Source organism: Argiope bruennichi, chromosome X2, assembly GCF_947563725.1.
Source record: "Argiope bruennichi chromosome X2, qqArgBrue1.1, whole genome shotgun sequence".
NCBI lineage: Eukaryota > Metazoa > Arthropoda > Arachnida > Araneae > Araneidae > Argiope > Argiope bruennichi.
The window spans coordinates 59804650-59868261 of NC_079163.1; the positions used below are offsets into that span (position 1 = coordinate 59804650).

At 28.9% G+C, this 63612-nt stretch overlaps 2 protein-coding genes across 2 annotated transcripts; both read left to right on the forward strand.

The window, feature by feature from the left end:
• Window positions 1-29498: 29498 nt before the first annotated feature.
• LOC129959788 (uncharacterized) lies at window positions 29499-45875 on the forward strand. Its single transcript, XM_056072681.1, has 5 exons — window positions 29499-29938; window positions 41536-41594; window positions 42972-43035; window positions 44573-45645; window positions 45855-45875. The coding sequence occupies exons 4-5, from the start codon at window positions 44785-44787 to the stop codon at window positions 45873-45875; spliced, it is 882 nt and encodes a 293-aa protein (XP_055928656.1). The 5' UTR covers window positions 29499-29938; window positions 41536-41594; window positions 42972-43035; window positions 44573-44784.
• Window positions 45876-45878: 3 nt separating this feature from the next.
• Window positions 45879-55962, forward strand: LOC129960754 (uncharacterized). Its single transcript, XM_056074365.1, has one exon. The coding sequence runs from the start codon at window positions 45886-45888 to the stop codon at window positions 55801-55803; it is 9918 nt and encodes a 3305-aa protein (XP_055930340.1). The 5' UTR covers window positions 45879-45885; the 3' UTR covers window positions 55804-55962.
• The last annotated feature ends 7650 nt before the right edge of the window (window positions 55963-63612 follow it).

A 63612-nucleotide genomic window follows, 5' to 3' on the forward strand; every position in this document is an offset into this window, starting at 1 on the left:
TAAACATATAAATTTAGTACAAATGATAATGAATTTTCTATGCAAGCACTTAATATTCACATTTAGCAAAGTTATTATTATAAAAATTAGTTAGTTATTGGTAGCTTTTTTAGTTAAGTTACCAATAACTTTATGCAATATCACCAGTGATTTTAACAATGTTTTCATCTTTTTCATCTTCTAAACTTAGTTCACATACCAATACATTTTCTCCCCTCTTCTGCTTTGCCAAATATTTTTGCCCTTATTCATAACGATTGGTAAACCTACTCTACTCACACTCTAACGTCGATGAGCTATAGATAATTGATCGGACCCTGATTACTCGCAAGCATATGTCGTCTTTATATCATCGTGCAACGCCCATTTTTTACTCAATAGCATGTTATCACTAAGTCATGATAAAGTAAACAACCTAATAATGCACGATTATCCGATCAATACATAGAGTTACGATGGTGCGATCAATATTATGACGAATCTTTATTGTATCGTGATCTCAGAGATGCGAATCGAATTCCCATGTCTCGAAGACCACTAATGTAATGTGAGCGGAATCCTATAAATACAGACATGTGATTCTGCAAAATTATAATTAACACTTTATGTACATAATGTTTGCAGAATGTAATCTTAAGCACAAATATGGACAACTATCGAATACTCACAGATCAAATATCTCCAGTAAATAAGAATTTATGATCTTTCAGCAGAATCTGATTCAGCCCAACACAGGTAAATCAAGTAATGAAGCGAAATTACCAAGAAATATACCGGGTGCGGCATAAATTCGTGCAAACTTCAAAAAATCATAATAAAAAAAGTAATGCTCGAAAAAAATTGCGGTTTGCGGGAATATGTTCAGAGAGCCTTTGGATTTTGTTATTTCTAATAAAAAAAAGCATTTAGAAAATGGCGGATAGATGGCGCTCACACGTCATACCGAGATGGTTTATGCAAATCAGGAAAACAGAATACAGTAACATTATAGTACATTTTATTTTAAAGCAAAGGGTGCTCAACATGACCGCCACCACAAGGTATTAAGCAAGTGAGGCTTGTAAGATGTCGGCATCGATGCCACCAACGACCAATTGAATGGCATCTTTCAGTTCCATCAAAGTGGCAGGAGAGCTCCGGTAAACACGAGACTTTAGGTATCCTCACAACCAAAAGTCCGCTTGAGCAAGATCTGGCAATCGTGACGGTAACTAATTCTAACATCCTCGGCTTATCACTCTGTCCTCAGTGAATGTGTCTAGGAGGAACGTCTTAACGGAACTAGCAACGTGGGCGAGACACCATCCTGCATGAAGATGACGGAAGATAACGCATGTCTTTGTTGCAAAGCAGGCATAACGTGGTCTCGCAAAAGCCTAAGATAGCGTTCTGCAATGACGGAACAGGTTTTCCAACCGGATACAGGACACCGCTAGTCAAAAGAGAAAGGGCCTTGAATGAAGGAAGCAGTGAAACCGCACCAAATAGTCACATGTGGAGAATGTTGTTGTTTGGTCGTGTACGCACGAGGGTTTGATGCTGCCCTGATACGACTGCTTTGCGTATTGACGTCACCATGCAATGAAGAGTAGGCTTCAGCTGTCCACATAATGTTCAGTAACCATTGTGGGTCACGTTCCATTTCTGCTGGCACCCATGTTGCAAAGGCTTGTCTTTTCTCGCAATCTGCTGGCAACAACTGGTGAAATGCCTCTATCTTGTACGGATACAGCTTCAAGATTTCGTGTAGAATGCGTCGGTCGACCTTTCCAGAATTCCTGTTATTTTACCTGCTTAACGAGTACTGGAACTCCCCGTTGAAGTCTCGGCTGCCACATTTCTCATGGCCCTTTGGACAACAGGGACGCGGTCAGCGCTGACGGATCGTCTGCCACTTCGTGGACGATCCTCTAATCTTCCCGTTTCCTCAAAACGGCGTACTGAATTCAATATCCCATTCAATGAAATTGGGTTTTTCTTCGCCTTACTTCCTTTCACCGTCCGTAACTGTCGCAATGCGTTAGTCGCGGATTCACCGTTCTTATAGAACAGTTTAACCGCTAATGCTCGATCCGGTAGCGATAGCATGCTACTGACGTCGAATGACAGATCCATTTCCAGCCTTGTGTTTTATAGCTATGCTGATTTGCATAAACCGTCTCGGTACGACGTGTGAGCGCCATCTATCGGTCATTTTTAAATACATTTTTTAATGGAAATAACAAAATCCAAAGGTTCTCTGAACATATTCCTGCAAACAGCAATTTTTTTCGAGCATTACTTTTTTTATTATGATTTTTTGAAGTTATCACGAATTTATGCCGCACCCGGTATATATATATATATATATATGTACAAAGAGGTTTCATACTGCTTATGAGGATGTCAATAAAGGCTTGGGGCAACAAAGCCCACTCTTCCAAAAGCGCGCCTTTTAAATCTTGGAGGGTATTAGGAGGGAGGCTACGCTGTGCAATGGCTCTTCCGAGACCATCCCAAACAAATTCAATGGGATTAAGAACCGGAGACCTCGAGGGCCAATCCATACGTCGAATATCCTCTTCCTCAAGAAAATCGTCAATGATCTGGCTCTGTGTGAACGCGCGTTATCGTCCATAAACAAGAATTCTGGGCCAAAAGCACCCCGGAACAAATTCATATAGCCTTCAAGGATCTCATCCCTATAGTAATGTGCATTGACAATACCCGCATCGAAGACGTGCAGTAGTGTATGACTGCCCAACATTATGCCACCCCAGACAAGGATTCCTCTGCCACCAAATCTGTCGATTTCCTTTACCTAAGAGGGATGATAGTGAGCTACTCGCTCTCTTCAGATGAAGATTCGACGAGTTTCCCTCTGTGTGGTAAATCTCGACTCATCACTGAAAAGAACATGCCCCATTCTTGCTGTGCCCAAGACTGATGTGTTCGGCACCACAGCAACCGGGCTTTTCTGTTGTATGCAGTCAAAGGGACGCACTCAACTGGTCGTCGGGCATAAAGGGCCCTCTCTTCTAGACGTCCGTATACTGTTTGTCTGGAAATTTTTATTCCAGACGCAGCAACAAGGTCACGAGCAAGTTGAGGAGCCATTGTCAGCCTATGCCGCCGTGCGCTTAATGCCAAATAGAGATCCTGTGCAGGCGTCGTTGTTCAATGACGGCCTTGACAGGCCTTCCTGGTTACAGCACCACTTGTTTGGAATGATTCTACATCCTGGATACCACTTTCGGGGCCACTTGTAACCATTGAGCCACCTCCACTTGAGACTGCCCAGCTTCAAGCCTGCCAACGGCTCTCCATCTCAAGGAATCGTCTAAACGTTCATGAGAACTCATTCTCACTGGAAACAGTTTAAATTTTTTTGTTTTAATGCAATATTCACAAAATTGCAGGCAAAAATCCCAGATGCCTAAACGGTCTAATTTCAGAAGTTCCTCAAACACTAATGCTAAACAACATTATTTCCCACAACAAAGGTTAATATCGTGTTGCTGTCCTTCACAATATATAAAATATAATTTGTTTAAATTTTACTGTTAGCCATTTAGAATTACTTTGAAAAACATTTTTGTGACCTTAATTTTGGACATGAGTTTATATATATATATATATATGTGTGTGTGTGTAATGATTGGTCTGGCTTAAAATCCAGATTCCATTTGATAAAATAACGACGGACCAGTGTTGCCTTTTTCTAAGTTATTTATTGACATCACACAAGACAACACAAAACATTAATATAAATGACAGTAAATTTTGTTATTGTGGGTTTCGATTCATACTTTAGCACAGTGATTACCCACGTCCGTTATTGCCGAAATCCTGTCGGCGTCTCCTCGGGTTTCCCCTTGTTTACACTCATGATCACATGACCGGTTGGGAGCACGCATGCGCCAACATCCCGCCCGGCCTTGCTATGTTCACATGCAAGAACTTACAATTTTTCACACATTTAACACAAATAAATAAAACACTACATAAATATATAATACATATATACAATTATTTTGCACGGAAATTATACATTTCTAAAATATTTTTCAGTTAATATTCGAAGCTAGTTAAATATGAGAGCAAATAACATAATAACAAAGCACATCAATCACAATGATGAAATGGTAAATAAATGCAATTTGAATGTAATAAGTAATACAAGCTAAATATACTGAACAATGTAATAATTTTATAAAATATTTAATTTTCAATAGGCAATACACTCAATTTGTTTATGGATCTTTTGTAAATACCCTTACTAGTTTTAATATCAATCACTCTCACTTTATTATCCTTTCCAGGAAAAAGCGATATTACACGTCCCATTAACCATTTACAGGGAGGGAGATTTTCTTCCCTGATTAAGACCATGTCTCCTATTTTTAGATTTTCTTTATTAACTGTCCATTTTTTTCTTTGCTGTAAACTATTTAAGTATGAAAGACTCCATCTCTTCCAAATTGTTTGGACTGACTTAGTTATTCTTTGCCAAACATTAAGGCGATTTGACTCAAGATCTGTTCGAGATGGTTCAACTATTGCTGTTATTGGTCTCCCTATTAAGAAATGTGCTGGAGTTAGCACTTCTAAATCATCAACATCAGTTGAAAGTGGTGTAATAGGGCGGGAATTTAGAATCGCCTCTATTTGGGTAGTCATCGTTAGCAGTTCTTCGAAAGTAAATTTTGAGTTTTCTGCTACGAGCTTGAAATGGTACTTAAAGGCTTTAATATTTGCCTCCCACAGTCCTCCCCAATTTGGACTTCTAGGAGGAATAAAGGACCACTCAATATCTTCTTCTGGAAAAAAGGCATATAAAGACTCATTTTTGTCTTTAACTAATTTATATAAAGATCTTAATGCTCTGTTAGCCCCTACCATGTTAGACCCATTATCTGAAAAAATCTTACGACATTTACCCCTTCTGGAAATAAATCTTTTTAACGTAGCTATTAGAGCTTCAGATGTTAAATCACTGATTATCTCAAGGTGTATAGCCTTTGTCACTAAACAAATAAATATACAAACATACACTTTAATTTCAGGACCCTTCCTTTGATATTTATTTTTGATAAAAAACGGACCACACAAATCTATTCCCGTTGAATTAAAGACTTTATCTGGAGTTATTCTTACCTTTGGCAAATTGCCCATTTTTTGGGAATACTTTTTAGGATTATTTTTAAAGCAAATAACACAATTATGCACAATTTTTCTACATACATTTCTCCCATGAATAGGCCAATATTTTTGTCTTACCTGAAAAAGTAAATGCTGGGGTCCTAGATGAAAATACTTTTCATGATAATATCTTACAATAATTTCAGTTAATTTACCCTTTGAGGGTAATATTATGGGATGTTTCCCTGAATATGGCAATTGGGAATTTTCCAATCTTCCTCCTACCCTCAATATACCTTTATCATCTAGAAAGGGAGATAAATTTAAAATCTTACTCTTATTGGAAATTTCATTATGAGACATTAATGATATCACTTCTGCAGAGAATTCTTCCAATTGACACTGTTTCAATAAGTAATTTTCTGCTTCTGACAGTTCCTCTGAAGTCAGTGGACCCTTTTTCTTCTCTTGGTTTCTGCAATTTGACATAAATCTGAAAAGATAACTTAATATGCGAACTATAGTTAGAAATCTATTGCTACGGTTTATAAGATAATCAAAAAAGGTTTTGTTAGAATTTAAAGTCAAAACAATATTAGAGTTCTCAGATTTAAGTTCAGGTAAGTAATCTTTTTCATCTGGTTCTGGACATTCACAAATAGTTTCAGGAAGTTCATCAGATAGTAGAAATGATGGACCACTCCACCACTTATTTTCACATACGGGCGATTTAGCACTGAGTCCTCTAGACAAGAAGTCTGAAGGGTTGTCTTTTCCTGGACAGTGAAACCAAGTATTAGGATTTGTCAACCCCGTAATTTCCTGAACCCTATTCTTTACAAATTGTTTTAATGTGTCTTCTTTAGAATTTTCATTGAGAAGAAAACATGATCCTAAGACATCGTTAGTTTTCGCCTCTTCTAGTCGTCCACTCGCAATCCAACCAAATTCTGTTTCTCGAAATAATAACTCCTCATTCACCCTGTAAACATTATCTTTCATTATTCTGAAGAAAACATCCGCATTCAATAAAGCGTGAATCTCCTTAGCCTCAAAAAACTGAGGATCAGATAATTCCATAAAATTAGGAATTTTCATTTTTGAAATATCTAAAGTAACGTTAGGAGTAAGTCCTGTTATTTTTTCTGTTACAAGAAATTCGACATTTTCCATAAAATTTCCATTTTTATTTGAAATGAGAGTGTTCAACCTTCCTTTTAAATTTTGTTTCGTTGAATTAAGCCCCGAAACTGGTTTGGATTTTTTCTAGTTTAATTCCAAGAATTTCGCTCATTTTCTTACTCAAAATATTAATGTTTGACGCGGAATCAAAAATGCAGGTACATTTTATTAATGTACCCTCTCTATTCTGCAAGAAAATATTTCCAGTAGCTAATAGAACACTTTTCTTTTTCTGACGAGGCAAGCTATTTAACACCGTACTACAGAGCGCCGAAGGAATTTTGTTCTCCCCCAGGAGTTCTGTTTCTTTATTTTTTATTTCCGACTCACCCCAAGAAGGGGTGGGGTTGTTTACACTTTCCGAAACATATGGCTTTCGTCTCTCCCTTGTCTGTCGGAAACAGATCGTTTTAGAATGCTTCAGACCGCAGGTGCATAGATATTTCGAATTGCATTCATTTTTCTTATGGTTTTTACGGAGACATAGTTCACACAGTTTATGCATTCTTACTAAATTAAATCTTTTATCTGGGGTTAATTCTAGGAATTTAGGGCATCGATATATTGGATGTGGATTTTTTTCACAACAAATTATGCAGCTTTTATTTTCAATATTTTGTTTAACAAGTAGAGTTTTAGTTTTAGTCGAAAAATTGAGAGATTTTTTGATGAATGGTTTTGTTTCAACAGCACAATTTCTAATTACAAATAAAAGTACGGCTTCTCTTTTTTCTAAAAATGCAATGAATTGTTCAAATGTAGGAACATTCTTATGATCTTGGCTTAGTTCAAAATTCTTTCGAGTTTCTCTATCTAATTTTTTCAGCATTATGTTAATTAAAAAAATATCAAATAAATCATTTTGTTCATATTTTAGCAATTTTAACGCTCGCAGATTTTTTTGAATACAATCGATCATTTCGCGTATTTCTTTTGGATTCTCATGCTCTATCTTCTTAAAATCTAATATTGACTGTACATGAATGTCAATTATTAATCTTTTATTGTCATATCGAGATTCTAGGGCTTTATACAAAGAGGTAAAAGTGTCAAATGAAGATGCAAATTCTTTAACTTCATTAGAGAGACAAGAATTCAAATAGTACAGTTTCTGCGACTGCGTTAGTTGTTCATTTGACGTAATTAAATCATCGAATTGATTTCTAAAATTACTGAACTGTTCATAATTTCCCGAAAATGTGGGAAGTATTATCGGTGGGATCTTTGTCGGTATATTAAAAGTTTCAGTTTCGTTTTTGGAATTTGAAGTCACAGAAGGAGGTTTACAAGAATTAATTAAGGTTTTAATTCTTACCTCCAAATCCTCGAGGCGGACATCACATTGCTCCAATTCTTCTTCAAGATCTGTTAATTCAGTTGCATCCGCATCATCCAGTTCAAATGAATTTCTTCTTATACTGATGACATTTTGCTGCAGCTGGTCGATTTTTTTCAGTTTCACTTCTAAGTCCATTAAGCTTGTGTCTTCTGACACTTTATCCGCAAAGTTTTCAATTCTTGAAATACTTCCTTTTAGGGAAGTTTTTGCTTTGTTTAATTTAATTATAGTATCCATGGTTCGTCTCCGGCTCGACGGACCAGAAATTGGTCTGGCTTAAAATCCAGATTCCATTTGATAAAATAACGACGGACCAGTGTTGCCTTTTTCTAAGTTATTTATTGACATCACACAAGACAACACAAAACATTAATATAAATGACAGTAAATTTTGTTATTGTGGGTTTCGATTCATACTTTAGCACAGTGATTACCCACGTCCGTTATTGCCGAAATCCTGTCGGCGTCTCCTCGGGTTTCCCCTTGTTTACACTCATGATCACATGACCGGTTGGGAGCACGCATGCGCCAACAATGATATTTTAAACTCTTAATTTAATCCAAATTAATTTCCAAAGCTTTATCTTAATTTAGCCCACAGAAATTTCATTCTCTTATTTCCTGATTCAATTCCACTTTCTCTACTTAATTAATTCAAGAGAAGCTTTATAAAATTGCTGAATCGGCTAAACACCGACACTTTCACACGCTCTGAGTGAAGGGACAAAATACCGCTGACTTTACAAATTCTTCTAAAAGATCCCTGTGTTTCCCTTGCTTTTTGATTGACATGCCATGGAAATCCCTATTAAAACATTACAATATATACGACAGGGATAATTTGTTTCTCCTTTTTTATGCCATTCTTGATTGATCTGTTGCGGTGAGCGGACGTGCTTGTCCGCACCTTATAAATAATCATGCCTGCCTGCCACCCAGGAGAGAAAATAAAGCGAATTTTAAAACTTCAATGAGTCTTTCTGTCTTCGAAACTGCATTCTGCTTGAAACAAAATAATGCATATATATATATATATATATATATATATATATATATATATATATATCAAAATGAAATTGAAAGGGCAGAGGGCACAATCTCGTTATTTAGCGTCGCTGTAGTAAAAATTCTTCATAGTAAAATACATTGTCTAAAATTTTGTCACTGCTAATCGCAAATAAACACATTTATGAGTAAATAATGTTTTTTGTTCTAGTAGGGGGGCTAAAATAACACATTATTTATCCTGCAAAACCACGTTTTAGAAACCTAGTGTATGAAAAACTGCGACTTCACAATAAATTTCCAATTTACTAAATGCGCATTCCCACGGTACATTAATAAATTCAAAATTTTAGCTTCTCCTGTGTGTACCCGCGGGTTAATGGAACACTGAGCGCTATGCTTTTAATGCACTTATACCAAAGATTAAGATTTAATTAATACTGCTAAAGTGCATAAAAAAGCATGATTTAGCAGCTTCATAAAAAAAAGATTGGCTGTCATAAAGGTGGGGGAATCTTTTAAATTAAGCTCTAGCATCTGCAAATCATTTATTAGGGTTGGGGACTCCTAATGTGTCATTAAATTATTTGGGGGGTCATTTTAACTGACTCATTTGGATTTTTACTATAATTTATCTATTTATCAATTACTTTATTGCTGTTGTCTATAGTATAAGTGATTCCATTATTTTATCCTATTTATCTCTATTTTTATCAGAACTTTATGTCCCTTAGTGGAACTTAGTTTTAAAGGAGATACCATTGGTAATTGCGTTATACAACTCTTACCGGGATTACTCTTTCCTCTACCCCAATTTCCTTCCAGTTCTTTCCCAGTTAGGGTTTGACGGTTTTCTGAAGACAGGTTTAAAAAACCGGTTTTCTGAAGTAAATTTGTCACATTCGAAAACCGGTTTTAAAATTAAGAAAAACGGTTTAAAGAATTCATATTATTATGTAAAAATTAATTTTAAACTTATTTGATTTGAAATTCATTCTATGCAACTGGCAGCAAACGCATTTTTTTCAACGTTGCGAGTTGCGTTGGCCAGTGCTTATGCAGCTGCGCCTGCATCTCGAATTCGTCAATTTATGTTTTTTCAAGAACATCCCTTTTCACATTTTTTTAAGAGAAAGAAAAGTTTGATGAAGTTCATCTCTTGCTTCCCGTCGGATCTACTAAGTCTATCGGTACAAAATCGGTGCTAATAGAAACGCCGGCAATTTGACTGGCTCGTTTCGAAGAACGTGTGCAAGGAATAAATAATTCCCCTTTGTCGGCTTCTTGGTCACAATATTTAATGATATTATATAAAATTTTCTTGAAATATTTTTTACCACTTGAACTAGCCATATCAATACGAAATGTTCAGTTAAACTAAAATGCGGTGTGAAATGACATAACACTCACATACACGTGAAAAAAAAATTGAATTAAAAAAAGTATCTAACGGGGAAAATCCAAGGTCGAAGGTGAATACCGGAAATGTGCTCATCGTTCCGCGTCTCACCCCTTAATGAGATGGAATCGTCGAAATATTGTCGTCTCAGAATCTGATCCGTCACGAGTCACGACAGGTTCGCTTAGTATTGTAAAGTAAAAACTGGAAACAAAAATATAAAGTTGTTATATTTGGTAAAAAAATAACGTAAGTATTAAGTATATTTCTAATTTTTATGTTTGTATTTTCTATTTTAAATTTTAAAACTTTAATTTTATTATATAAATTTCTTCTCTCAAAAATTAATGTAAAATAAGAAATTCTGGCTTCTGCTCTAATGGGATTTTAAATAAAACTCAGAGTGTTAAAATAATACATATTTTCTTTCGCAACGTCTTGACATAAATTATGTCTTTATCAAGCTTCGGAATTAGATTAAGAAAATGTGTATTTTTTTCAAAATTCCTGAAAAATGTGTAGATTAGATTATTTTAAATTACATTAATATTAATAGTTAAAATAATAAAATTATAAAATAGACTTCAAAAATATTTATTCAATAGCTTTAATTTCATTTTTAGATAAAAATGAATAAGTCGGAAGTTTGGAATAGTTTCAAAAAGTTCGGGATAGACAAGGCAATCTGCAATCATTGTAATAAAATCTTGAGCTGCAAAAGATCATCTACGAGCAATCTACATAATCATTTGAAAGCAGTTCATAAAATAGTTATTGGAAAGAATATCGTCGGAGAAGAAATGCCTGGATATTCCTCTTCTTCAAACAAACAAATATTTTGAATTTTATGAAAGTGAAAAGGAGTAGTTTAGAAGAAATCATTTCAAAACTTGCAGGAATGGATGGATTTTCTATTAATAGCATTACTAATAGTTCATTCATACGAGAGTCTCTTCAACAATAAGGATATTTATTACCAAGAAACAACTCTAGAGCAATGGATCTCTTTCATGCGTTTTATAGCAATGCTAAACGTGAAACAATTATTGAATTAGATTCAATAAAAAATAATAGGAAAAAATTCTCTATAACTTTAGACGAGTGGACTAGCAAAAGAAATCATAGATATTTAAACATTAATGCACACCACTTGGTAGAAGATTTCAGTTTGGGATTAGTGCCAATAGCTGGTTCCTCTGATGCTCAGAGAACATTAGAATTAGTATCTGAAAGGCTACAAAATTTCAACTTGAATCTAGAAACTGACATAGTTGCAGCAACAAATGATTGTGCCGTTGTTATGAAACAATTTGGCAAATTATCACCTATAATTAATCAACTATGCTATTCACACGCCATCCATTTAGCAGCTACTGATGTGTTATATAAACATAGAGAAATGGTTGAAATAAATGTTTCAAGTGAGGAGTCGGAAGATGAAGACGAATACGAATATAACAATTATGAAGGTTCGCTTTATTATGTGTGTAACTAAGAACATTCTATTCCTATTTTGTCTGACAATTACAAACAATCAGTTTCACAAATTAGAAAAAATTGTAAGTTCTTTAGAAACTCTCCAGTAAGAAATACCATTCTTCAAAATTATATCAAAAAAGAAAGAGGAAAGGAATTAAATTTAATACTTGACAGCAAAACAATGTGGAATAGTATGGCGGACATGATTGGAAGATTTCTGTCAGTAAAACAATGTGTTGTTTTAGCATTGAATGATATTCGTTCTTCTTATATGTGGAATGAAGCTGAATATCCTTCACTTTTAGAATTTCATGAAGTCTTGGGACCTATTCGTCTAGCAGCCGAAGGCTTAGGGCGACGAGATGCCAATTTATTAACAAGTGAAGATATATTTGAATTTCTGTTAAATGAACTAAAAAATTTAAACCCTGAAATCAGTTTTAAATGATTATGTGCTTTAGAAGAACGAATTCAAGAAAGAAGACAAATAGAATTAGCAACTCTTTTGCTGTATTTGCAAAATACACAAAACAATTCTAGTTCAGCGAAGAAATCTAGTATACTTTCTTTAGCTTCAAAAATCAAAATTATTATCTGGAAAGATATTGTCTTGAATATTTCCAAATTCTTATGTAGAAGCCGATTCTGATGAAGAGCAAATTAAAAAAAAAAAAAAATCAGTGTAATACTGTTTTAAAAGAAGCCATGGAAAAATCAATTCATAAGTTTCTTGAAGACCCTGAAGAAAAACTTACAAATCCAAAGACACTGAAAGCTGAATTTTCATTATTTGAAGCAACGAATAAAAGAACAAAAGACTTAGATTTGTTATTTGATGCCATGAAAACTACAAAACCAAGCTCAGTAACTAGTGAACGAATATTTTCAACTTCAGGCAATATTGTGTCCAAAATAAGAACGAGACCTAGCTACCGTTCAGTGGATATTTTATGTTTTTTAAAATTCTATTTTCTAAGGAGAAATTAAAATTACTGAAAATAATATAAATATTATTTGAAATTTTTGTTTGAGTTTTCGTTATTTTGTGCAAGTAATATGTATATGTAATCTTTAATTTTGTTTTTTATATTTTGACTTTGATATTGATTTCTTTTTTTGCTGTTTTATATAAATTAAGTAAAATATTTTCCCCTATTCTATTTTCTAATTTTTTGATAAAAATTCGAAAACCGACTAAAACCGGTTTTTTTGGAAGTATCGAATTCGAAAACCGGTTTTTCAAAAAGTCGGTTTTTGTACAAACCCTAGTTATAAATGCTCACTTTTATCTCCACATCTCCTTTTACGTTTCTATTTGAAATTCCATTAATTTAAAAATCATGTTTTGTTAATTGCGTTCTTTTAATTTTGGTGATCTTTTTAAAAACTGATTTGTTTTGAAAAGAAAAATCCCGATTTATGCTAATTACAAAATATTAAATTTTTATCCTTAAATGTTTTTCAGTAATATTAAGCTACATTGTTTTTATGCATTTTTTAGAAATGATTTTTTCCCATATTAATGGAATTTCAAATCTATATCATAATCTTGTTTTTATTTTTAAAAGTAAAAATGATTTGACATTTGATTTGTATTGTATTTCCACCGCAATATTAAAAATTTGTAACTTCCATTTTTCAATAAAACAAACATTTACCTATTTCTTTTATAAAAAAGATAATTTTTAAAAATTTCAATCAGTTATATTTAACATTCAAAAATATATATTTCTTTAAATTTAACTGGTAAAAATTTACAATTATGGTCATTTTTTTAGCAGAAATGATTGAGGAACTGAACTTCAATTTAACTGAATCTTTTTCCTGGTTAAATTATGTATGTAATGACTCAAATATCACTGTCTTTTTGTGACACTTAGTCACTGGTTGAATAATTATTATTTGGATTTTATAAAATAGGAAGCATATATTTTAAAATTTACAAGTTTGTATTCAAATACTGAAATCAAAAATAATAATATTGCTTTCATTGACAACAAATAGTACTTAACTAAAGGGAAAAATATATAAAGAATTCAGCAGAATTGTTAATTTCTATTAAAAAAATAGCAGAATTTTAAAATTAATAAAGTTTTTAAATCAGTTGATGAATATATCAACTTATATGTTATAGAAGCATTGTGTTTGTTTTAAATCATTGGTACAAGCAAAGTATTGCTTTCATCTTTAATTATTTAACACGCATCATCTAAATCAGGGCTCAAAATTTGATTTAATATGGAGTTGCTAAAATCAAGAAAAGGATGGGGAAATTTTTTTTTCTTTATGAGAAGTATTTGCTGTTAAAAGTAATGAATGGAATGAAGCACAAATTTTGCACATACATATTGAGGAAAATATTGTGAAACAAGTATTAGAAATTATCCAAAGGAAAGATTTTGGTGCTGTCAGAACCGAAATTTGGTCAATAATTGCAATGAATTTACAAAAAAAGGAAAAAAAAAAATCATTATTTTTTAAATATAATAAAAAATGCACATACACAAATGAATGGAAACCATAGTAAATAAATTTTTATTAATCGGATTAGGGATCTCTGGACCATGTACATATTCAATTCGCTGATTGTCCCTGTATAGAAAATATTTACTTCCAATACAGAGACAAGATCTCTCTTTTGCTTTTAAACTGTTACTTTGGATGTTTGTATCTACTTTATTTTATCAGTATTTTCATCTACCAACTCTAACTTTTAATGATCCAGTTTTTTCAGATTTTTTAAACATAGCTCTCACTGCTGCAGGGGACAGTAGAGCTATATGTAAGTTATGAAGACTTATAAATTTATTATGAGCTCCCACCATATTATATATTTCAGCTATGGGGACTCATAAAGGCTTTTGAAGATAAAAAAAATATTATGATACCAATGATGAACTGCAAAATCTGCATGACAAGCTTTCATTCATGTTATCTTAGCAGTGCTCTGTAAAATGTTACACAAGTCTTGTGGCAGATCATTCTTTGCCAACATAATGATTGGTCAATTTTGGATCGTTAATAGGCTATATCATTGAATGTACTGATAAATACAACCTTCTATGTGAAAGACTGTTAATTTTCTTTATATCTGTTAAGGACAGTGTGACTTTGTAGTGATCCTATAAAGTTTCTCTTCTATAACTTCTACACAGAAAACAAGACTAACTGATATCTGTGATCTTGTGTTTAATATTTCATCATCTAGGTAGCCTATAATATTTATAGATAGCAAAAGATAAGATTATAATATTCGTATGAAAAAGGCTCATTGTGTTGAAGAATGTTAATTTTCCATCTGGGAGTAGTAGCAGGTTTCTTTGCTAGACCTGAGTTGAGCTAATTGGTTATCTAAAAAAAATTCTAAAAATGACAATGATATCTGGTGGTGATCTGTGAAAGGAGAGGGGGACAGTATACTGATTCTTATAAAATGTATGAATATGCTGAGATTGTTGTGTTAACATTCTAGAAGCCTTAAAATTCTGATCTGTTGGATATTTGGAGCTGTTGCAAAGAGTTGAGACAAATGACCAAAAAGAACGATTTTTTTTTAAATTTATTTTTTTATGAACATCATGTTGGAAAGTTAAATTCCATTCACATAGTCTCCATAGTACATAGTTCTGTATATAGTTTCTATTTTACCCTTTTAGTTCATTTGGCAATTGAGATACATTATGCATTTGTTTTGAATGAGTTCTGGATGACAAGTTTAATTTGCCATTCAAACTAAGACAAAATTAAACATGTAAATTCTTGTTCATGATAAGAGTGATTGATATCAACTGTAAGAGAATGTTCAATATTTAATTAATATGTGTATCATATCACTCAAATTCTCATTCAAAATTTACTGCCTTTATATTCTATTCCACCCATTAGCAGATTATATCTGTTTCCAAATGCAAAAATTCTTTTCATATCTGTACTCAAGAGGTTAATAAAGTTTTCACACAGACTCTTTAATGAAAATTTAATGTTGTTTATTACCCATTTCATATCTGTACTCATGTTTTTAACGAAGGATTTTTATATAACAAACTTTTCCTGGCCTTTTTCTTATTTCACAATGTTTTGCAACATTTTATTTGTGAAAATTCAAAATCAATTGTTAGATAAAAGGGCATCATCTGAAAGACACTAAAAAAATAAAATAGAAATAGAAAATTATATAAAAAAAATTTTCTAATAAAAGAGAACGTGCGTGTGCGTCTGCAGAGAAGAATAAATATGTTTTGGAGGGTGGGAAAGTGTAATGTTTGGTAGAGCAATTTTTTAAATTTATATTATTTAAAAACAGCGAAAAAGTTTGATGTTTTTCTGCAATAACTTACGAAAATGTTTCCAGATTAAAAAAGATTTTAATTCATCTTAAAATAAAAGTATATTTATACATATATCTTTTTAATTATAAAAACTTATGATATTCCTTCTTTATTTTAGCAAATTTTTAAATATTGATTTTCAACAATATAGTAAATGAAAGATTTCATTTCAATGAATCATTTTCATTGTTCAATCAAAGCTGGACGATTTTTCTTTGTTAAAAAATATGAGATAAAATTATTCATACTTTTAATATAATAAAATTTATAGGCTGGCATAAATTGCGTCTTTCGGGGCGGATTCTTGGACTTAGTGCTTACAAATTTAGCTATTTCTTGGATAGCAATATTAAGAAATAGTGTTTCAAAAATTAAATTAATAAAAAATTAACAAAATTCTAGCATTTTCTTTAATAACTTCGAAATATATCACTGACCAAAAAAATTTTCAATTTAAGAAAATTAGTTTTTCTGTTGTCTCTTTTTTAATTCCATTCAATATTTTTCTTCTTTGATCTTAGTATTTTTCAAAATACTTTTAAACATATCTTTCAAAAATATTTTTCAATGGTTTAGTAAACTATACTTCTATATGAGCACATTGCAGTGATATTAAATACAATTTTATGTGCAAATTATTGTCATTTTAATTTTTTAAAGATAATATAAAACCAAACAATTAAAATCTACAACCTTGAATTCCTATGTTTTGGATGAAGATTCAAATCTACTTCATTATTTTCATTTCTATTATTTATTTATTATTTATTTCATTTTATTTATTTTAGGTTAACATAAAATTAAAAATTAGGTATTACTGGAGCATCGTCTTTTTTTCCCCAATAAAATACAGTGGATTTTTTTTTTTATTTTACCAGTTTTTTATGGCTTTTTTTAGCATTTAATAAAAAGCAATTTTAAAAATTAACTTTCTATTAGTTTTAATATATTCACTTCTTAGCTCAATCATTAAATAAGTCTTCCATCAACTGCAAGATAATTCTTTTCGAAGGTTATGTTAATTATTTATATATTATAGTTTGCTTAAACAGTAATTCTCATAAAAAGCTAAAAAACAGATTTCTTATAATAATTTACAACTATATATAACTTGTTCTTTTATTGCAATTCATGCATTAATTTAACAAAAATTAAATTTATTGCAAATATTTTATAATTAATTGACTAATTAAAGTAATACTAAATGTATGACTGACAGACCAGCTGGCCACCGAAAGCAGCTGTTTATTTCAATTCCGTTTCCAAAGTATACGTCTAACAATAAGCATCCTTATAATGTAAATGTGCTTTCAATGTGAAACAAAACAGTGTATATCATTGGGGAACGCGGTGTTTATATATTAAATAGTTAGCTAACATTAGAGCTCATGTTTCTTCTTGGGCTCTAGCCATGTCATACATGGAATACCTGCTTAATTATGCACCGACTCCTCTTAAAATCCAAAATTAATATTTATTGACTGATTTTCATTTAACATTTATATTCAGCTGCCGGGTATGCGCCTATATTATTATATTAATGTTCAATGTGTAGCATGGACCTTTAATTGTTCTATAAATTTCTACATACCTTTTCTAATCAACTACTATTCTTTGAATAATCTACATTTATTCTCTGAAAATGTTATGAACTTGCTTGTAGATTATTTGATAAAAATAAACTGGAATGTATAAACCCCTTCAAACCCATAATGGAATTTATGATAGATGATTTTATCAAGTAAATTCTTCCAATCAGATTTTAAATTTTAAGAAATAAAAAATTCAATTAAATTTGCATCAAATACTATTGTTATGACTGTTTCAAACGCTATCAATAGAAGGATATTGGAAAACCTATCAGGAAAAATGATAGAAAAAAACCATGAAGGAGCCCGAAGTGGAGCAGTTCTCTTAGTTTTCGGAAAGGGGATATCCTAAAACTTTTCAGGCATTGTGTTTTAATTCTGTTCAATTAAATCCTATTACTCCTTCCAATGGTTAATCCATTAATCTTATCCGGTATCAATGACATCATGTAATTGATCTTGACCACTTGTTATCTGCTAGGAGAAAACAGATTAAGGAAAAAAAAAAATGTCTTTAACGGCAGATCAAAAATATCCTTATATTTTCTATAGACTACTTATATTCTCTTTTCAAATTTATCACAGAAATTATGCAAAAAATAAATATTAAGGTGATTCGAACCTTTAATTCGAAATATCGTAGTATAATAATATTTTAGGTTTCATTTTAATCTATCTTTATATTATTCTTTTCCCTTAATTACAACAGCAATAAAGTAAATAAAAATGGTGTTTAGTATCGACAATATCAAACACATTCTTGAGTATAAGACCAAGAATTAAGCAGGATAGGTCTTTAGTCGATTGCTTCCAATTGGGCGACGTTCATAAGGTCTCTTTCATATTTCCTGCATACAGGGCTAATTTTTCTTCCGCCTTGCCATGGACCTTAACAAACATAAAATAATCCTAGTAGTCTTTTTACGAAAGGTATTGTATGTTAGTAACATAAAATTTATAGCTACTTTGTCTATTTAGTAGGATAAAAAAGGGGCCCGAGAAGGGTATTGGGACCGGATATTTTCGTAAGAGTCAAACGTCCAATAAATCATTCTTAGCTCATTGAAAAAAGGGGCTAGGGAGTGATTAGTCTTTGCTAAAAACATATAAGCCTGCTGACAAGAATGTTTAGTGAGAAAATTTATTGGTATTTTAACTAAATTTTGATAATTAAACATAAGGAAAAAGCTTCTGTCTGTGTGTACATGTGCTGACTTTACAAACCAGCCTTTTTGACATGTATTAATCAAAATTGGCAAATATTTAGTTTGGTAGGTAGAAATGTGCTTTTCAGAGCTATTTTTAAAAACAATTAATTAAAAATTAAGCGAAATATTGGTCTTTATTCGGAATAACTTTTTAAAAGTTTACAGTAGAAAAATAGTTTTTATAGCATTATAAAATTAAAAATATATATATCCTTTTAACGATACCAAATTCTTTTATCATACAATTTTTCTTAGAATATTTAATAAATTTTTTGAAATATTTTAAACGTATTTTGCAACAATATATATTTTACTGTTGGAAAAAAAAAGCTCAAAGCCGTTTTCAATGTTACTACTAATTTTGTATCAGCTTTTTTGTTTCCCCATCATTGATACCAGTTTTTTGTCTATCATTATTTCTATCTTTTTTTAGAATTTACAATTTAGAAGAATTCGGAAAGTTAAAACTCTTCAGCAACGAAAATTAACTTCTTGTCCACTTAACATGCTATTTACTAATGGATCTGTGGCGAAACTTTTCATGAGCAGAAAATAAAAATTTCAAGGCATTTCTTCTTTAAAAAATAATTAGCATTTTATGCATTGGATTCTAGATCATTATAAAAGTGGTGTTTTATATAAAATTTGAATAAAGGAATTTTTAAATAAAAGCCTTTTAACTCGGAAATGTGAATTTATGAAATTATTATTCTGCACTGAATTTATTCAAAAACAAGATATTTGTTCTTAATTCGAATTCTCCTGTAATCCTGAAGGGTTATTTTTAAGAATTTTATTTTAACTTTTGCGAGCTCAAATGCTCACAAAAATAAGTATTTTTTTTTAATTTTTAAAACTCTTTTCCATTATGGTAGATATGGATATTCTATCAACATTTTTCTTTATTAATCACCATTTTAACAAGACGCTTTTATCCATATGTCATTAATGGGAACATTTGCAATAATATAGTCTTTTTCGTGAAATAATTTGCAGCAGGAGAAAAAAATCCCATTCCGATTTCTTTTTTGAATGAAAATATGATGGTTAAATGCTTTGTGAGGAAATCAAAAAATGCCTTCAGAGATTGAAAAAAAAAAAAAAAAAAAGACTTTTGAATTTCTTGCTTGTGATAACAGATAAGACGCATTTCAAATTTATATATTCATCTACGGATTCTCTTGACACTTTCAATTTCTGTAGCATTTGTAGAAAGAAAGTTTTCCAACTTGAAATTAATTACGATCATTAAATCATTAATTATAAAACATACTTACGATCATTAATTCAGCAAGAACGCTTAAATTGTTGCGCAGTTATATCGATTGGATCTGAAATCAGCCGGATTTCGGATTTATATAAAAAGTTCCCAAAAGGAAATAAAACCAAGAAAAATTGCTCCCTAATCAATTATTTCCCTTTTCAATTATTTTTTATGTAAGTCCTAAAAATTATTTATTTTTGACAATGTTCTTTCATTTGAATTTTCTTTTTGTACCAAATAAAGAATTTTCATAAAACTTTGTTAAGTCACTGAAATATATAGTATAGTGACCTATTTACTTATTACAGATAGTATACAAATTTTTGTTCATTTGTTGGCTAGCTTATGTGCATTCATGAATTAAAAATTAAAGCTTATGTATCAAAGTATATATAAATTTACGAGTATGTTTCTTTTATTTATCAGTGTGAAAAACACGTTTTAATCATTTTCTGTTTAGCGTTAATTTCTATTTGTGATTTCCATTCTATTGCCGAATTATATCTATAGCAACATTTTATTTAATACCAGTCACCGACCAACTGGCTAGCCAAAGTTAATGGCCGCTAAAATTTTCAATTAAATACTTTACGAAACTGGGTCTTAATAGCTTCTTCATCAAATTATTTATAAGCTTCAAATTTTGATAGATAGTCTATAATAAATATTATATTAGAAGACTTCTATGATTCTGTTTATTTTACTACGCATTTCCCTTATTTTCTGTCAACGCCACTAACCCTCATGGATGCACTTTGATATTTTTACTCTCTTAACAATGCAATCTAATTTCTAATCTAGAGCAAAACAAAAATTGGCATTTTTCTTCATATTAAAAATATTTTGGATGTAAATTTTTCATTTTTTTTTTTTTTACAGAATTAGATAATTTTATAGCTTACTTTCCTGAAATCAGCTTTGTCAGTAATAATTTTTATAAAGGACAGCATAATAATTCGCACTGTAAAACGAAAACTGAATATTTTTTTACAAATTTAATAATAACTTTGGTGTTCTTCCAGAATTCTTATGCTTTTGTATTATTATTCTTGATACGTTTAATATTTGCTCAGAATTCTTAAGATTTTTGTTGGAAAGTGTACTTAAAATATTTTTTAAAAAATTGATTATATGAAAAAAATATTTATACTGCAAAAAATTGCAATTATTGAAAAAAAATTTCTGAATATATAAGAATAACATTTATACTGTAATATTTTCGAAAGTTATAGAGGGGCAAAAATATCAAGAACTTGCTTAATTTTTAATTAATTAAAATTCTAAATGAAATTTTTAAAACATTGCTGCGAAGTGCACATTTTATCCGTCCACCATGTTGCTTACTAAGTTTGGGAGCTATATGTCTTACAATTTGATTAATAGAGCGTCAACACCCAGATATACAGACGCACAAATACATATTCATCTTTATTATTAGTAGAGATCTCTCCTGGTGATCAGCTGGTTAGACAGAAGTATTGATTATATTTAATTCCAAATAAATTATTTAGATATAACTATATATCCATGACACCGCGAAATTTCCAGACATCAAAAATGTGTTACTTTGATTGTCTTACGCAAATACTCACATACCCACGAAGACACATACATTGATCTTTATTATTAGCATAAATAATGCATTTCATGCTTGTAACGATGAAGTTTTGTAATGGAATTTTTATTCACTCTCTCAGGTGACAGAGTTTCAAAATTGCACGGCAGGTTTGTATTCGCTATGACTATACATAATTTTGTTAGAAATTAACTTGCCAGTTTACTTAATTTTTAATTTCACATGAGTAGTGCCATCCAGTACTGAATATGAGAAAAAAAAACAATTTATTTTTAAATTACATAATGAATATAATCTACACTAATTATAAAGATAAATTTGTCTGTGTTTGTATTGGTACTGTACAGGGCAAATCGTTTGATCTATAACAAGCAAATTTTGCACATATATGCAATGCGGAAATTTGAAATTTCGGTGCGATTTTTTGAATTTTTAGTTAATTAAAATTTGTAAAATTTTGGCGTTTTTGCAATAATTTCTCAAAATATTATAGCAGAAAAACAATCTGTAAAGCATCTAAAAATTCAAAACATTATCTTTTTAATGATGCCAATTTTTTTGCCATATATTTATTTTTAAAAAGTTTTTAAGTTTATTTTACAACACTGTATTTTATTACTAAGGAGAAAGTGAAACCATTTACCTTGTTGCTCTTAATACCTCATCTTGGCCTTTTCCTACTGATATGACCAAGATATGATGGTTCGGTTTATTTTCCAATGTTGAGTTGGCTTAAATATGAGGCATGCTTTTAATAATTTTTCTATATATATATTGTTGTATTAAATAAAATAAAAAGTTCCCCCTTTTATGACCAAAACTGAGTGAGTTATGACAATTTGAATGTCACTGTTTTATAAAAACGCAAAACTTCATTGACCATCTCGAAGATATCTAATCAGTGCCCTGAGTTTCCCCCCAGATTGATCGACATAAAATAATTAATTTTTGATTAGGCTTTATAACTCGGTCAGATTTGGCCGCAAAAGATGGAAACGTTATATGGTCAAAATTATTTTACTGAATAAGATTCCTAGGCCTGAAGGACCGTATGAAATTTAGACTTCATAATCGTTTACAGAAGTACTTTTTTAATTGAAATAAAATAAAATATTCCGTCATTTAAATCCTTTAGAAAGCAAAATTGAAAATAAAATTTTATGATGAGGCCAAAGAAAATATTATTGAATAATGTTTTTATATAATTCATAAATTATTAAAATATTCTGTAATACAAATTAGATATCAATTCTGAATTAGATATCAATTATCTTTTGGTTTTTAAAAAATGGATTTATTGAAGTTTTATCAATTTCGGCTTCAATTTCAAGTTCTCATTTTACGGGAGCTGATAGAAAATTAGAGAAAAGTATTGAACGAACAGAATAAGGTAAGGCTTCTATAATAGTATCGGTGATACGTTTATAAAAATTTGAAGCTTAAAAACATTTTGCTTGAGAATCTATTAAGAGAGCAAGTCACATAAAATATTTAATTTAAAAGCAAATATTAATTTTTGCAAACCATCTAGTTGCCAAAGGAGGATAGTAACAATGATTTAAAAAATTTTTTTTTAATCTACTTTTAATTCACTAATTAGAATATCTTTTAAAAAGTGTTTTTTCACAAAAGTTATTTTATATAACTGGTAAAAATTGTCTAGAAATAAGTATTATAGAAAATAGTTTCAGATTGGGCCTCGCGTCTTCTAAGACCGACCCTGTAACGAAGGTACTAGACAGTATTATTATAAAATATTCTTTAAAATACTTTTAAATATTTAATTAAAATATGAAAAGAAATTGCACAGAAATAAAATTGATATCACTGAATAATTAATATTTTGAATTTTAAAATGGCGTAAGAATGGCTTCTATGCAACAATATGCTCCGAAGTTATTGAGACGAAGGGTTAAAATGTCAATACATTTTTAAAGAAAAAACCTATTTACAATTTTGAAAACCTTTCTTAGTGAACATGAACTATTCAAATTACGAACCAACTTTCGGTCGAACGATCTAGCCTTCAGAAATCTCGAATATGTTTTTGCATTATAAATGTTCTCCTAACTTAATTCAGAGACAACATCCAGTCTATCGATTTAATCATGTTAACATTTTTGTAAATGATGCAACATCCTTTTCAGAAAAATTAGACATATCAACCGAATAAAAAATTGAGCCCAATATAAAAAAATATAATTAAAAAAATAAAAGAATAAATAAAAATTGATATTTAAACTTGAATTTATTTTTGCAAACAGCTGCTTTAATTTGAGAAGTTACTTTTAAGCGATTTCTTTCTTTGATGAATACAATACCAAACTAGAAAGGGGAAAATATAAAACTTATGTTATTAACATTTTTTGTTTAAAAATATTCATCACTAAGCAGATGAATAAAAATAATAAAAATTTTGCTATATGCTGCATTCCAAATAGCTCTTCTCGGTCCTTTGTAATGAATAATAAACCAAAAGAATAATCTTAGAGTAAGATGCTGATAACCGTTCGTAATTTCAGTCTTACTGAAGAATAATATAATTGTTAATGTGTTTATCTATACGTTAACATGAGTTACAAGACAGACTGCCGCCTCCAAAGCTTGGCATTTAGCAAACGTGATTTAGAGGTTAAAAATGTGTACTTTTAGGCAACTTATCAAAATTTACAACTGTAATTTTAATAAATCTCACACACACTCTCTCTCTCTATATATATACTATATATTGAAATAAAACTCATTCGACATGGTTGTATAAAAAATGGTTTTGTCTATTCTTGCTATCAAAACATTAACTATATTAAAATGCAACTCAAAAACTGACTAAAATACATCGATAAAAAAGTATTAAATAAGAGATAAATCGTAATAATAATTCCAATATTCTTGATCAAGTATTTGTAATATTTATATGCTACAAGGGAAAATAGATTCAGTTTAATCAACTTTACTTAAAAAACATCCGTTCAAAATGGATATTCACAGACCAATGCGATTGTCAAATACTTTGTTATATCATTTGTGTAAACAAATAACTGTCTGTTTAATTATTCCTTAATTTGTCTTTTTTTCAATTCTATAAAAATTTATTCATTTGCCTTTATAAAATGAAGGCATTTGTTTGAAGGAAATTAGATCATGAGTTCACTGAATTTTCCCATCTCCAGGCATGGGTTAAAGTGTAATTATCAAGTTTTGCATGGGAAAAATGTTGATTATGCCATAAAAAAGAATCATTATCCATCAATCAATCTCATAAGAATGAGAAATATGCATTCCCTACAGCTTTCTAACTGTTTACCAAGTTTTCTCTAAAAGATAATTAAATTCCGTTAATCCTACAGCTTTTGCACATATGATACTAGTTAAGAGCGCATCTGCTTACGATCACCCGGTGGTTTTGTTGCCGTAGGCAAATTGGGGTAGCTTTTCAAAAGCAGCAGAGATAGATAGGTAAGTAGATGGAAGTGGAGGAATCAATTACAGAACTGTCATACGTTTCTATTTTTCTTTCTTTATGCTCATAAAAGCATCGGTTACTGCCCTATCTAAGAAATACTTCTCCGCAAATAAGCTTTCTTTGAGAAACTACATTTAATCAATTTTATTTTGATGATTAAAATGCTAAAGAAGAAAGAGGAAAATATCAAAATAATGTTTATTAAAATTATTTGATAAAAAAAAACCCTTCACTTTTAAATAGAATAGTAAATGCATATTAGATCAACATACAAATATAATTTCAATTTTACTGTAGAAATATATAGTTGTTCATATATTTATCTATACTTTAACATGAGTCATTAGAGAGACTGCTGCCTCCAGAAACTGAAAATTTATCAAACATACTTTAAAGGTTGAAAGCGTGTGCTTTGATGCAAATGCATCAAAATTTCCTGTTATAATTTTAACTAAACAAAATGTTGATGTTTTCCTCTTATAATTCCCGAAATATATTATTGTACAAAAATGATACTAACACCATTTTCCAAACTTAATATCAAAATCCTTTTATTGATATCAATTTCATTATCCCACAATTGTCTTTTTAATATTAATAAACTAAAAAAATATTTTAGAATGTATTTCTACAATAATTTTTATTATTGTAATACAATTAATTTCATTCCCCAATACTCTATCAAAATTTAACTACTCAAGTAAAGATGAATTTATTCTTTTGTCATTAATTTAAACTTGTTTTTTCTGTCACTCAACATTACACGTTTGTTTGTATGCAATATAATAATTACAAAAAAAAAAAAAAAAGTATGACAGCAATAATATTTTTTGATAACAATAATCTTTGAAAAAAAAAAATGGAATATTATGTTTGCAGTAGTAGCTGAAAAATCTACAAACGAGGATAACAATTCCTTATGACATCTTGACACAACGCAATTTCTCGTACCCTTTAAGATATTTTATTTGTTTAATAAAAATGCTCAGGTAAATTAACACAGCCATATTAGAAGTTTTTTTAAAATACCATTTTATCATTCAGATTTAGTATTTAAAAATTCAAAAAATACATTTGGAAATTATGAAATTTTTTTCTGAAACATTAACAAAGGTTTCTTTTATTCGCAAAAGGATTATTTTTCTTCAAAAGTAAAATTTTCTTTTAAAAAAAATGCTGTGAAGAAATTTAAGTGTGAGTTGATTAGTGATGGCATTCAGGTTTCTAATTTTAAGGATAAATATCATGGATATTTATTTTTCAATTAATTGTATTCATATAAAAAAAAACTGTATGATCTTATATGCTAATGTTATAAAGAGGCAGAAAAAGTATAAAGATAAAAGAGAGAAAGGATGGGAAACATACGAATTTTTTAAAAAAAAAAATTAAGAAAAAAAAAACAATAACACATCAAACATTTTACATACTTGATTTCAATTGTTTTTAGTTACAATGAACAATAATGAGGCAGACGATTTTTTAAAAAGTAATTTTAACTAAATAAAAAAAGAAAGATTTTTTTTTTTTTTTTTACTTAAAATGATATTGGAAACAAAAGTGAAAGATACTGTTTACAGTTTTTTCCCTTCCAATTTTCAGGCTGTGGTTTAAGCATTAATAAGAATCATGTTTTAGATGCGGAATTTGAATTTTGAGAGGAGTTGCATAGATTATCAGCTTTTATACAATATCTTGTGGAATATATTATATCATATATTCCACTTGTAAATTATTGTGCTTTCTCTTTGTTCATTAAGTTTATTTATTTTTTTCTGTCAAGTTCTCTTTATCTCTTTGGAAGTTCCCAATTATATGATACATATCCAAGTTCAACTGCTCTTTCATATGCTAAATTTCTTTTTTCTTCTTTTGTGAATAAAATGGACCAGGAAGTTCTTTCAGTTGCATTTAAAATGTACAAAACTACTTTGATTTTTAAAATACTGGTTTCACACAAACTCCTTCATCAGAACATATTTTGTGATCCTTCTGATATTTTTCATTCTCTGTCCATCCTTTTTTCTGTAATGAATAAAATCTGTCTTCAGTTGATTGCCATCTATTTTCTTTTATTAATCCAATTGATATATGTAAGTTAAATCACTCAGATAGTTTTTATCTACTTGTGTCATTAGCTTTAAAATTTTTGCTGAAGGTGAATTGATTCAATACTAAATTATTTTTGGAAATTAGCCTTTCTTCATGTTTTTGTAATGGGGACAATGGAAATTATTTTAAAGTCTCCAAGTGACTAAAGTCATATTCTCCAAGTTATTAAATTCCTATTGAACAAATGAATTTGCAGATAATTTGATTCAGAGATTATGATTATTTTTATTATTGATTCTAAATTGTAAATACTTTTTTTCAATTTAACATAAACAGTGTTAAAATTCATTATTCCATTGTAATTATCATTACTTTAAAACAATAAAAATTATTTCTCATTTTATTTTTTCCATATCCTTATTGAAATTGTCTTTTTTAATAATTTAGTCAAAACCGTAATTTTAAAAGATAAAGTAGGTATATAAACTATATAAGTTTTAAGGATTTTCATCATCCTTTATAATTTTTTTTACACAATATCTCAGAAATATTCACCACTTGGTATTTATCCACTCATTTGAATCAGTTAAAACAATATTAGTATAGCATTTTTTAAGGTGGAGCAAATGTTCCTTATTTTGTTAATGGTTTGGTTAACTAATATACATTAACATATTACAATAATGAATGCTTGTGAAGCAAATCACTTTAATTTCATGAATTATTACTGAAAATCAAAATGAGAAGAAATTAAGCTTAAAAAAAAACAAGAAAAAGAAAAATTTCTTGAGAAAATGTAAGTGTTGAATAAAATAAGACAAATATTATGCAAAAATAAGCAAATGATATTTTTCAATTTAATTGAAAATTCTATTGACTAATTTAGAATAAACTAATATTATTATATTAAATTAAAAAATAATTTTTATTTTTTGAAATTAAAAATTACATTCTAAATTTTCTTTAAAAATTTTAACTTCTATGCATTATTATAAAAGTAGAAAATTCAACATTTTGAACAAATTTATACAAGATATTAGAATTTTTAGTACAATTTTTCTTTTAAAATATTATTACACCAACCGTATAATTAGAAATAATTGATTCTATTAACTTTTCAGATTTAGTTTAGCTACTTTCAATCAAAATTCTGATTTTTAGCTTTAAAAGAAGAATTAAATTGCTGTATACATAAATAAATGTATTAAGCATTTATGAAAAAAAATTAATAAATTAGAATAAGAAATATATGTACTGAAAAAGTACTTTTTAAAATCATGTAATAATAATCAGCTTATGCATATAATTTTTAATTTAATGTAAATCTCCTTTTAACAAAACAAAAATTAATTTACATTAAATAGAGTAGATAGAAATCACATAATAGAAATAAATCACATAATTTCTCTATTTAATTAAATCATTAAATAGAGAAAATTCAGCTTTCCCAAGTTCCCAGCCACAGTCAACATTCATTTCTAGTCAAAAATTAGATTAATAAAACGTAATTATTAGCAAAAATAAACATATTATAACACGGTATTATTCTTTTATTAAGAAAGATCGTGCATAAATAAGGTCTGCCTTCATCATAGATCCGACCGACAGTCGTCCACACTCCACCCTAGACATTCCAAAAATGCGCTTCATTCTTGGCGTGTAAATAAATTTTCACCTTTTGGTGAAAAAAGCTTTTCCGTTAGCAACCATATATCGATTCCCCATTTCCATCACTACCGGAATGAAACCCGTCCTCCAGTGCTGCTTCCCCCCCTTTGAACTTCTAGTGGGGGTTCAAGCGTCCTCCGGTTAACGAGTCTCGATAGGAGCGGGCGTGTGTATGTGTTGTCGCTCTACAGAATATACCGTTAAAGTGAGAATGCAGACGATTTTTTAAAGCGCATACTGAGAATTAAAAATTGCAAAAGAATAAATATTTTCTGTTCGTATTCACATTAAAAAAAGAAAGAAGAAAATAACTTTTAATTATAAGCTTAACTTTCTTTATTTAATAAACTTTCAGTTAGAATAAAGAACAAAATTAAAATCTTTAATCGATATATTTTTAACTTAACATTTTTCATAATATAGTTTATGTACAACTCAACCATTGCAAAAAGTAGTAAACAAAACAACATTAGGGTTGCTACAAGAGCGATGCGATGGGTTGCAATATTGGCAACAAACTCGGGAGCACACTATTCACTTTATCTTAATTTTTTTTATCAAGACAATCACTCTTTATGTTTCGCATTAGAGCATCCAACAGCACACCGGTATTTCATCTTTTAACATATAATAAAAGGAAAGAAAATGACTCAAAATTATAACTTCAAATTAAACAAAAAATCCGCTTGATACTTGGCGGAGAACGTTAATGGCAGGCTCATCGACGAAACCGTTGCGGATTTAAAAATTAAATGCCATGCGCATAAGTTGACTTTTACGTCACATGAATTTACCGCATTGCGCCAGAAAAACAGTTGATTAGAATGTGATCATCCATTGTCGAATGATCTAACACGGGGTTAAACGGTGGAAAATTGACGACAGGTTTGGTCAGAACACCGATTTGACCATTGAGTATTGATTAATAAGCAGCTGTTGTTGGTGAATGCGGCCGTCAATCTGTTTGTGTAAATTTTGCTGAAAAATGCCCCCGTAAAGTGTTTTAAAGGTGTTAAGAATAAAATCTTTAACTATTTGATATGTTGGATATTTCCACAGATTAATTTTGAACTAAGAATTTAAGTTTCCGACTATGCAGTGAAAGTTGTGAAAGGAACAAACAAGTGTGCCTGCTTTGTGTGAAGATCAAACGAACATTTTAAAGTTAACGAAGATTGAAGACTTGTGAAGATTTTATCGTTTCGACGTCATTCAAGGATTTAAAAACTTTTCTATTTAGAATAGTTTAATCTTATGATTTCAAGGTAATTGATTTTTGATGTGATATGCATGTTCTTGTTTTGATTACTTTGAATAAAATGGTATGTTTCTTGAGTTTCAACAATAATGAATATTTACTTTTTAGGTACTTTCAGCAAAAATGAAGGCACAAACAAAAATGTCATTTCATAGCAATTATTCATCCAAATTTATTTTATCATTCTAAATTTCATAATATGTGGGATAAAAAAAAGTACCCGCCTAATTAGTTTCATTTGCTTAGCCGTTGCTAACCCGCATGTTGTGATTTAAAAGATATTAAGTAAATTTTAGAAGTTATAAAACTGACTTCGAAACTGATATACTAAATTGAATAGTTTGACTATGTTATTACAATTATATTTATTTTTGAAACGGGAATAGAAAGCCGACTTTCGTTTCAGTAGGTAGGATTTCCACTTTCATTCAATAGTAGATCTGAATATACAAAAAGATTAAATGAAATTTGTTTTTAAAAAAATTTATCAATAAAAAAAAGAGTACTTAAAAAGTAATGGAATAATATGAAGATAAAAGGTTAATCATGAAGATATCATACTAGTCTATTTGCTGCAATTTATGTTAGTTTATCAACATATGATTGAACCTAAAAGGTCACCAGTGGCTTGTAGTTGACTCAAAAATTGGCCAGTAGCTTGCAATTAATGCACTAGTCTCTTATTGCCTGCTTATGAAAAATTATGGAAAAGATATCAAGAAAGGATTTCGAAATTTTGTTTTATATTAGTCTGTTAATAATTAGAAAGAATTTTTTTGCCTTGCATGTTTAATCGAGAGCATTCTGAATTTCTCATCATCATTCAGCTTATAAATGAATACTTTTATTTATTTATTGAAAAAAAAAAAACCTAACTGCACAATAGAAACCAAACAAAATCATGCCAAATTTAATAAAATGATTGGGGCAGACCTAAATGTTGTTTGCTTCTATTTCTCTGATGGAAAAGGAATGTTCTTCGTTTTACATGTCTTCACATATTGATTATGAGTGAGGTATTGATTTTAATTTTTTTCATGAGGCATGTAGCATCAATGTAAAAATCGACTGTAATTCATAATTGAATAAAGTAGCTAGGAAAGCCTGGCATATAATTGGTTGCATATAATAATTTCTTTGAAAATTCACTATTAATCTTTGTATACAGGCACCATCCTATTTTGCTAAATCAATGATATCGTCATAAACATGATTAAAATAATTGTAAGTTAAGTAAATGAAAAGGTTATGGAAGATTTTTAATGTCGTATTAAATTGAATCGGAAGAAATTGTAAAATACTCGAATGCGATATATTTAAATAATCATCAGTGATGTTACATGACTGAAATGATTAATATTTAACCAAAAATATATTCTGAAAATTTCAAAACATCACCACTAAATAAAACAAGATGCACCTTTTTTGAATAGAGAGGAACAAAGGAAACTTGTTAAATTTGGGAAAACCATAAAAAATATTATATGATTGCAAGAATGAAATTTTTGGCATTTGCTCTAGGAAAAAGCTTGGAAAAGATATAGTCCATTAATTTTTTTTTCTTAATTTTTGCTTTTAATGATCAATTTGTATAAGGTTTTTACTGCTTCATTTTTGGGCTAGTTGTCTGTAGCTTCAAGAAATGCCAAGAGTGAATTTCTATCTATTATTTAATCTGAAGTAAAGTTAGTCTTTCTTCTACCACTTTGAATTCCATACCATGGTATTTTTATTTTCAAATTATATGTTTTAAATCACTTGATTCTCATTTTTATGAAATCCATTTTTTTTGTAATAATATTTACTGATGAAATCTTTAAATTTCTTTTTTAGTTTTTTTATGGTTATAATTCTTACAACTTAATTAATTACATATTTTGCATAATTTTAATATTAAACTATTTGTTACATATATATAGTTGGCAAAAAAGAATTTGCAGTGATCTTCATTTCCTGGATTTATCCATAATTTTGTATTTTTTAGTTTTTGAAATTTGTAATTCACAGATATTTTACTGAGGCTCATTGACTTTCTTGAATTTTGTCAGATTAAACTTAAAATTACATTACAATAAAAATTTAGCATTTGTAGTGATTGGATTTTGAAGCGATAGGAAATAAACGTTCTTAGATGGCGCTAGACAAGTAGTGCAAGTGTAATTAAAAGAGTGATGTCATTCGAATGTTGGCTGTTGGAGAAGAAGGAGTTACTGAGCAGAGTAACTTGAACGAATCTGCAATAAACTTGTTGTTAAGTTTTCTATTTGCCTATTTATTCAAAGCACTCACAAACCAGCCACGGCAGCATTCTTTTCAAGTGATAACTAACTTGTCAAATCTGACAATTAAGACAGTTTGAATTACTACCCTAAAAAAGGAAAATTGAATGCTTCTGTTACAAAAGTCCTTTCTTTCTTTTTTTTTTTTTTTTTGTTTCTATCCTAATGGTGGCTGTGTTTGGCAAATGTTTCGCAGACTTAGCAACAAGGCCTAAATGCAATTCTCTCTGAAATCATTCATTGTAACAATTAACTTAATTTAGAGATTTATGTAAAAAAAATTGTTTTCCTAATTATTTTTGTTGTTGAGGTTATTAAAATAAATATATTTATGGTAAATATATCTATTAAATTTTTTAGGAATTTCTGTAAGGGTAATTTATTAAGAAAAGAAATTAAGTGAATTCCAAAAATGATATGCTAATTGAAATGACCCTGTGTTGTAAAAAGTTCCTTAAAAGCAAAATGAAGTTTAATAGTTGGTATTTTATTATAATGGTAAAGCAATAATTTCTCTGATTTAATGAAATTAATTAATAATTTATGAAATATAATTTCAGTTGAAAAGTTGTTAGATGAAGCAGTCAGAAACTCAAATAATTGTTCAGTAGTCTGAAACAGAGTTGAAAATGTTGATATTAACATTTAAGTTGAAAATTAAATATTCAAATTAAAAAGAGATCTGAAAATAATTCTCCTGGTGTTGACAAAACTAGTTTAATCTGTTCTACTTTCTTTAATGGAGCCATTTTTTTAAGTCTAATTATTTGGGTAGTATTATGATAAATTATCAACATTATTGAGGAAAAATAGTCTTTATGGCAGACTGTAAATTGTTACATATTATCTTTTAAGAAAACTGTGGATTAGCCAGAAAGTTCTTCAAAACTTCTTTTTTCAAGAATTTCTTGAAAATTTATTAGACCTTCCATCTATGACATCTTACCAAAATTCTTTTTTTCCCATGAATCCTTCACTTCCTGATTTCAGTTCCTCATCATTGCCCTATTAATATGAATATTTTAACAGGTATGCATTATTTATTTTCTATTAGAAGAATGAAGTTCAAAGTATCAATCTGATTATCATATCAATCTACCTTGATCAATCTGAACTTTCATATATTAGTCAAGAAAAATAACACAACATTTCTCAGAACTGCCTGCTTTCTCAAAAAGTAATCTAAATTCAGCAATTATTTAAAAAAATATAAAAATAGGAAAGCAAAATGTTGATTAATACTCTGAAATGTCGTAGTGAATTTTCAAAATTAGGCATTTTCTTAGCTAAATGAAATGGTTTGGAATTCTGAAAATCACAGAATTTTTATAAATTAAGCTTATTAAGGAAATATTTTATTAGTTTCCCACAATTTCTTTTGCAAAATTATGAAAATCTAATATTTGCTCTTTGTCCCGCCGATGAAATTGTTTTACAATATACATGTATGTATGGATATACATCTCATTAACATTCTGAATTAGTTTAAAATTATGCCTGATTTTTACTTCATGCTTATTTCCTAGACCTTTGATATGGAGTTGCAGTTACCTCTGAATTTGTTCAGTGGTGTGAAATTCAAACTGTCAGATATATCTGATACCATGTTAGAGTTATTTGTATGAATCATATTTGAATTTCAAAAAAGTGGATCAAAAACCTTTTCCCCATTATGTTATTTTTAGACCGCTTTAGAATATACCCAGTTTCTCTCTAATTTTATGTAACAAATGTAGTAATCTGGCTGGTTAACGATTTTACCCTTTAGGTTTATATTGCATACAATGTCAAGAAAAATAATTTAATTACTAGGCCAATTTACCTAATAGTTGAATTTTGAAATAACTAGTGGTAAAGCTTTTATAGCTTTAATCATTTCAAATAGAATCTCTTAATGAGTTTCCTAAGTTTCTGCCTACTGTTGAGTTTCACCTGTTAGTTGGTATTAAGTCAAGTAAAGTGTCTTGACTTTTCCAATTTGCCACAGATAACTTGAAAATTGTTGATTATGCTGTAGAGCAGCTAATCCATAACTGTATGACTATGTTTTTTAATCAATGAACCAGAAATCTTTTTGAAGAAACTACATTAAGAAAGTAAAAGTACTATCAATTGACAGGGATCTGTTAATTAAAGAATCACTTGAAGAGACACCAAATTTTTTTTCTCTCTCTTTCAAACTTTATTGTTCCATTGTATGTATAATCGATAGCAGTATTCAGTGAATGCCAAGTTTGTGCTGCAATATTTGATAGTGTGCTTAACCACCTATCTGTATGAATGTGCTTTTTCAACTTTGCATATTTTTTAAAAATATAAGTTCAGAAATAAACTGAATATAGAAGTCACTTGAGCTGAAACTGCCAAGTTTTAATCGAGATATTCGTCTTCTCATGGGGGGCAAACAATATCAAAAATCCTATTGAGTTTAAAAAAAAAAAAAAAATTTGGAACATGTTTTTGACTTTTCTTGCATAAATAATAACTATAATGTTTTTTTTTTTTTTATGATACTTGTGTATTAATTTTTTTACCAGAATTAATCATCAGCAGTGTTAAGTTAGTCTATTGACGATGTTTGTCAATGACATGCAGTGAAGTCTTAAAGATCATCAGTGGTACATGGCTAATACAAAGTATCTAATTGTTTTATTGTAAATTTTACTAATTAACAGATTATACAAGCATAATATATGTTTATTATGTTATAATATCTGTATTATGTTTGCATTTTCTTCTTTGTTTAGTTAGTGACCCTCAAAATATTTTTAGCACAATAGATAGTCTACATTGTTAAAAAAATGAAAACTGCTCTGCAGAGCATAAAATGAACATCCCTAATTAGAAATATTGATGCAGTAGAATTGATGCTTGCTCTTATCAAAATTGCAATAATCTTCTAAAAAATACTAATTTTTTTTTAAAGAGCTACATATACTAATATGTTTTCTAGATTAAAGTTATATGGAAAAAATTACTTTGATATGTATGTAAAAAAAATTTTGCATTTTCTTTTTATGCTAAAAATTTTATTTAATCTTTTTTAAAAATTTATGTTAGAATGTGAATGTGGTTTTGTGAAGGACATTCTAGTTTCCATTTCTTTATCAATCGACCATGGTTCGAAATTTTGAGATCCATATCAAAATAACTTCAAAGTAGGTCATTGATATTGCAAAATAACATCACCAAACTTGTTATTTTTTTAAAAGGAATCGAAGTCATTGTTATTGAAAAAATAAAAAATAAGCAGAATTAGCACATTAAACTTTCTTTTACTGTAATTTTACTATAATTATATACTATAATTGCATTACTTTGATTTATTTTAGGCATTTACAAAGTTAGTCATTTGATATAAGAAAATGGGCAAAAAACAAGAAAACAACTGCCTGTAAATATCAATTCAATTGCATTCATGTTAAATAGTACGGCTGTTTAACTTCATTAATTTATAGATTTGTGCTTTCATCATCCTTTTTCATTTGAAGCATTTTGCTGACTAATTATCTTCTATTGTAGATTCTATTTTAGCTATGAAAGGAATGTTAATTCATAAGCCCACAACATTTTCTCTTGACCCCTTGATTTTCTAAACAACCAGCAATGCAGAACATAGCCATCAAAAGTGACTGTAGTGAAATTATTGATAGTGAGAGTTGGAACCAGACCATACCTTTTAGATTTCAAGCCTCAGTTTTGTTTATTTGTCTCATTGTTAGGGATATGATTCTTCCATGAATCTGCCGTTTCAGCAATTTTTTTTTTTTTTTTTTTTATTTCTTACATTTTTTCTGCTTTGTAGTAAATTTGTAGTTTATCTGTTCAAAAAGGACTATCATAAAGACAAAATGGACAGAAATCTTTGTAAAATATAAATTCAGCTGCAAGAAATTGTAGAGCTGAAGTTCATACCAAGAAAAAAAAAGTCTGTGGCAAACAAGCAAGTTTCAAAGAAAATATCTGGCAGAGCTGCTAAATTGCTGCTAAATGTTCATAAAAAATAATAAGGTCCAGGTTTCAAAGATTTCTACCAAATCTGAACCTTGTTCATAAAGTGAAGCTACTTGTTGTACCAAAGTGACTGTTGCTCAAAAGCAAACTGTGAAATATCTAATGAGTCTCATCTCAATAAAAGATCTGTAAAAAAAAAAAAGAACTCCTGAAAAGCCAGTAATGTGTCTACATGCCACGAAAGTCCATTGACCTTTAAAAAAAATGTTTGCTAAATCATACTAGTGAAATATGTTTACAACAAAGTACTAGCTTTTACCTCATTTTTGTTGTCTAAATACATTTCTCCTGGGCGTTATACCCCTTAAAGTTTCTTTAGGAAAATTGTATGATATTGATTTCTTACTTATAATTTGAAATAAATAGACTAATTGGGCTGTAGCTTTCATCATTTTTTCTGTTCATTGACTATTTAATTCATGCTTTTTTCATGTTGTTTTGTGCCACTTTTGGATATTCTCTTTCTTGCCTTTTGGTGAATCACGTCCCTGCATTATCTGAATTTGTGTTCTACTTGAACTACAAATATGTTCTGAAATTGTATGGAATTTTTAGTATTGGAGATAGTTAAACTAAATTAAAATTGGTTATTGCAAGTAATTTTGTAATTATCTAGAAATATTAAATCATTCAATTTTATCATCACCATTACATTACATTTTGCTTTAAGGAATTTTTATCTGACACTTCTCTCATTACTAGTTGAGGGCATGCTTTGCTCATGAAAGTTTCAGTGATTTTTTAAAAAAAATATTTTTATAAAAAGCATCCTATCTAAGAAACTTTCCTTTCCTTTATTGAGAAGAACTGAATTTTTGAAAAAATGAGTATGTTGTTAATGCATTTATAATGTTAAAAACTGCCAATTGAAAAAGAATTATTTAGTGAGTTTCCTTTTGGTTTCAAGAAGGGAAAGAGATGTTTGTGTGTGATGAAATTCATGCCTTTTAAAAGTACTCTACATTTATGTTCATAAACTAATAATAATCAGTTGGTCTGTATTCTCCATTGCTTGAATAACTGAAAAGTTTTGCTTTCATAATATTATAAATCTTCTGTTGTTGAGTTCATTCTTGAGGAATCTTTTTTGAGGCATAATTGCTGTTATTACCCTATTAAATATTATTTCTGGTTTAGTTGAGGTTTTAGCTTGTCTGACATTTTTTAATTATAATGAGAAAATCATATTTGTCATGACCAGTTTTGTAGTTAATACTTTTATTTTGCAAAATTTTAAAATTATTTAAAAATATTAATTTTCAAACATTCACTAAAAAGATTTTTTGCAATAAAAGTGTCACCAGCAAATTAATGATTTTTTAAAACCTATCATTATAATTATTATAGGATATGAAGGTTCTTGTATCTTAACCTTATCTTTGTCTTATTCCATTTTCTTCTAATAGATAAAAATATATATATATATATAAATTTGCTAAAATCTGTTATCTTTGTTTACTTGCATCAGTTTTCAGATTTGAAAAGCTGTTACTTTTTAACCATATCAGTTGATGTTATATTTTGCTTATGTACCGTCTCCGAACTTCCACACTATATAATGTACCAATGCAAAATTTATTTAGAAAATATTTTTGTGTACAATTTTTATTCAGAAACGTTTTTATCTGCATATATGATTCTTTGGAAGAGTGAGGGAAGAAGGAAAAAAAAAAAAAAAAAAAAGAATAATTAGAATTTTGATCAAAGCAAATAATAATTTTACTTGTATTAAAATTCATAATTATAGATATTTATTTAATCTAGAGTCTCATTCTTTATAACTTTGCTTTTATTGAGTGTATTATTTTCAAGGTATTTAGAGATAATTGAAAAAGACTTCTTGTTTTTTTTTTTTTTCCTTATTAAAATATCAATATTTAACCTAGCTTGTAAAAATTTCATCTAGTGTAAATAATTTTAAATAATTTTTAAAATTATTTACACTAAAATTTAAATTGTAATAATTTTTTATAATTTAATTATATAATTAAAATATATTAATATATAGATAAAATTGTGAGAGAATAGGGTAGTCAATATATGCTTGTCTACTTTGATATTTCTCAGCATCTAGATATTTTTGAAATGTAATAATATTCATTCAAATCATCATATAAAAAATTGAGTTTTGCATTTATAAAATAATTTTCCTAATTTTTTTTTTTTTTTTTTTTTTGACTTCCAGTGTTGTTTCAGATAGATGTTTGACTGTAACATCTATCAAGTATTTTGGGAAAGGATAAAGATGAATTCTCATACTTTCTTGATAAAATAGTAGCTAATTGGATGTTGTTTCCTCTCCAGTTTTGCACATCACAATATCTTTTTAAAGAAATTGATTATGTAATTTGAGAAGCAACTTTTAAATAGTACATTAAAATAAGTGTCTGTATAATGCATTTACTTTAGTTGCAACATCATAAAAGACCATCTCCTATTTGCATTTGAATCAGATGATTTTAATAAAATTATCAAAGAATTTCATGTTTAATTAGATTAATATTCATTTGAATTTTGTGGTGTTCAATCATAATACTTTTGTCTATCTTCTTAATAAGAAATGCTCCTGCTCAGGGTGTTATATCTACAGAAACAAAAAATTCTTGGGAAAAAAATACAGAAAATTCTGAATTGTTGCTTCATTTTAAATCTTAAAATATGGAAGGAAAATAGAGCATGAGTTCATAGAGAACAAGGAGAATGTTGGAATTCACTTTTGAATGCAGGAAGACAGAATATAGATTTTCTTAGAAGTTCAATAAAGTATTATTAGACAAAAGTGAGATCTTATCTTGGAAAAGATAAAAAAAATTTTCATAAATAAGGACAACTAAATAGTGGTATTATACTCTACTGAAATGTCCATAAAAAAAAGACAACCATGAAGGTGAATTATGAGAAGAAAAGGTAATTTCATTCATTTCGGTTCATTTCTGTTTTAGATATTTAACAGCAAAAGCATTGTAAAGGATGGAAGTGTGTGAAATGTAACAGCAAGTGTAAAATCTCAATTTTTGTTATTCAAATGAAGATAAATTTCTATGTTCGATATTCTATTTGAAAATTTACGAGGGGAGACATCTTGTGTAATCGAAGATTTTTGTTTACTTCATGAAAATAAATAAAGAATTTAGACCTCAGCTAACTACATAATTTTATTTAAAAGGCTTCTATCATATATAAAAACTATAAAAGTTGAAATATTTTTATGTGGAGCTAGCTAAGAGATACATAAGATGAGAAAGAATTAGATTTTCTTTGTAATTTGGAATACTTATTGAGCCGTTTAGTAAAAATAATAATAATATTTCTTGTTAAGGTTGTTTTTTCCCTTTGACTTACCAGACATTGGCTATATCATTGGCATAGCCACTAAATTTTTCTATGATTATTAACTCAACATCTTTTATTATCATGAGTAGGTTTTAGATAAGCTAACATAAAATGCAGTTTTTTTTTGTTTTAGAGAAACCACATGTTTATTGCTATTAGAAGCCCATTCATTTTGTGATTTTATATGAAAGCTGACCACAAAGTAGTATGTTTTAGGAACTAAAAACAAAGTCGTTTTTTTAAAAAACTAAATAAGAAAAACTTCATTAACATAGTATACATTTCTGACTCTGCAGTTCGAGAAATTCTCATATGAACATTAAAGATGTTTAATGTAATATGAAAATAGTATGATTTGCATGAGCTGTCAAATTCACATAGAAATTTAAATTTAAAAAAAATAAAGATAGTTAATAAAGAAAGGAAGAGGGATGGGTGGGATAGGAACTAAAAGTATAAAATAGAGAATATATATGTTAAAAAAAAGGTCAAAAATTAAAAAGCATCTGTTCACTCTTAGGATACAAATGTATCTTATGTTTACATTTTAGATAAATTTTCTGAAAAATATCAAGTTATGAATATTGATAAAATCAAATATAGTTATAAAATTGAAAAAAAAAATTATTTCATTTATTATTCAGCTACAAATTTTGTATTGTAACAATTAATGTGTACTTCTATTCACAAATATAGTAAAAAGTAATTAAAGATTTTATTTTTTTATTATGTCACTACTGCATACTGTAAAAGCTAATCTTCATGAAAAAAAAGTATTTCTGCAACAAAAAGAATAAATATCTATGAGTGACTTTTGAAAGTGCATAAAAGAAAAGAAAAATGTATGTAAATAAAAAAGAAAAAGATAATTTCTACATTAAAAAAGAGTAAATATCTAGGAGTAGCTCTTGAGGAATCATGAGTACTATTATGTAGCTTTACAATAGGTTATTTAACTGATCATTTTCATTTGATTTGGAAGTTCCTACTTTCTGTAAATAAGATTTGTATTTTAAATTAAGTATTGAAGGTTTAGTTTTAAGTACATGCTTTAATATGTTACTTATTTCATAGAAGATGTTGAAACTTGAGCATCAATTCTGGCTCTTTTCTCTGTCTGATGAAATGCTCTTGTCATCTAAAAAATTTTAAATATGTGTATATTTGTTAATTTTTCTCCCTTAATTTCATTGATGACTGGCTTTAAATTTTGTGTAGCTTTTGAAACTTATCATTATTAATGATAATGAATCCTCCCATTTGTAATTTCACATATTCATAATAAACGTATTGGAAATGTCTTTTTGTTAAAAGGAATATTTCTGACATTTTATTTTGCCTTCCTCTATGCTGAAAGTCCTTTGTCAGATTCGAATTTGTTATCATCTAACTTCTATTTCATGCTATCATATTTTCATCAGCATTAATATATTCTGGAAAAGTAATTTATTTTATATTGTCTTCTATAATGCTGTAGTTATCAAGCTCTATTTTTGGTGAGTTATGATTTTGAAACTGATTTCTTTTGAAAATACTGCATATTTGAAATTTAGTCCAAAATGTGCGCATGGATTGTATTCTTTGCAACGAAAAGAAATGTCACTTTCAAGAATATTCAATTTCAGTATATTATTAATGTTATAGTGATAGCGTACTTGATTTTTATTCACTATAAACATGTACTCTCATTGAATATTTAATATTGGCTCATAGATAATGCATTGTAAACCACCATCAATTGCGGATAGCAGGATTTTTGTTGAGATTTATACTCATTAAATTAGATATTCATTATATGTATGTGTGTGTATATATATATATTTGTGTAATACTCTTTAATAAATAATAATATGAAAGAAGGGGGGATGAAGTCTTGGATAAATTTTAAATTGTAACATTTTATTACAAAATTTTTATTTAAAGAATTTAAGAAGTTTTATTTCTGTTAATTACTATAACATTTTTTTTAATTTTTCAGACAGAATCAAAGAAGATTTATTAAGGATGATTGTATTAGGCATACTGGATTCTTGAAATGTAAGAATTATATATTTTGTATCAGTTATATTAATTTATACCTATTTTTGAGGTGTTGAAAACAGGTAGCCTTTTATAATCATATAATGCATTTATATTGTATCTTGTTACAAATGCATGAAAATATTTTTAAATGAGTTTTGGATTGTATTGATTTTTAAATTACATGAAAGCTGAATATTTGAGATTGAATACAAATAAATCATTCATGGCATCAGATTCCTTATTGACTAATATTTGTTTTTGCCTGCTTTAAATTTTTATTTCTCTTTTTCTGGTCAGAATATCCATACAAATTATATGCATTTTATTTCATTTTTACTTTGTAGATTATGACTATAACCTTGTTTAACAACATATTGCAGGAAAGAATTAAAAAAAGGAATAGTTTATTCCAGTTATTGGAATTTCCTTAACTCCCATTGGCAACATCTGTAATCATGCCTGCCTTCTTGATATTATACATTTATAAGGTTTATTCCCAAATGATTTTGAATTTGTAAGTATCATAAGGTATTTTGTAAGGGTAAGGGTAATAAGGTATTTTGTAAGTATAAATTTTGTAAAGGGAATGATTTTGTATGTATCAATAATGGATTTCCGACACATGTGACTCCCATTAGAGAGTTACATTATATTTGAAATTGATGTATCCCAAGAAAAGTTAGCCTTTTCTAGCATCAAAGTAATGTTTCACTTTTAAAAACTTAAAATCAAAATGATGAGACTGTCTGCTTTTCGTATCTTAGAGATAACAATAGATAAAATAGAATGGAAATGAAAACTAGAGTTAAAAAGACCCATTATTCATTCAGAACAATGTACGTATTATGGAAAACCTTAAATATCTGCAGTAAAGTCAAATTACGCATGTTAAATGCAACAATATTAACACTTCTTTATGCTAATAAAACTTATTTATTCACAAAAACAGAAATTAAATGCTTTCCAAACTGTTTGTTTCAGAAAGGTTCTTAAAATCTATTAACCAAATAAAATTTCAAATATTGAATTGTATTATAAAATTTCTGTCAAAATAAAAAGAAATGATGCTGGACATAAGATTGAACATATACTTAAAATGATACCTAAAAGTGATATGAAAATTGTTCTGGCACGACTATCAGATGGAAAGAGAAAGACCAAAGGAGCCATATGGTTATAGAGGAAAGGAATTCTTTTAGACAGCCAAATTAGGGATGCACTTGGCAGACTGTGTTGGATCGGTTTAAATGGCATGCTGCTGTTGTGACCTCATACAGGAACTTGGTATAAAGATAATTGAATATGGCTGCTAAATAAATATATGTATATTTTTTACTCATTACATTTATTACTGTAATCTTTCTTAAAGTTTATGTTCATATTTATTTGTAGGGAAGTGAAAAAAGGAGCTTTCTTTTGTTATTCAACTAAAAACAGGATATGAATTTTTAAAAAAGTAAGCCTATAACCACTTATATATGTATTTTAATTTGTTAACCTGTTCTACCTATAAACATTTAACCTATCATCACTCCAAATTTATTTTGCCTGGTGATTAACAACTTTACTAACCATTCCAAGAATAAATTAAAAAAATTTAAATTATTTATTTTTTAAAAAGATTTTTGTATGTTAATCTATATAATATTAAACAATGCAAAAAAGGGCATAAAAATGCTGTGAAATGATAATTCTCTCAGCTCTATAATTAACTTATTCCGAAGCCTTCCTAGTGCAAATAAAAATTAAAAAAAGCATTTACCATTTTTGGACAAATGTTTGAAATTTTACATAGCTATAGTTGCAAAACGAATTAACATATCTATAGGAAATATGTTATTGTTCAGAGTCTATATAAATAGTATATCTGTGCCAAATTTTTATGAAAATCTGAGTTGGTGAGGTTTATATAGTGTATTGACTTGGAATGACCCTATACTTTTTTTTTCCTTTATTTTTTTTAAGGCTGCCTTTATAAAAAAAAAATAATATCATTAACAAAATATTTTAACTTTATCTTTGTAATCACACACACACACACACACACTTCATTTTTGATATTCAGCAAAACTTTCATCACAACACATACATAAAGTTTCATCTTTAGTATTAGCATTCCAATTAAATAAATTATAATATATATTTAAAATAATTTTATTAGCCTCCTAATTGCAGCTTATAATGTTTCATTTATGTCTTTTCACTATTATATTTTTATATAGATTATAATATTTTTTACATTTAAAATGTTATAAACTATATAAATTATTAAATATATTTTTGCCTTCTCACATATAATGTTTACACTATGTAGCTGTCAATAATTGAATTGAAATATAGTAAATGCAATTTTTGTTCTAAATAATTGCTGTTAGTATTTCAAATTTTGCTAACAAATGCTGAGGTATGACTAGTTATCCTTGTCTTGCTTACACCAGATTTTACACCTTGCTAAGGAGTTCATGAATATTCAAGGTTGTGGCAAATGGTGGGAACTGAGGGTGGAATCTTACAGGCCAACATTACCTCCCCTCTGCAAGAAGTATGCTCTATCATTAGAATGGAGATAATTTGACCTCAAATCATTAATGTACTCTAATGAAGATAAAAAAAAAAACTTCTTGCTTATCTAGTGACTTCCTAGCTCCTCTTGGAGGAAAAATACTGAAGTATAAGGAAAGTTTAATGAAAGTTTTGTAATAATTAATGAAATAATTTTTTATTAAAAGTATGGAACATTTTCATTTTGAATATGTATTCTGTATATATCAGTTTGTATTTAAATAAATGCCTATCAATAAATTTTTAAAAGGAAGTATTGATGATATAAAAACAGCTCTTGTTTTTAATATTTTTGATATTTACTGTTTATGTAATAATGAATCATTGGATATTTTATTCATATTATTTATTCCATTCTTATTTCTAAACATTTTTTTTTCATTTGAAATATAAATGTTCTAAAATAAATATTTGTCATTTTGTATTTATAGGCTAACTTTCTGTCATGGAAACTGAATCCAAATTTTATTCTGGAGCTGAACTATCAATACTATAAGCCGAATGTAATCGGACAGCATAAGTGGCAAAATCTTTCTGAATCTTATTGTATATTAAAAGATTTGGAAATATAAATTTCTTTGATTTTAAATGTTTGCACATAAATAAAGAAGACGAAGATTTTACTGAAGCAGATTTACAGAAAATGTCAGATTTTAATAATGTGCCACTTCTAGGAATGGATATTAATAAAACAGTAGAATTGATTGAAAATGAAGGTTCGACTGTTTCTTCGGCTAGTGTAGTAAAAAGGAAGGCTCCTAAAATGCGAAGAAGACGACGATATGTTTATTCAAAACCCAAAAAGAAGAAGAAAAAGAAAGATATATGTGAAAATTTAAAAGATACAGTGAGTTTCCCCACTGTTGGACTAATTTGTGAAAGTAAGGATAAAGGTAATCATTCTGATTGCTCTTCAGATACTATCATTGATGATCTTAATGAAGATTTATATAAAGCTGAGGTAAATATTAAAAAGGAATTTCCTGATAGTTTGCTGGAAGATGAACATTTTCCACCACCTGAATTAGGGAGATTATTAATCAGTGATGGTATGCTTTTAAGTGAAACAAAACAAAGTGGAACAAGACGACAAAAAGGTGCAAGAAGTAAAAGTCGGGCTAGAAATAACAAATCTAAAGGCAGTCGATCCAAGAAGATACAGCCAGAAATTATAAATAAAATTGATAATCCTTTATTATCTATTAAATATGAACTGAAAGAGGCATCTGAGCCGCCTACTCTTCCAGTTAAAGAATCAGCAAATATTATTTCTGAGAAAATGGTAGCATTTCCTAGAGATTTCCAAAATACAACAAATTTATTTTCAGCATCATTTGATGTAGCTGTGCCTGAAAGTAAGAAAAGGAAACCCCAAACCGCAAGAAGGGGAAAGAAAAAGCAAAATTCTTATGATAGAAATATTATACAACAACCTAAAAACAATATTTTAGCTTCTGATGACTATCCTGTTGAATATGGAAGTAATTTATTAATTGATGAGTCCGTAATGAATAATAAAGGAATTCCTTTTTTCTCAAATGTTTTTGAAAGTTCTGTGACTGAAATGTCAAAGGCAAAAATGGTGACTGCCAAAAAAAGAAGTCCAGCAAAAAGAACTAGAAATAATCGAACTTCTGTAGTTTCAGATATTTCAAATAATGATGTGTGCAGTTTTCTTACGCCTCCTTTATCTAATGCATTGGAACAAAATAGTCTTTCTTGCCATCCAACTAATCTTTCATTGATGGAAAATAAACAGAATTTTAGAAGGAAAAGGGCAAGTCCAAATAAAAATCCTCCTTTATTATCTATTAAATATGAACTGGAAGAGCCATCTGCTCTTCCAGTTAAAGAATCAGCAAATATTTCTGGAAAAATGGCAGCACTTCCTGGAGATTTCCAAAATACAACAAATTTATTTTCAGCATCATTTGATGTAGCTGTGCCTGAAAGTAAGAAAAGGAAACCCCAAACCGCAAGAAGGGGAAAGAAAAAGCAAAATTCTTATGATAGAAATATTATACAACAACCTAAAAACAATATTTTAGCTTCTGATGACTATCCTGTTGAATATGGAAGTAATTTATTAATTGATGAGTCCGTAATGAATAATAAAGGAATTCCTTTTTTCTCAAATGTTTTTGAAAGTTCTGTGACTGAAATGTCAAAGGCGAAAATGGTGACTGCCAAAAAAAGAAGTCCAGCAAAAAGAACTAGAAATAATCGAACTTCTGTAGTTTCAGATATTTCAAATAATGATGTGTGCAGTTTTCTTACGCCTCCTTTTTCTAATGCTTTGGAACAAAATTGTCTGTCTTGCCATCCAGCTAATATTTCATTGATGGAAAATAAACAGAATTTTAAAGGGAAAAGGGCAAGTCCAAATAAAAAATATACTTCAAAAAGGAATTTGAAATCTTTAGATTCTTTGAATGCAAATGATAACATGAATGCTTGCAGTTTTCCACCTGACAAAAAAAAGAAAGGAAGCTATCCTAGAAAAAGGACTGCAAAGAAATCAATCGGTAATATACAAAAGGAGTTAGATATTGTTGAAAGGCAGTGTTCAATCAAAAGTGGCTTAGTAACTTCTGTTAAAAAAGAATTAAGTGATACATTTGATTATAATGATGTCTTAAAGCATAAAAAATCTAATATTAAAGAAATTGTATATTTTGATGATGGCACTGGTAAATTTATCCCGCTTATTAATGATGTTGATGCGTTGGAATCCTCAAGTATGAATATCACGAGAACATATGTTTCTATGATCTTTGAGGAAGAAACCTCAGTGGTGGATGAAGATACTGAATGTTTCAAAATTCCTTCCAAAATATCTATGAATAATTCGGATGCAAATTTAAAAAACACTTCCAATAATTCTTCTAGTAATGCCATATTTCAGCCTAGGTTGCAACCAGATAATCTTGTTCAAAATATTCTGGATAAGGGTATTTGTGAATCTGAGTGCTTACTTCAGTTAAATACTTCACATACCATTGACTCAAACATTCCAAATATTAAAAAAGAACCTCAGGATTTTTCTAATAGTTCTGTTGAAATGTGTTCAGTGGACAAAATGAGTTCTGAATCATTAGCATCTGATTCACTCGGTTCAAATACTGCAACTCAAAGAGCAATTCAGTCTGAGTCATCAAGTATTCATACTTCTCTAAATTCTGACAGCTCTGGTGCAAATGTAGAAAAACTTGCTATTCCTGTTATTATAAAAAAAGAACCTATAGATTTTCAAGAAAATGAAAATCTAAATAAAAGTGTATCAAAATCTGAAAGTTTCTGTCAGTTAAATGCTTCACATACCATTGACTTAAACATTCCAAATATTAAAAAAGAACCTGAACATTTTTCTAATAATTATGTTGAAATGTGTTCAGTGGGCAAAATGAGTTCTGAATCTGTGAATAGAAGTAAAACAGTGGAATGCTCCGAGTCATTAGCATCTGACTTACTCAGTTCAAATACTGCGACACAAAAAACGTTCCAATCCGACTCATCAAATATTCATACTTCTCAAAATTCTGATAAATCTGATGTAAAGGCAAATAAAAATACTGCTTCTAATTTTAAAAAACTGGAGCCTGGAGGTTTAAAAACAAATAGTAGTGCCATATTGCGTGACATTTATCGTAACATTAATAAACTACAAAAAAAGGATAAAGCTTTGGAATCTATAAATGAGTTAGCTAAAACTTACGTAAATGATTGTCATTCTGAATCGTCAGTTTTAAATTCAGATATTATTGAATTATCTTCAGATGATGATAATTCAAAGACACATGATGTAGCTATTCCTCAATTTAGAACTTCTGTCTTAGGATGTGGGCCAGAGTTAAGTGAAAGTAATTCTAGAAGCAATAGGCAGGTTTCTGCAATCAAATCTGAATCTATTCAAGGTAAAAATTATGATTTGCCTTCTCGTACTTCTGAATCTATTCAAGATAAAACTTGTGAATTACCATCTGTTATTTTATCATATAATCAAATAAAGAAAGAACCAGGAGTACCACCAGATATGGTTAATAAAAGAAAGAAAAGAAAGACTTCTACCCTTAAGGTACAGACATTTCCAAAGACATATGATATTATTGAATTATCTTCAGATGATGATAATTCAAAGACATATGATGTAGCTATTCCTCAATTTAGAACTTCTGTCTTAGGATGTGGGCCAGAGTTAAGTGAAAGTAATTCTAGAAGCAATAGGCAGGTTTCTGCAATCAAATCTGAATTTATTCAAGGTAAAAATTATGATTTGCCTTCTCGTACTTCTGAATCTATTCAAGATAAAACTTGTGAATTACCATCTGTTATTTTATCATATAATCAAATAAAAAAAGAACCAGGAGTTCTACCAGATATGGTTAATAAAAGAAAGAAAAGAAAGACTTCTACCCTTAAGGTACAGACATTTCCAAAGACATATGATATTATTGAATTATCTTCAGATGATGATAATTCAAAGACATATGATGTAGCTATTCCTCAATTTAGAACTTCTGTCTTAGGATGTGGGCCAGAGTTAAGTGAAAGTAATTCTAGAAACAATAGGCAGGTTTCTGCAATCAAATCTGAATCTATTCAAGGTAAAAATTATGATTTGCCTTCTCGTACTTCTGAATCTATTCAAGATAAAACTTGTGAATTACCATCTGTTATTTTATCATATAATCAAATAAAAAAAGAACCAGGAGTTCTACCAGATATGGTTAATAAAAGAAAGAATTCTTCTACCCATAAGGTACAGACATTTCCAAAGACACATGATATTATTGAATTATCTTCAGATGATGATAATTCAAAGACATATGATGTAGCTATTCCTCAATTTAGAACTTCTGTCTTAGGATGTGGGCCAGAGTTAAGTGAAAGTAATTCTAGAAGCAATAGGCAGGTTTCTGCAATCAAGTCTGAATCTATTCAAGGTAAAAATTATGATTTGCCTTCTCGTACTTCTGAATCTATTCAAGATAAAACTTGTGAATTACCATCTGTTATTTTATCATACAATCAAATAAAAAAAGAACCAGGAGTTCTTCCAGATATGGTTAATAAAAGAAAGAAAAGAAAGACTTCTACCCTTAAGGTACAGACATTTCCAAAGACATATGATATTATTGAATTATCTTCAGATGATGATAATTCAAAGACATATGATGTAGCCATTCCTCAATTTAGAACTTCTGTCTTAGGATGTGGGCCAGAGTTAAGTGAAAGTAATTCTAGAAGCAATAGGCAGGTTTCTGCAATCAAATCTGAATCTATTCAAGATAAAACTTGTGAATTACCATCTGTTATTTTATCATATAATCAAATAAAAAAAGAACCAGGAGTTCTACCAGATAGGGTTAAGAAAAGAAAGAATTCTTCTACCCTTAAGGTACAGACATTTCCAAAGACACATGATATTATTGAATTATCTTCAGATGATGATAATTCAAAGACATATGATGTAGCTATTCCTCAATTTAGAACTTCTGTCTTAGGATGTGGGCCAGAGTTAAGTGAAAGTAATTCTAGAAGCAATAGGCAGGTTTCTGCAATCAAATCTGAATCTATTCAAGGTAAAAATTATGATTTGTCTTCTCGTACTTCTGAATCTATTCAAGATAAAACTTGTGAATTACCATCGGTTATTTTATCATATAATCAAATAAAAAAAGAACCAGGAGTTCTACCAGATAGGGTTAAGAAAAGAAAGAATTCTTCTACCCTTAAGGTACAGACATTTCCAAAGACACATGATATTATTGAATTATCTTCAGATGATGATAATTCAAAGACATATGATGTAGCTATTCCTCAATTTAGAACTTCTGTCTTAGGATGTGGGCCAGAGTTAAGTGAAAGTAATTCTAGAAGCAATAGGCAGGTTTCTGCAATCAAATCTGAATCTATTCAAGGTAAAAATTATGATTTGCCTTCTCGTACTTCTGAATCTATTCAAGATAAAACTTGTGAATTACCATCTGTTATTTTATCATATAATCAAATAAAAAAAGAACCAGGAGTTCTACCAGATATGGTTAATAAAAGAAAGAATTCTTCTACCCTTGAGGTACAGACATTTCATTATCAAGGGAATGAAAGAAATTCTTCAGGTGGCAATTTGAAAGAAGTTTGTTTATCAAATGAAAGAGAGACTTCATTTTCAGTTTTGAATGTTGATAAAAGACCAAAGATAGAAAACTCTCAACGTACCAGTTCTTCTCGGAATGAATCAACTTTTGTAGAAACAAGACCATTACCAACTGCTTGTAGAGCAAATGCAACTTTCAAAAGTCAAGGTATGGCTGGTGCTGTAAAAAGTTTTGTTTCTTCAATTACTTCTGTCAGTACGAAAAAAACAGTTAAGAATAGTTCTGAAAGTAAGAGTAATTCCTCAAATTCTAATTCACTTCATTTGAGGAGCAAAATTAATAATGATCTAGAAGATGATTTAACAATAACAACTGATGATTCCTTTAAGAACTTATTAGATCTTAATACATCAGAATTTACTGATAAAAAATCATTAAAAGAATATAAAAAGTGTGCTAATACTCATATAGATAGTTCTAAAACGCTGGAAAACCAGAAAAATTTGAATCTCATAGAAGTAAAACCTGAAGTAACTGCAGAACACAATATTTCATCAGATGAAATTTCTTTTATTGTATCTGAACAGGATGATATTTCTAATCAAACTTCAGTTTATGACACTTCAAGTAATTCTAGATCTGTTGCACCTAATAATATTGCTGCTTCTTTTCAGTGCAGTTCTCCAATAAATTTATCATCTCCTGTTCATGAAATAATGGAAAATTCTGTGGATATCTCTGATTCCATCAGTTTAAAAGAATCTGATCTTTTGGCTAATTTTAAGAAGAATAACTTAAAGTTTTGTAAGCATCCATATCCAGGTAATATTCCATTCTATAAAAGGAAACCATATACTGGATGTTATTTTAGGTATGATAAAGAAATCTCGAATATAACAGTTGAAGATATAGGAAAAAAGTTAAAAGAAGCCGAGAATCAGGCACCTGAAGATCCAGCTGATGGAAGAAAGCTGGATTTTAATTCTCTTATTCCGGAAGAAGTAGAGTGTTACTATCGAGTTTTGACAGCAGAACCTTCTAAGACATTAATTTCCAAATATCTCCAAAAATCTACAGTTTCTGCAAGGAATTGTAATTATCTAGATGAAGTCATATGCCTTAGCTCTCCTAGAACTGAAGATAATGCATCTTCTGTATCTGAAACACCTAAAAAAGTTTTTGCTGATACAGCTTCAGCAAGAAATTGTAATTCTGTAGACGATGTCCTGTGCATTTTTAGTTCTCCTAGTATAGAAAATAGTGCATCTTCTGTATTTGAAGTATCTGCAAAAGTTTCTGCTGATAAAAGTGTTGACCAAGATGCAAATGAATCTTTGGAAACTAATAAAACCTTTATTACTTCTTTATCAGAACAGGATAAAGAACTTGGTTCTACTTTTACAAATGATGTAATCTTCCAAAAGGGGACCATTAATTCTTTATCAAAAAATGTAAAAAATTCTCAGCAGTTAAAGCCATTATGCAATAATGCAAATGTTCCTGGAGTTTCAGAAATAAATAATAAACTCCAAATAGACTCTCATGAAAATATAACTAAAGGTCCAGAATCCATTTCTGAAATAAGTTCTGCAGCTGAACAAATAAACTTACTTCCATCTGTATCAGCTGTAAAAGTTTCTACTTGCACAAATATTTTCCCAAGTAATAATAGTAAGCAGTCAAATAAAATTGATTCATCTAATGAAATGCCAGAAGGTACATTGTCTAAAATTGATGATAGTATGTTAGACAATGAGAAGTCAGATTTATCTACCAGTATGCAGAAAATCTTGAATGCCAACCTTCCTTGTGAAGTTTTATCTTCAGATATGACACCAAACAACAAGCTGGTATCACTGATAGATAAGGCTGACAGTTTTATATCACCAACTTCTGAAGTTGAGTCTTTTGTAAGTAAAAGTAATTATCATTCTGAAAATATAAATGATGAATCGTTAAAAGAAATTCCATGTGATTCAAATAATCCAGTCTTGCCAATGAAACATTGTTCTGTTATTAATTCAATCCATGAACAATCATTTACTGAATTTAATGTGGTACATTCAGTGCAGCAAACTTCATCAAACCTAAATAACTTAACAAGTCAATTATCAAAATCATTTTCTGATAATCCCGAACACCTTTTAATACCTGGAATTTCAGAAAATGCAACATCAGAATCTTCTATAAACACTCAAATTGAAGAACAGTCCTCAAGGCAGTTATCTTTGCAAGTTAATGAATTATGCCATTCTGAGAAGGATGACAATTCTCAAACAACACCATCAGTATCAAATACAGTTAATGATTCTCTTTTAAGAAAGCTAAATTTACATACTTCTGAACTTCGTAAAATACTAGAAACTGTTAATATTCATCCTTCTCCAGAATGTAGTAAACCTAATTTGTTAAACTTCAAAGAAACATATCAATATGACCATACCCGACATTCTTATGTTTCACCTCAACATGTTGTGGATTATGGGCATGGCATTTCAATGAGTCGTGGTGAAGAATATTTTTATTATGATAGAGAACCTCTTATTAAGATCCCTATTGTACACGATTATGGTCATAAATCTGTTAAGGATTTAGATATTGATAATTTGGATACTACAAATAAAGAAACTGTGTCTACAACAATAAAAGCAAGACATGAAGTTTCAGGTAATACACCTATTTGTTCTAAATCTGATTTAACACCTGAAAATAATAAAGATAATTTTAATAAAAATTCTGAATTGCCAGTTCAATCATCCTATGAGCAGCAACCTAGAGAATCTGAACAAAAAGATGAAATGAAAGAATCAGCTACTCAAGATCAAGATGTACCAAATGTAAAACCTAAGTATATAACGCGGTTTCAAAGAGTCATGGCAAGGGTGTCCTCAAAAAAGTCATCCAAAGCCGAACCCAACAATCTGTTAACAGATTGCTTTCCTTTGAAATCGTCTAAAAAGAGACCATGTATCAGAAAACCTATGGCACTTGTACCGCCGTCCAATCAAAAGTCTACTAAGAATCCACCAAAACGGAAAAAAATTGTTCATTTGGATAACAATCCTTTATCCTTGACAGATTCTAAAAATAATAAAAAAACGAAAAAATGTAAGAAAAATAAAAGTACTAGTAGAAGCAAAAAATCCACAAAATCTCCACCTAGAAATAAATCTATAAGCGATTTATCAACTTTATTTCGACCTGATAAAATAGTTAAAGCAGAAGCAAAAGAAGAGTCTTCTAGTAAAAGTAATTCTGTCAAAACTAATGAAAGCCATGGCCGTCGTGTTTATGGTAGAGTTACTAATCGTGGTAGTTTTTTGACACAGTCCTCTATAAATCAGCCTCCAAAACCTATTGGTAAAAGAGGTATAAATATGAGGAAAATTACTAAAGTTCTTCCAGATGAATTACATTCAATGATTCATTCTCCAAAGATTGATATTTTTCCAACGAGTAAGAATATTCCTACTTGCTCTGATAAATTGTTTAAATCTGTTAATAGAATAGGAGGATCAACTTCATTCATTGCATCAGCTAGTAAAACAACCGTAAGTACTAAAACTAATTTTAATTCTTCTAGCTCGGTTTTTAAATCGCTGCTTCCAAACCCAATTATGAGACCACCACATAAGGATCCTAGAACTTTGAAAAGTGTGTCACCTGATATTACTTGCCAGTCTCTAAATGATTCTTCCAACTTTCTTATTAGTCCTAATGTGCCGACTATTTTTCCAAATGTTCCATCAAAAAAAAGTTATCTTCCATGTAATTCACCACTGCTTCCAAATCCAGAAATTAGGCCAGAAAGTCCTCTAATAAGTAGAAGAACCTTACTTCCCACTCCTCAAATTGGATTTAACAAAACTGTCACAGATAATGAAGGATGGTTTACTTCTATTCATGCTCATGCTCAGAACTATTCAAATCCTTATAGAAGTATTCCAGTCAGAGATTTTGAATCAGGTGTTTCTCTAACAACCGATTCACCATCTGCTTTTGGTTCATCTAATAATTTTAATGTTCAGCCTTCTAGTTTGACTGAGCAATCATCTCCTAGTATTGCGGGTGATGTTCATATATCTAATCGTAGTGCTCATCATAGACATTCTAGAACTCGTCAAACTAAATGTGTTTGTTTACCACCAAAATCATTAAAAGCATCTATTGGGAATGCCGTATTTGACACAGCAGATGTGCTTTTGTTGATTTTAGAGTGGAATGTGGATTGGTTAGTTCAACAACAAAAGAATCATGATCCTCCTCCAATATCTACATATATTAAAAAAGTTGTAAATACATATGAAGATTTTGATGAATATTATAATACATATTTACCTCTAATGCTTCTTGAAACTTGGCAAAGGATTTATATGTCTTGGACTAGTCTAAATCAAGCAGCATCTCCATACTTTTGTGAAGTAACATCTTATTCCATCGAGTGTAATTGTATAAAAGTACAATGTCAGGCAATATTTAAGAGTTCTGATGCTGAAAGAGGACTAGTTCCTGAAGAAGGCAATATTATAATGGTAAAATTTGGAACTAAAGAAAAGGGAGGTATTAAAATATTTGGGTATATTAGAGATGTTAAAATTGTACCATTTGATTCATCTATGAGTGCCTCTTTTAAATATTTAAAATATTCATCTGGAGAAAGTTTACAGATGCTTTTATTGACATTTTCTGGTGCATATTCATCAGATGATTTTGATACAAATCAATTGATTCGTATTCAAATTCTCTATAATATTAAGTCTACCCTAAAGCAAAATGAGGCTTTACTGAATCTTAAAAACTCTCCACTGTATAAAAACATTTTAAATCCACTAACTGATGGCTTGCGAATCGTAACTTTGAAGATTCGTAATACAGACCCAGTAAAGGATAATGCGTCTCAGTGTGTGAGGGATATTGTTAAAGGTATTTTATCTCCTCATCCTCTTCCACTTCTTACTGTAGCAAAAACATTGCTTTCATTTGATCATTATTTAATTCTTCCTTCTCTTATTGAAATGATGAAGAACTCCTACAGAACAAAAGTTTTACTGTGTACACGTACTTCTAAAGCACTTACGGACATTGGTATCACTCTTTGTGGAACATCAATTAAATTTGTCGTCTTGGGAAAAAAGTCCGATATCCATCAGAAATTGAGAAAATATCTTTTAGAAGAAGTTGCAAATAAAAAACTGAGCAAAGAATCAAGTGAAGATGCTCTAATTAATGAAGATACAAGAAACAGTTTGTTGGTGAATATTAAATTGGATATATTAAAAAATTGTGATGTAATTTTATCACTGATACGCAACTGTCATAATGAGTTAGTTGCAGAGGCTTATGCGGATGGAGACAGCATTGCACGGATGTGTTGTATAATTGATGAGGCCGGTGCATGTACTGAACCAGAAATTTTAATACCACTTTTGTATGGCATTAGTAAATTAATCTTGATAGGTGATACTGATGTTCCTGCAAAAGTCTGCTCAAAGGCTGCTGCTAATTTTGGTTATAATAGATCATTGTTTCACAGGGCATATGAATTGGATCTTGCATATGAATAATTAGTGCGATGTGTAAATGTAAAATGTTGGTTTTAAAGTTTTATGTGTCATAACTGTTAATGATACTTTTACTCTGTTTTGTTTTAGTCCAGAATTACTTAAAACAAATTCATTGGCATGGGTTTGCTTTTTTTATATAGATTAATATTAATATTATTGACAAAAGAAGCAATTAAATTTTATTCTGGTTTTTTTTTTTTTTTTTTTTTTTTTTTCTCCCTTAAACTATCTCCAAAATTTTATTTTTTATCATTTCTTGTAAAGTAGGATCTATGTTTCTAAGTTACTAATAAATTGTTATTAAGAATAAGAGAATTAAACCTTCCCTTCTTAAAATGTAATATCTGTATTATTTTTTACCCTCTAGAAGTGGTATCATGGATAAACTTTTTTAATGCTTTTTACACTGTTTAACATAATTTCAGTAGTTTCTGTTTAATAATACTCAATGTTCTTATAAATAATATTCATTCAACGTGTTGATCATGATTTTCAGGTGCAAATATTACTATTTATACATTCTATTTTCTTATGTGTATATATTTTGTTTTTGGTGCATAATTTGTCATCTGAATTTATTTGATTACTTTTTTATTTAAAAATTGAAAGAAAGGAAACTGAAAGTAGCTTATTTTATATCAGAAAGCATATATTAATATACTACCTTACTGATAAATTACTGGGTTTTCTTTGTCAGTCCTACTTTAGGTTAAACAAGCTGTGAACTTCTTTTTCAAGTTTGATATTTTGAATATACTGTGTTCCAAATTAAGTTATATTATGAATTAAGTTATATAAGGGCTGTTGAATCCTTTTGTGTATGATGGTAATAGACATCACTTAATGTTACAGAATAATGGAAATTTATTCCATGAATATACATATATTTTTACCATAATAAACATCTACTATAAGAAGTCTTATTACAAACAACTAAAAAAATTCTTTTTGGGTATTTATATATTTATGTATTTTAATATACTGTGTTGTGTTACTCAGCATTTATCTTATTTTAATTAGGCTTTCATGTTGATTACAAAGCATTTTTCTGGTTATCTCAGTTAAATCTTAGTAAAGTGAATAAATGGTTTCTCGCATTCTAAACTTTCCCCTATTTCAACTACTATTTCTTTAAATCAAGACTATTTCTTTTGTCTTTGAAAAGTGTAAAAGAGGGATAGTGTACTTTTTCTAATTTTAAGTGATATAAACTGTGTTAGATCACAGGAAAAATTTCTATGGAATTTTTTAAAAAATTGAAACGAAAAGTGATATTTTCTTTTTTTTTCTTCTGTCAATATAATTCTACATGTCTAAAGAAAGTTTTAATAACACATCTGTTTGTTTTTTAATAAAAGATTTAACAATTAAATTATTCATTATTTAAATGTATGCCAGGATGTAGCTTCAAATGATAATACAATTGGTAAACTTGCTTTATTTTGTTATATGTACTCCATAAAGTTTTACATTAATTTACTTTTTGAATAGTCAGTATTGCCTTTATTTTGAGGTGAAATTCTGTTATATTGTAGACTTTTTGTGAAAATGGAGTTCTAAAGCATTTCTTTGTTCCTATTTTTGTATTTATTGTTCTATTAGGATTTTTAATTTCTCTGTGCTATATATTTAAAACTTTTCTGTGTAATTATAAGCATATTTTTTATTACATAGAACGATTAAGCTGTACTTGTGTGCTGTCATATTTCCCACATTTATTAGTTTGAGTGTTACCTGACGATGCGTGTTTGTAAAAGATGTAATCTGGCACATTCTGCTTCTTAGACTTTTTAAAGGCGCAAAATGTGGTATAATATTCTTATGTGGGAAATAAATAATTATATGATTCAGATTATATGAATGATACATGCTTTTATATTATTTTTAATGCTTCATTTTTTATGCTATAGAACCATTTTAATATGGTTAAATGGTACCATATGGTTAAATATGTTCCATTTTAAGTGAGTGCTTCTATATCTTGCCAGGGTTTATTTGCATCCTAAGTTCTACATTATTCTTCAAAGTTTTAGCTTTTACTGAGAAAGTTACTGTTAAAGGTGAAATATAATATGTTTGAGCCATTAAATGCATAGTATTGTTCTCAAAATAATTGCTTATACAGATTAATAAAATTTTTCTGAAAATGGAATTACTTAACATCTTTAGAATTAAATATACTTTCTGTATTCTATTGTGGTTCTTAAACCCTTTGTGTACAGATTTTTTTAAAAGGAGTTTTACTTTTAAAACAGATTTAATTTGTGGATGTGCAGAATAATAAAAAGAAGGTTTATTGATGAATAAAGTTTTATTAAATTTATTATTATAAAGACAAAATAAAGTTAAATAAAAGCTTTATTGGTGAATTAAACATATGAGCCGTTTATTTTGAAAGTGGGGCAAGTCCATTTTTGAAAAAAATGGAGATAATGGTAATTATAGATAAAACCTATTATAATCTTTTTATGCGTAAAAAATTTATAGTAAAAAAAATTAATTAGATTCTAATATTTGGGAGATGGAAGTTTTAGCTCTTAACAGTATTGAAAATATGTTTATTTTGAAAGTGGAGCAAGTCTATCTTAGATTGAACATACTTTTAACCGATTATATTACAACAAAATTTAGCTCCTGTTGCTGTATAGGGAAGCAAATGTGGCCGTTTGACATCATGTCTGAAATCTAGGATGTTTCTATACCGTCGTCTGTGTTTCCTCTTAATCTTATTTTTAATTTCTTGGAGTAAACAGTGGAATTATGGGACAATAGAAGAAATGCCAGAAGACATTGTTATTATCCAATCCAATGCAACGAATCAGGCGAAAGAGTTTCAAGCGCTGCACGACACAGAAAATCTGAAACTCGCAAAAAGAACACTCGTGTCATTTAATTTTTGTTCATTCCAACGATTTAAAAGTTTATTACGAAAAAAAAAAGATTAACAAAAATATCCATTTCATTTCTATACGTATTTCTATAATTCATTTTTGTACGGCGTACAAAAACCCTTAACAGTGTCTTTCTTATTTGAAAAATAAATAACGGATTGTGTTTTGTTTTTTTAAATAAAAAGAAAAAAAAAATGGCTCAAAACGATTACAATGGAAATTATAACTCTGATGCATCTGAAAGGGAATTTGATAAGTATCAAAAGAAAATAAAAAATTTCTGGGTAATAACGCCACTTCAATAAAATCCTCATTTGCAAATAATTTTATTATTTTTATTTTGTTTGTAGAAATAAGACCCGTAGTAATCGGTAATAAAGGAAGACTTGGAATCAGGATCTGAATGCGAAGGCAATTTGAACCAAAAGTATTCAAAAAAATTCCAAAAAAGAAGAATAGTTGAACTATTGACTTCGTCATCAGACAAGGATGATGCTATAGAGGACAGTCACGAAGAGAATAAGTTTACTTATATCCAAAAAATAAAAAAAGTAAATCGAAATAGTGGAAAAAAATACTACACAGAAATAGGTAAAATTATTCCCGAGAAAAAATTAGTGAATAAAGACTGCCAATGCTCAACGGCATGTACAAAACTAATTATTGAGGAAGAACGGAAATTTTTTTTAAATGAATTTTGGAAACTTGCAGATTTTAATACGCAAAATTTATTTCTACATGGATTTACTAGCAACTGGGTACGAAAAGAAAGCGCCCAAGGAATTTCAATGGAGCGGCAAAGAATTTCGGTTTTAAATATTATTTAAACACAAATCGTGGGGATGTTTTAGTATTTAAAACATATTTTCTACACACTTTTAATATCTCTAAAGGACGACTGGACCGTGCTCTGAAAGCAGAAGTTGTGGGAAAAGATTTACGTGGTCAGGCAGAAGGATCTTCCTGGAAAACTAGTGAAAATTTGGTATATGATGTAAAGCAATACAGTCAACGTTTTCCTCAGTTTGAAAGCCATTATACAAGGAATCACAATCCAGGTAGAAAATATTTAAACCCAGAACTAAATGTAAGAAAAATGTGTAATTTTTATGTGAATCAATGCACATTGAATCAGAGACCTTACGTAAATGAGTGGATTTATAGAAATATTTTTAAAACACAATTCAATTTGTTTTTCCACCATCCACGCAAAGACACCTGCAAAAAATGCGATATGCTTAATATGTACTGTAAACACTATTGAATTATGAACCTACATTATCTGGTACCACAAAATACAAAAAAATATATCTATTAATACTTACCAATATTTTTAAATTTATTGAAATGCAAACCTTTAAATATCTCGTAATAACAAAAAATGGACTTGCCCCATTTTCAAAATAAACGGCTCATATCGTCCATACCTTTAGGTAAAATGATTTTATGACGAGTCTTAGCCAACAAATATACTCGAGGGATTGCTATAGGTTGATCTGTCAAAGAGGGAAATATTAAGAACGGACAAAATTTAATGATAAATTGATTAATGATAACGGACAAAATTTAATGATTTAAGTATATAGATAACTTTAAATCCATTGTATTGCATTAAAACCAAAATAAATACATTTGTTATATATCATATTAATCTTCTTGCCTGTTTCCTTTGAATTAATATGAAAATCTATTTATCTAATGACGAAAACTTTTTAGTATACTTGGCAATTTATGGATGTATTTACTTTATTTATATTTCATCCCCGATATTAAATAAAATATATCTCTTAGATGTTAGATATGTGTCTTCTATGATACTTTCTGTATAAATTCAGCTGTGCCGAAATGATCAAATGATACTGATGTTGATATTTCTTAAATATATTCTGTGTACTAGTAAATATGTGTATATAATATGTGATGCATGTTTTGTGTTTATTAATACGTATTTTTTGTGTTTATTAATATATATGTATTGTTTTTAAGTGATTATGCTATTTTGGCAACGTATTTATGTTAGATACATCTTAAAAAACTCTCTTATAATGCTAATTATAAATCCAGATTTCTTTGAGATGTGTCTTTTTTTCTTTTTGTAGGAAATAGGTTACTTTAATAGGAAAATCCATTTATCTAATGACGAAAGCTTTTTAGTATACTTGGTAATTTATGGATTTATTTACTTGATTTATATTTCATCCCCGAAATTTAATAAAATATATCTCTTAGCTGTTACGTAAGAAATATGTCTTCTATGATACTTTCTGTATAAATTCAGCTGTGTCGAAATATGAAGAAATCGAATGATACTGATGTTGATATTTCTTAAATATATTCTGTACACTAGTAAATATGTGCATATAATATGTGATGCATGTTTTGTGTTTATTCATATGTATGTATTAATTTTAAGTAATTATGCAATTTTGGCAAAATATTTATGTTAGATACATCTTAAAAAACCCTCTTATAATGCTAATTATATACCCAGATTTCTTTGAGATGTATCTTTTCTTCTTTTTGTAGGAAAAAGGTTTCTTTAATAGGAAAATCCATTTATCTAATGACGAAAGCTTTTTAGTATACTTGGTAATTTATGGATTTATTTACTTTATTTATATTTCATCTTCGAAATTAAATAAAATATATCTCTTAGATGTTAGATATGTGTCTTCTATGATACTTTCTGTATAAATTCAGCTGTGTCGAAATGTGAAGAAATCGAAGGATACTGATGTTGATATTTCTTAAATATATTCTGTGTACTAGTAAATATGTGTGTATAATATGTGATGCATGTTTTATGTTTATTAATACATATTTTTTGTGTTTATTAATACGTATGTATTATTTTTAACTAATTATGCAATTTCGGCAAAGTATTTATGTTAGATACATCTTTAAAAACCCTCTTATAATGCTAATTATATATCCAGATTTCTTTGAGATGTGTCTTTTCTTCTTTTTGTGTTAAAGACTTTTATATTAAATAATTATTTTTGTGCCATATTTCTGTAACTATATAAGTACTGTATAGATTCAAAATCAATCAATCAAAATATAAATCCAAGAAGATTTTGAGTTTACTTTTACTTTGCCAGTGGAATTGATGTTATATCTATACAACATACTTGTAAAATTACTTAATAGTTGTTCAGTTGCTCAATTCTACATTAATTAGCATTCATTTAGATAAAGACGAATTTTTACATATAATCTGTTTGTAAATCTCTAGCTAATTATTATTACCTTAAAAATGTGCCTCATATTTATTTTATTCAGATCTAAAATGAATATTTAACACTGCAAAAAATATCTCTGTTATTTATGTTTTGCATTTATTAAAGAGTATCTTGCAGAGATAGGATGCAATTAGTAACTTGTTCAAAATTGTGTGTGCTATTTGCTACTGCAAAATTATTAATTTTCTAATTTGTAATCATGAAAGCCATTTTGATTTAAAAGCTATTTTATTCTAAATACTTAGTTACAAATGAATGCTATAACCACTTTTGCTATTTAATTATAATTGAAAATTTTGTAAATTCACACTGCCATAGATTTTGACTACGATTTCAAAAAGATCTTTTATTTGTTATTTTGGCCATATTCTTTCATTAATAAGAAATGATTATTCTAATAATTTAATAAGCAAACACCAATATTATTCTTATTGTTTGTTTGTATGTGTGCAGATACTAGAATTAAAACATTTATATTTAAGTGTAGATTGTATATAGACTAAATTTCAATTCATCACCCTTTTTTTTTATTGCAGATCCGGATATCGTTATTAGTTGTAATTTCCAAGTGAATCTTAGCATCAAAACTTTTAATTGATAGTTACGTTTTTCTGCAAATATCATGCCCTTAAATTTACATTAACATTTAAAATGGTGCTAAAACACTGGTCATAATCTCTTCTGAAAATGTAACCTTTGTCTATACAAAGAGTAATTCTGATATTTGTGTTTGATTATAATTAACTGTATTATGTACACAAAGTTCCAAACTGCACAGATAATTGCGAGTATGAAATGCAAATTGTGACAGTTTATTAAATTAATAGTCATATTTTTCGGTAATTAACGAATAACACCTGTTTACTTTTTTATCATAAATATTTGAAACTCGCAATAGTCAAAAATTGAACTATTCTGCAATTGAACAAACTATAAAAGAATTTATTTGTGATCTGTATATCTTGCTCCATTTCTCCATTTTATTTGTATATCTTTCATATGTAAGAAAATTCATTATTTTTAATGTATACCTGTAAATATCCATCTTCTTTGTAATGTGAATTCATATTTTCATTCAAATTGTATGCTTCAATGTACTTTTCAGTAGTGTAGTAAATACTTCAATTACAAATAATGTCTATTCCTTTTTTTAATCAGAAGCATTTATTTCATAAAATTGTTGTTTTTCTTCTTTTCAGCGGATGTGATAGTAAATTAGACTTGCATAATTCTGAAGTTCTCTAAGCATTTTCATATGAAATATTGCTACATCTATCGATGATATACAGTTGTTACTTAAAATATTTCAGGGCTTTTGAATAACTTTTGGAACAAATTTTTTGATAGTTGTTCTTAAGAGAAAATATTGCATTTCTTTATCACTATGCCCATGTAAAATTTGAATATTATTCTAGCAAATTTTAATTTAATTTTTTTTTTTTTTGAGAAATTACATTATGCTAACAATTATTTGTTTGTAGACACACACAAACCCTCTCTCTCCCTTTTTTAAAACTACATTTTTAATCTTCTATTAATTGGACAAGTTATTCTTTTTCTTGTTTAGGAGAATATATATATATACCAACGAAATATTGTATTTCGCACTTTTAACGAAATTTTACTTTTGAAAATGGCTTTTTAATGTTAACAAATGTATACTTTTTACTATAAAA

Bases quoted from the DNA above. Each gene is read 5' to 3' on its own strand.
- LOC129959788 (XM_056072681.1), top strand. From the start codon at position 44,785: ATGTCAGATTTTAATAATGTGCCACTTCTAGGAATGGATATTAATAAA. The intron at 45,646-45,854 runs GTAATGAATAAT...GGAACAAAATAG, and splicing joins ATTTATTAATTGATGAGTCC to TCTTTCTTGCCATCCAACTA.
- LOC129960754 (XM_056074365.1), top strand. From the start codon at position 45,886: ATGGAAAATAAACAGAATTTTAGAAGGAAAAGGGCAAGTCCAAATAAA.